Raw genomic sequence first — 70,855 nt, 5'->3', positions numbered from 1 at the left:
GGGATATCCATATCCGAAGTGCATGAGTTCAAATATTATCCGAATGGCGAGACGCCTAGTCCATGGCTTATCTGGGCTGAGTCACTTTGGTTTCGGTGGGGCACTTCGGCAGAATCCACACTGCTCCTGCTGTTGACACGCCCTCTGTGGCTTGCTGCTAGCCCAATTTCGACGCGAGGTCAAGCCTCTGCTTCGCCTGGATCAAATTCGCCCGGAGGCTCATCTCCTGCATCTGCACAAGAGAGATGAGAAAGCTACTCAACGCATGCCTACTTCTGGTGCGACCTACGTCCGGGGTCCTGTGGTGCAGTCCCTGTGTGAGTCGCGAACTGAAAAATGGAGTATCTGACAATCCATCCATCTAGAGGTCTAGTACCACTTCGGTTACAGTAATTATCTTTTGTTTTATGATAAAAAAAAGTAAATTTTATAAGACTTTTATATGAAAGATCTCTATAAAACTCTGATTTAACTGCATTTTCTCTGATTCAACAGTTGGACTAAAAGGAAAAGATGGAACATATGTCATTATACGGAAGAAAGGCTTTCGTAGATGGTCTTATAAAATTTGCTTCCATCTAACAATTCATCTAGAGGTCTAGTACCACCTCGGTTACGACAATCACCTGTTGTTTTATCACAAGGAAAGCAAACATGCTTCTATCTCAGAAAAAAAAAAAGGAAAACAAACATGCGTGCATATATCACTGCATATGCACGTCTCTTATCACACGTCTTATAACTCATAGAGCGTATGCTCGCGTGTGTAAAAGATGGGCAGCCATATATGAAGCGTGATAAGTGAAATCATATTCCCATAGCTGTTCCCCGTGTGGGCGCCCTGCTGAAAGAAGAAACAAATCGAGTCTAAGCAGGCTACCTGTTGCATTCTAGATTGCCTTTTAATTGAATGATATGAAGTCAATTCACCACCGACCACTATCTTAGACTCCTGCTTTCTCAACTATTACGTAGTAACTTCTTAGTATAAATATGTTTTTTCCTATTATTATGATCGTACATACAATTTGAGTGATCTTTTATGTTCCGGTAAATATTCGTCGGCGGTATTCGTTTTTTATCCATATTTATTTTGTATTTGTTTCTGATATTATTTGTGATCATATTCACATCCGAAATATCCATATTTGAATCCGATTCCGACACAAAATATAGTTTCAAATATAGTGAAGCCTTGTTCTTACTGATTCCGAGTCGTTTTGGTCCCTAGGCTTGCTGCTTCATGTCACAATCATAGAAACCATTTTTTTTTTCATTCGGCTTGTAATCGTTTTCCCAATCGAGGTCCAAACCGTCAACAAGAAAGGGACTGTAAAAATGAGTAACTACTCTAGTCAGCTATAAGACATGACTACTGCGCAGAAGGTTGTGGCGTAGATGATCGACACGAAGATCTTTGCACCCCACCCTCTAGAAAGAAAAAAAGGAAAGTTGACATAAATAAAAAATATTCCTCCATTTAAGAAATATAAAATGTGTTGACTTAACTAAATACCTCTTCGGCGGGATCATAATTGTTGTCACTTTCCCGATGTCGGCTCTCCCAATCGCACGGAATAGGGCTCGGGATATGATATGAACCCGAGCTTTCGCTACTGTCGGAGGAGGGCGGTTGGTGTGGGCCTAGGCTCCTATCCGACCTTTTGCTTGCATCCGCCCCATTTTGTACCGAGATGGCCTCTATTGCGAGGATCATCTGTGCTAGGAGCCCTCTATAGCGAGAACCCTATGTGCTTCTGGTTTTTTAGAGGGGCTTGGGCTCCTGTCCGACCTCCTACTTGCTTCTGCTTTCTTAGGGATTATTGTCCTCTTCTACCCCATGGTACTTAATCGACTATTGGATTATTTTTGCTAAGAAAAAACTAACAAGTATGTAATGGTTCATCAATAATCATGGCAATAATCATGAAAGGCAATTAAGTTGAGTGTGGATTATTTGGCAAAGAGGCATGGCATTCTAAATTGGCAATCTGGGTATTGGCTTCTTGAGATGGCAATAATCATGAAAGGCTTTGTCGTCACACTAACAAATTTTGCCATGAAGTTCAGAGTGAAACATAAATATTTTATTTTCATAACAAATGTACTCAGCAAATGGTTCTGCTAGGATACTCCACAACCGAAACAAAAGTGGCATTAGTGTGCACCAACAGTTCTTATGCTACCAAAAAAAGAAGACAACAATTCCAAATTAACTCCATCAAAATTCAACATTATATACCAAAATCATCTTAAGAGACATTTTTGCAGAGGAAAAAGCATTAATATTTTTCCTCTGGAGCTATGTTAGATCATAGATATATATATATATATATATATATATATATATATATATGTATGTATATATAAATAATAGATATGCTCATATGCTGAACAGAGCAAGAAGGCGCCAAAAAGTACGCAAGCTAGCAGCAGTGAGCATTGCTCACTATCAGTTCAAAGCCTCAAATAGTTTCAGCCAATAGTAAATGAAATACTACATAAAAACTGAATAAAGAGTGACAGAAGAAACTAAACTGCTAGAAATTTAAACACACAACTCTTGAACAAATGTGACATTTAATGTGTTCCAGCTCCATGCTTGCATGTGCAACCCAAATGAACTATTAGAACAATGTACAAAATTTGAAGAAAGCAACCATGATGCCATTATGAAGCGAACCAAAACGAATCTAGTACAATAAACACTAGATAACTACATACTGACTCCACGATAGTCGATAGCTACCACTTTAAATCTTAGTTCCACATTCCTACTAACAAATTCAAATTTACAAATTTGAAAGTTTGGAAATTGCATGCATTAACAAGAACACTCCCACATATCCGAATAGGAATTCATCAAATTGACAATGGTTGCAAAAAGAAGAAGCAAGTAATAGCAGACATGATCAATTTGTAAATTTGAATATCACAATAACAGAGTAAACAAAGTAGCCTACTAACTAAAACAACATATAGATTTTGACATAGTGAACAAATCTAGTATATTGTCCTCTACAAGAGAATTACTTCAGAATTGTCCACCACAAGAGAATCACTTCGGATATCTAGGCAGAACATATGTAGGGCAATAACTCACATGCATGCATATATTCATGGAGAAGTCCTAGAACTTCACTTGGTCAGTCTTACACATTACACGACAATGACCTAAGGTCCGGACTCATATTGCACACGTAAAATTGGTTTGGATGCTCTAACAATTTTTGCCACTAAATTTTTCCATAGAGCATCACAGCGGCATGATGGCTGGGCATCACAATAGCACGATGACCGGCATCACACAAAGAAGAAGGAAAGGGCATCACACGGCTCGGCCGGAGCACCGGCTATGACGGCTCGGGCAGGAGGGGGATGGCGCTACTCACCATGGCTTTGGCGGTCATCGTTGGGGAGGAGATGGCCGATGTCAAGGCTTCGGCGGACGGGGCGGGGGGGAAGCGGCTGGAGTCGGGGAGGAGGCAGTCGGAGTCGTGGAGGAGGCGACCGAAGCCGTGGAGGAGCACAAGCTGGGGATGCGCGGGCTAGGGAGGAGGTGGTCGGAGTCAGGAGGAGCATGGGCCAGGGAGGTCGAGAGAGGAGGCGGTCGGCGTTGGGGAGGAGCACGGCCGGAGTCGTGGATTGGGCGGCCAGATTTGGGGCTTCGGCGGCGCAGAGGAGAGGCAGCTTGACAGCACGGAGGAGAGGAAGTCAGTGGAGTCTAGGGTTCCATGGGGCTCACGCGTGCTATATATAAAAGTTTATTTCCACATGCGGTTGACGTAACAAACCGCCTGTGAAAATGTATTTTCACAAGCGGTTAACTTAACAAACCGCCTGTGAAAATAGATTTTAATAAGCGGTTGAGATAACAAACCTCCTTTATTTTCACATACAGTTTTCTTTATAAACCACTTGTGGAAATGCATTACTTTATTATTTTCTTGGAAATATTCTTCTATTACAAATTCTATATACATATATATAAAATAATATATCATATTGTTGTTGTCAGTGTATCAGGAACCGGGGGTCCCCGAATCCCGAGGCCAGGCCAGCCATCCGTCACATGGCGCCATCCCGCGGAGTCTCTCCCGCGAGGTGAGAAAGATCGAGTCCCGGGAGAGGGCGCTCGGGGCTACAGTCGGTGGCTTCCGAGTACCCCAGTTCCCCAATGATCCACGAAATCTAAGTACCGGGAAGAACGTGCTCGGAAAGATGTACGGTGACCCCCGAGCACCCTAGTCCCCCGACGACCAGGAGAGCTAAGTACCGGGAGAAACGTGCCCGGGACCGCTAGCGGTGGCCCCTGGGCACCCAAGTATCCCGAGGACCCACCGAAGGAAGTTCCGGGAGAGAGTGCTCGGGGTTGCGTGCAACAGCCCCCGAGCACTCGGTTCCCCGAGGATCCGTACAAGAGTACCCGGGAGAGAGTGTTCGGGGGCACTGTTCGCCTCCCCGAGCACTCGGTACCCCGACGACCCAGAAAGGCCCCCGAGGGGCCCCCCGATGAGGTGTCAGCCAGTCAAAGGCCCGAGGCCGCATTTAAAGAGCGTGCGTGGCCTGTCCCCTCCAACTGCTCCCGTCGCGCTCAGCGTCAGTTCCTGCCACGTTCTGGCAGAGAGGCGTGGGGTTATTAATCGCACAGGTCCCGTCCCATGCTATCCGGCCCGTCTTGGGATAGCATCGTAAGGGCCGAGACGTTCCGTCTGCCGCGCTGCTGTGGCAGGGGAACAAGACAGGGCGGGCACGCCGGGCCGCTCTGCGGCTGCCCGGTGGGCCCTCTCCACGGCGCCCGTTGCCAGGACATTTATTGTGACGGACGACCGGGCGTGCGACGCATTTTCCACCCCCGGTCACATCACCCAGAGGAAATGATAACGCCCTTTCTATTTATGGCATCTTGGAACTCGTGCCCCCTCTCCCGTTCGGGGCACGTTGCTGCCAGTGGGTATTTAAAGCAGCCGGTGGCACAGAGATCTGGGGGAAGGGAGATCAGAGATCTGAGAGAAAGGACCGAGAAGAGAACATCTGATAGACAAGAGCACAGCACAAGAGAAACAACGGCTGAGAAGTGAGCAGCATGAGACAGACCGAAGAAGTTAGAGCCCCATGCTCTAAGATAGACCAACATTCTTGTAACCAGCAACATCCTTGAGGGACTTCCTCAGGGCATTTATAGTATCCATACAGGAGTAGGGTGTTACGCCCCCGTGCGGCCCGAATCTGTCTAAATTCTGGTGCATTTACTTCTTCTTGCACTAGGTCATTCCACAACCACCGGCAGTTGCATTCATTTCCATTTATTTCTCCGACGAACATACTCAGGATCATCCCCCCCCCCCGGCCGAATTTCTAAAAAGGGGTCTCTCAGGATCCCTGCGACTGGAGTTAATCCTCCGACAGTTGTATTACATATTTTTGTTACATGGCAATGCATATACAATCATTTTAAATATGTTTTTGATAGGTCTGTTAGACATTATTATTTTTTGTCACTTTTAGGAATCAATAATGTCGGTATATCAGGAACCAGGGGTCCCTGAGTCCCGAGACCGGGCCGGCCATCCGCCACGTGTCACCATCCCGCGAGGTCCCCCCTGCAGGATGAGAAGAGCTTAAGTTCCGGGAGAAGGTGCTCGGGGCCGCAGCCTCTGGTTTCCGAGCACCCCAGTCCCCCGATGACCCGCAGAGTCCAAGTACCGGAAAGAAAGTACTCAGAAGGGTTCCCACTTACCCCCGAGTACCGTAGTCCCCCGATGATCCAGACAGCCAAGTGCTCGGGGCAGCACGTGGCAGCCCCCGAGGACTCAGTTCCCCGAAGGTCTCACCGAAGTGCTCGGGAGAGAGTGCTCGGGGCTGCACGTGGCAGCCCCCGAGGACTCGGTTCCCCGAAGGTCTCACCGAAGTGCTCGGGAGAGAGTGCTCGGGGCTGCACGTGGCAGCCCCCGAGGACTCGGTTCCCCGAAGGTCTCACCGAAGTGCTCGGGAGAGAGTGCTCGGGACTGCACGTGGCAGCCCCCGAGGACTCGGTTCCCTGAAGGTTCGCGCAAGATCGCCCGACGACCCGAAGGGTCCCATCGGCGGGGTGTCAGCCAGTCAAAGGTCCAATACCGCATTTAATAGGCACGCGCGGCCTGACATCCTGATATTCTCAGCTGCCCACGCCCTAGTGTCAAACCCTGCCATGCTTTGGCAGGGGGACGTGGGTCCATTAGATGCACGGATCCCGTCCCGTATCATCCAGGTGCCTCGGGATAACGTTGCCAGGATCGAAGCGCTCCTCCTGCCACCCTGCCCTGACAGAAGAACAAGACAGGGTGGGCGCACCGGGCGCCTCTATGGCTGCCTGGTGGGCCCTCTTAATGGCACCAGAGGACATCCACTGTGGCGGGTGGTCGGATGCGCGCCGCATTTTTCCACCGCCCCTGTCACTTCGCCAAGACGGAATGATGACGCCTTTCTCCGTGGCGCCTTGGCACTCGCGCCCCCTCTTTCCCATTCAGGATAAGTCGAGGTCGGCGCGCCTATAAAAGGAAAGGATGGAGAACAAAAAAAAGAGGAAGGGAGAGGACGAGAAAAAGAAGCAAGAGAAGAGATCAGACCAGACGATACATCACAAACAAGCTCGAGCAGAGCTAGAACACGGGAGCCTCAAGCTCTCTGTAGGCGACACACCCTTGTAACCAAATACATCCTTGAAGAATTCCCTTCAAGGAAAGATATTGCACTCACACAGGAGTAGGGTGTTACGCCCCCGTGCGGCCCGAACCTGTCTAAACCCCGGTGCATCTATCTCTTTTGCACTAGGTCGATCATCCTCCACCACCACCAGCCGTTGCATTTATTTCCGTTTTCATTTATTTCCCGGACGAGCTCATTCAGGATCATCCCCCGGCCGAATCTTTAAAAAGGGGTCTCTTGGGATCCCTGCGACAGGAGTTCATCCTCCGACAAATAAGCACATTGAAAATTAAATTACATAACATGAAATGTCACATTGAAAATTAATTTACATAACATGAATGTCACATTGGAAACTAAGTTACATAACATGACACTATTTGCCTTTAACTACTTTTCCTACACCATCAAGGCGCATGTAGGGCATTACAAATATATCGAGGGTTGCTTCTATAAGTTTGATCTTTTCTGGATCTCCGAAAGGTCACACATAATCGAACTGATTGTATTCTTCCTCACTCTCCATATTATCAACTCTGACAATTCTTTGTTTTTCGGCAGTAACTATGTGCTTCTTTTCATTTGCGGGATTGATTATATAGAAAACATGTGCGATGTGATCAGTGAGTACACACGGGTCATCTTTGTGACCTACAATGCTGAGGTCGACAGTTGTGAACCCGTAGTTATCCACTGTCGCGCCATTTGGGTGTTTGACCCATTTGCATCAAAAGACGGGGATCTGCAGATTCACTCTATAGTCGAGTTCCCAGATTTCATTTATGAACCCATAATAGGTGATCTTTTCCCCTATTGTGTCATAGGCTTCTATCCGAATGCCGCTTTTTTGGGCCGTGCTCTTCTTGTCCTTTTCTTTGGTATTAAACGTGTACCCATTAATATCATACGATTGCCATGACGTAGCTAAACTTGATGGAACACAACCCAATATTTTCACATTTTTTTATCTACGGATTCTACATCTGGAAGGTTCTGGTTCTTGACCCATGTGGTAAAATGACGCTTGTGCTCTTTCAAGATCCAATCATATGAGCGGCCTTAATTTTCTATGTGAAGCTCATTCAGGTGTTGCTCGGCGTACAACACCACTATCTAGAGCTGTTGAAAGACGGTGAAATGTGCTTCTTCCACTGCTTTGTAATCATGATGGATGAATATTTTCTTTCATTTGGTCCCTCTCCTAGACAACCTCCCCTCATATCAAGATACATGTACACCAATCGTTTTAGCATCTTGTATGTAATCGATGCAACACTCAATGACTTCCTCGATACTGTAGCACTCGATCATGGAACCCTCTGAGTGAGCATGACTCCGTACATAGCCCTTGAGGATACCCATGTACTGCTCAAACACATACATTTGATGCAAGAATATAGGGCCCAATGCAATTATCTGATTCACGATGTGAACCAAGAGGTGCACCATGACATAAAAAAACATGGAGGGAAGCACATCTCAAGTTGGCACATAGTCTCTACCAAGTAACTATGTAGAGCACCTAATTTTTCAGTATCAATCATCTTTTGAGCAATTACGTTGAAGAAGTGACACAACCGTATGATGACCACCTTTATGTATCCTGGTTTGATACCCCTGATCACAATAGGGATCATCTGCATCATCACCACATGACAATCGTGAGACTTCATGCCGATTAGCTTCAAATCTTTCATTGAGACTAGTTTCTTGATGTTGGATGAGTAACCAGTCGGGACTCTCACCCCGCGTAAGTACTTGCATAATGCTTTTTTCTCCTCAGGTGTCAAAGAGTAGCTAGCCGAGGGATGATAATGTTTCCCATTTAGCTTGTTTTCAGGGTGTAGCTATGGCTTGATTTTAAAATGCATCAAGTCCTTACGTGACTTGATTCCATCTTTTGTCTTGCCTAGTATATCTAGTAAGAGGCCAATGATGCTATCACACATATTCTTCTCAACGTGCATGACATTGATGGTGTAGCGAACGTCCAAGTCCTTCCAGTAGGGCAAATACTTAAAGAAAATCAGCATCTTCTTCCACAGCATACCGGTCAACGTCTCACTTTTCTTCCTCTTTTTACCCTTTGACGGGTTCCCAAAAACAACCTTGATGCTCTTGACTATTTCAAACACTAGTGCCCCACTGCGATGTTTAGGCTAATACCTTGCTCAATCGTGTTGTCAAAAAGTTTCTTCATCTTACGATATTTTTTAGTTTTGAGTAAGAACCGTTGGTGTCGCATGTACACTACCTTCAGTGAGTACGGAAGGTACACAAACGCGGTGTCATCAAAGATAACTACACATCCTTGCTTCCCTTTAACCTGTCCCGATAGGAAAAAAAAGGTGGGATAATCACTGATGGTAACAAAAATCATGGCTTTCAGCGTGAAGTATTGTCGTCGGAACTTATCCCACACTCGAACCCCATCGTTCCACAGTTTTACCATATCTTCTATCAATGGTTCCAGAAACACATCTATATCAGTGCTAGGTTGTTTCAGTCAAAAAAAAATTATTCTATTGGATTGGATTCGTTAGATAAGAATGGACAATATAAGGTACTTCCGCTTCATGCATAGCCATGGAGGAAGGTTGTAGACGGCCAGGACCACTGGCCAACTGCTATGTGAGGTGCTCATGTCATCGAAAGGGTTCATTCCATCGGTACTCAACACGAACCTTACATTTCTTGGTTCTTCAGCGCAAACTAGATACATGGCATCAAACTTTCTCCATTAGTTAGCATCAGCGGGGTGTCGAAGCTTAATTCCATCCTTCTTGTGCTTATCAAAATACCAATGCATCAGTTTAGAGTCCCTAGGGTTCGAGTACAAACGCTGCAAGCTGAAGATCACTGGTAGGTACCACATCACAATGGCAGGACTTTTTCTCTTCTTCTTCGCATTAGAAGAAGTGTCTTCTTCGTTACGACTAGTATTACTCTTCTTCTTCTTCGCGTTGGCGGAAGCATCTTCGTCCTCACAATCATCATTCCTCTTGTACCAACTCTCATTGCATAGTAGGCATCTATCCAAGGCTTCGTACTCTTTACGGTAGATGATACAATGATTCAGACACACGTGTATTTTTTTCACATCTAATGACAACGGACAGATAAGCTTCTTCGCCTGATAAGTGGTGGTGGGCAAGGAGTTTGGCTTTGGAAGCATGTTTGCCAAGAGACTCAACAGATTAAAAAAACTCTTGTCGGACCATCCATTGCTGGCCTTCAATCTTAGAAGTTCAAGCACCGAATGCAACACCATGAACTCTTTATCACAGCCCTTCGATTCCTTATACAAAAGTTCATTCGATGCCTTCTGTAATGCATCGAAATTATCTAAACCCCTCATGTTCCTTAAAACATGTGGTTCTATGTGACGTAATATCTCCTCCAGATCGAAATCAACATTATCATCCATCATAACATCAGTGTCACCTTTGACACCCTCATCATCACCATCTATTTGATCAATAGTGATGTCGTCGTTTGGTTCGCATATACGTTGTTCACCATGTTTGGAGCAACATGTGTAATTCTCAATAAAACCTCTCAAGATCAAGTGTAATTTGATTATGCTTGATTTGTCCTACAAATTCTGGTTCTTGCAGTCAGAACATGGATAATATATTTCCTTTGTCTTCTTAGTCAAAGCGTCCTTCTCGGCAATTTCAATAAAAACATAAAGTCCTTTGATATATATTTCTCCATGTCTTGGCGTATCGTACATCCATGCTCTGTCCATCTTTAACATCAACCACAAAATTAGATACATAAATTAATTAATAAGAAAATCATAATAAAAAAAATTTAAAAAAATGGGAAAAATTGGGCTTGTTACGATTACAATATGTCTACACAATTGAATCTACAATGAGAAAAATTAGCTCATAACAATATGAATTCATTACTCTCTCTCCCTCTATATCTAGATCTAGATCTAGATCTATCAAAAAATCACTATTCATGATAAACCTCCTATATGATATAAAACATCAAATTAAAGCTACATTTTTTGAAATATAATGTTAGAATCATGTAAATCTACACAATTTAATCAACATTAGCTAAAAATTTTAGCTAATTTAAGGATCTAAATGGCTAGAACCATGAGCATCTCTAGATCACATCCAAACACTAATTAAACCTTAAATCTAAATCTAGATCTTAAAAAGGTGTTAGCTAGGGATGAGATATCCTTACCTTAGATGACTTCTTCAAGGAATTCAAAAACAAAACCTTCTCCCCTCTGTTTTCAAATCTCGCTGCCGCCTCTGAGCTGCTCTGTTCGGACAGTGAGCTCTGTCTGAATAAAGCTCCCCCGCGGACAACTACTGTTTATGAAGATATTATCACAAATGGTTTACAGAACCGTTTGTGGAAACAAATTTTCATAGGCAATTTCTTATATGAACCGCTTGTGTAAATTCTCTATTTCTACATGTGGTTTACATAAGGAACCGCATGTGGAAATGTCGTATTTCTACATACGGTTTCTTCTGTTAACCGTCTATGATAAAGTCTATTATCACATGCGGTTAACATAAGAAATCGCTAATAGAAATGCGATATTTCTACAAGCGGTTTCTTATGTAAATCGCCTGTAGAAATAAAGCTTTTTCCACAGACGATTCACATAAGGAACCGTATGTGAAAATTAATTTCCACAAACAGTCCACAATCGCATAGGGCCGTAACCTACTATATAGGTGATTTTCATATGAACCGCCTATAAAAATAATGTGAACCGCCTGTAAAAATTAATTTTCATAGACGATCCACAACTGTACGGGGCCGCAGCCTACTACTCAAATGATGTTGATGGACGATCAGCACCTAGTGGCAAAATGGCATATGAAGAAAATGTGATAGGTGGTTTCTTCTATATTTTGATTGCAGACAACACAGTTCTAGTCATCACCCTCAATACGGAAATTTTTCCTTCTAGAAGAATCCTAAAATTGAGTCTGTCTTTGAAAAGGAGCCAAACAAAGACTTTAAGTTTCTTGACACATTTGGACTTCCAATCCAGTTGAAGGGTGCTGGTGAGGAGATCGCTTTGAAGGTTATGGCATAAAACTTTCTAGAGGAATAATTGCTAGAACCCCAACAACATGTCCAGGTGTCACTTTGATTGTTCGAGACATAAGATTGAGCGATCATCTCTTGTAGTGTTAGAAATTCTTCAGATGTCTTGCAGTGCTAGTGTCTGAAACTGGTCCTGGGGGTTGTCGTGGAGCGCAAATTGAACTAGTGTAATGTTTTTGTCCTTTGCGAATGAGAAAAACCTTGGTAGCCGCTCCTTTAAGTATTGCACATTCCACACATCAAGCTAAAGTAGAATCGTGGAGTCATCGCATGGGAAGCTTACCGCCATACCTCTGAAGTGATCACATAATTTCATGATATCCTTCCACCAGAATGAGCCTCTAGGCGGCGTGGTGTGCGGTATGAGACCCCCACTATAATGAGAACTCCAAATAAGGTTGATCTAGGGATATCCATCTTGTTGTAAAACTTCAGTAGATGCTTCATTAAAAGCACTTCATTTTGAATTTGTATGTTTACCACGCCCAAGTCCCTTTACTTTTTTGGGTGCAGACTTGATTCCAAGCCACCAAAGGATCCCCCTTAGCATTGATACCTGATCATCTCCAAAGATAATGTCTTCTACCCCTATCCATGTTATCAATTACCTTTTTTTGGAAGTTTTAGCGTGCATATTGCATAAGTGGGGAGCTAAGAAAGAGCTAAGTTGACCAAAGTGAGTCTACCAGCCATGCCCAATAGAGAGGATGTTGCTGAAAGTCTTCTTCCAAACTTTCATCAAGGTTGCGAAAATGCTCCACTTTAGGTATATGAGTGCCAAGAGGGAGGTTCAAATAGGTAAAGGGAAAAGACCCAATTTTGCAGCCAAAAACACTAGCTAGAAGCTCCATCTTTTCTATAACAACATTGATGGGGATCATGCAGGATTACTGATGGTTGACCTTGCACCCTGTGGAAGTTGAGAAGGAGTGCAGGAGCCCTTTTAGGTAGAATATTTCTCTCTGAGATGCTTTGAGAACCAAGATGGTGCCATTAGTGTATTGCATAATTGGGAAATCCGAGTCATGGGGAATGACCAAGGGGTGGCTAAGCAAGCCTCTTTCAACAACTTTATTGACTACATGTTGTAATAGATCAACAGCAATGACAAAGAGCAATGGGGATAATAGGTCCCCTTTGCAGCATTTAAAGGCCTTCCCAGGAACACCATTAAGCAAAACCAAGGAAGAACCAGAATCCAAGGATGGACCTAATCCAACCAATCCATCTTTCATTAAAGCCAAGATATTGTAACATCTGGATGATAGTCAGAAGCTTAATAGTGTCAAAAGAAACTTTTTTAAAATAAGCTTGAGGATCACCATTTCTTGTTTAGAGTGATGACAATGGTGTCGATATTCAAAAGCCCATGCCAGACAATCTTGAATGGCCCTACCTTTGATGAAACCATATTGGTTCTTGTGGATGAGATATGTGATTATTGTTTGGAGTCTATTTGCCAACACCTTGGTGATCATGTTAAGAGATGTGTTGAGGAGAGAGATGTGTCTAGAGTCATTAAGTGTCACTAGGCTGCTAATCTTTGGGATGAGGGTGATCAAGGAGTTGTTTATTAGCTGCAGATTTATAGCTCCATGAAAAAAGTCATTGAACAGGGAATACAAATCCCCTTTGATAAGGTCCCTGCATTTTTTGAGGAATAATCCATTAAACCCAGTTATCATCCCCTTGGGCTTGTTGTTCTTGGGGGTCCATCGGCTCCTCTACTTCATTAGGCACATCTTGTTGCTCCGGTTCCTCAAAGGGGTGTGTTACTATTGTTTAGAGGTAACTCATCTTCCTCTGGGATAAACAGATCGACAAACTCATGATTGAGAATATAAATAGGGACCGTTCATGATATTCCCACACCACCTATCTGACAATCCTACCTAATAACAAGGCTTCTTGGTATCGACTCAGCGAATTTTGAACATGCATTTGACCAGAACTTAAGTTTTGCTCCTGGCATTGGAGTGCTAGTGAACTAATTTTTGGAAGGAAGCACATACTTGATCAAGATGAAGAAGGTTTATGTAATCTAAAGAGTACCCAAGCAACATAAACCAGCCGATCCTATTATAGGGCAATTTTAGAGATTTAAAGACTTTCCATGCTCAACGAAATGAACCAGAATCCCATGTGATCATTACCATTAAGAAGCATTTCTTTTTGAAAAGCATCCCGCGACTGGAAGTGCCTTGACGCCCAGCTCTAAAGTGCCTTCACGACCAGCTCTAAAGTGGCATTCAGTTCTGCATTTGGCAGTGAAAGTCATGCCCTAATCACTACCGGTTGTATAACAAGGAGTGAAAGTGGTTTCAGGAGCCAAAAAAGGAAATGAGCCAGCTCGAAATCGAGCCGGCTCGGCTGCTGCCACCGTCGGCGCGCTCCGTCGTCGCTACCGCGCCAGCTTGACCTTGCATAAGAAAATGTGATGGCACAAAGGCCGCCACCACAGCACACATGGTCATGCTCTACTTGTCGCCACCGCCCGCACCCTGCATAGTGAAGGCCATCGCAAATGAGAGGCAGCTAATAACGTTGAGTGTTGCCATAGCTCCTCGCTACAGAAGGAGCGGTACTCGAGCATGTCGCCACCATCCTTCTTGATGTCGACCATGAGCATGGATAGTGCCACACTAAAGATCTCGGCGGTCACGGTGAGCCAGCCCTTGGCCCCGTTGCGCTTCGTGCCCTTGAGGTGCATGCCGCGGGAGGAGGAGTAGGCCGGTGGGAGAGGAGGTAGGGGAGGAGGCTGGTGAGCGAGGAGATCAGGAGGAAGAGTGGTGCGAGCGATGGGGTGGGAGAGGGGGTCAGAGAGACAAAGAAAGAGAGCAAGGGAGGCAGAGATAGCGGCCACACAGTGAGAGAGGGAGGGAGTTGGAGACAAACATGAGTATTGTGAGCTAAAACCGGACTGAAGTTAGATTTCATGTCTGGATGACTTTTCACTACCGGTTCGAATTAACAACCCACAATGATACTATCATACTAGGTTTTAATACGAGTCGGCAGTGAAAAGTTATTATCACTGCCGTTTTTTAACCGGCAGTGAAACCTACTTTTGTTATGAACCTATAGTGATACCATTATCACTTTACTGTTGGTTTTTGACGATACGGCATTGATGAGCCAGTATATATGGCATATTTTGTAGTAGTGCAAAGATCCCAATGTCAAAAGGATGGGGGCAGGTATATTGGACATCTGGATGCTGATGATGTCTCACCTGGTGACTTAAGGCATTGTATTGGTCTGGATTAAGAACTTCTCCTTCATCTGCCGCTATGACAAATTCTGCATGAGCTCTGACCAGGTTGCTAGAAAGCAACACTTGTGCTCGTGCAATGCGCCTCTCACCACTGTACTCGATCACCATCTCAATCAGGATGAACCACGGAAGTTGGCCATGGCTTCTGGATGAGAGCTTTGATCAGAGGGTTTTTTCGTTGTGGTGGAGAGTGGAGATGGGGATTCCAAGAGTTAGAGAGGATGGGGGAGTTTTCTTTCTAATTACTATTGTTACGGAAAGTACTAATTAAAAATATAATTTAAGTATTTATTGTATCTCGCGTTGCTTTTTCTCCCCACCTCGGGCAGATTCTACTCTTCTCGCGCTGCTGCTATTTCTCACCTCGCGCTGCTTCTCCTCTTCTCTCCACGTGCTATGTTGCTGCTTCTCCTCTTATCTCCTCCTTTGCGCTTCTACTCTCCTCTCGCGCTGCAGCTCATGCATGCGCATCAGCTGCCTTCATTTTATAGCGAAGATTGGAGAGACAAAAAGTGATAGCAACATGACACGATTTGACCGCTTTGACGGGATGCCGAAAGCAGGGACAACACCATATGCGTCGAAAGCATGCAGGATGTGGCACTGTTGCCCATATTCGGCACCTCAGGTGCCAAATACAAGAAATATTCGGCACTTGAGGTGAATATGACACTTTTGCTCATATTCGGTACCTTATGTGCCGAATGTCCTGAGCTCACGTTTTTTAAAATTTGAGGTACTGAATATAAGTGATAGATTTGTAAATATGTCGACATATTATCTCTTTTAGCAAATATGGTGACATATGTTATCTATTTTTCTATTTTTACCCGTGCTACCATCCACTAGTTTTTATTTTAAGAAAAAAAGCCGATTAATTATTTCTGCCCAATGCCATTAATTATTTCTGCCCAATGCCAATTTGGCCTCACCAAACAAGAGAGGGAGGGAGGGAGGAGCGAGAAACACAAGTACAAAAGCCAAAGGGAGCTGAAATTTCCATGCTCCAATGATTGTGCAGTCACCAAACTCCTACGCTCCAAGGATTCATTCTCCTCCAATCAAACGAGATAAAAGAAGGCATTTTTATTCTTGCATCTTGCAACTGATGATTATAGCGACTGGTTAGATATTTAATGCTAGGGTTAGTCGGACGTAATTTTCCATCAACAGTACATAATGACAGTGCTCTGCAGTCAGCCCTAACAATCATCATTACGCACTGGACCAAGATCATCTGATTTGACGGTGAAGTCATCATGAATGAATATATCAGATTAACGCTACAAGACTACTACAGCATTATTACTACAAGAAAATCAGTACAGTGACAATGACACTGTAGCTCTGGAGTCAGAGGAATGGGATCCTACGGCACTAATGGAAGTGAGCCTTCCAGCTTCAGAACTTCGCAATTGTACTAAAAAAAGCAGAACTTCACGATTCACGAGAGAGAGGGGGAGGGGAATCACTGCCAGTGGAAAGCGGAAGTAGCAGCAGAAGAGAAGCAAGAACTAGCAAGAGAGCGCGCGAGAGAGAGAGAAAGCCGAGGGACTTTTCGTTGGATTGGATCCTTCGCTTTTGCGGAGGAGAAAGGAGAAGGAGAAGAAGGCCCCCTTCTCTCTCCTCTCCGTTCTTGCAGAGAGCAGCAGGGGAGGAGGAGGAGATGTTCCCGCCTGGCCTGATCCACCACCGCCCGGACGGCCCCGCGCCCGGCGACGCGGCGCCGCGCTCCGTCCCTGGCGCCGGCGCGGGTGGGCCGAACCTGGTGCTGACGGCGGATCCCAAGCCCCGCCTGCGGTGGACGGCTGACCTCCACGAGCGCTTCGTTGACGCCGTCGCCCAGCTCGGCGGGCCGGAGAGTGAGCCGCTCCCCTCCTCCCTGTCTCTCCAATCGTGATGCTTTGGCGGTCCTTGAGCTTGGCGTGGTATTGGCATTGCAGAGCAATGCGTGACTGTTGGTTTGTGTCTCTGTGGGTGGGCTCTTTGCCTCCTTGGTCTAGTTCGGGAGCGAGGATTTCGGCGGGATTGGGATGCTTGCGCCGAATTGTCGGATCTTTTTCTTGATCAAGTTTGAGTCCTTCGGTGTTGATTCGAACTAAATGCGGCGCCGTTTGAAGAAGTGCGCCTGTGCATTTGCGCTTAGGATATCAGATTTAGTGCGTTCGAGCTAGGATGGTTTGGGGCTTGCATGAACGAGTTTTAGGCTTTTAGCTGCGCTATCCTGCTTTGGAGCTGGAATGGAGTGGGAGTCTTGACTCGGGAGGGATATGTGATGGATATATTAATGCTATATTTAGGAAAGTTGGGACCTTTTGTTGATCGAACTCGGAGGTATTATGGCGAAGAATGGTGGCCTGTCCTGGTGAAATTTTGATGGCAATGTTATGAGGGTGGCAGTGTGGATTTGGAACTAAATGCTGGCGCTTGCAGTTGATCTGTGGGGATAGCAGAGAGCTGGTACCTTTTCTCTTAGGTACTTCTTAGTAGGAGCGAGTTTGGTTTCCGCATATTTGTTACTATTTGAAGTTTTTTCTAATTGAAATTTGAGGCTACGAGGAGTTTGTTTGTGATTGTTTTGCTCTGACTTGAATTAAGTTTATGCATTTCAGTTATTGCTGTTAGGTTGTATTTGCTATCCCTGAACCTGGATTTGAGCACCGCATCGGAGATTGTGGTTTTGAATAATGCTTCTCGGCTCATCATAACGGTTTTGTATTTGTTCATATGCAAGCAGCATACCAGTAGTTGACTGCACAGACTGATCTGAAAAAATTCCGAATGGTTCGAGTGAATTACTGTATTACTTGGTAGAAGTTGGATCTGATTGAAAGGTTGCTGTTCCAAAAGTAGCCTGTCGTTATTATGTTGGCAACTGCTTCTCTTTAATACATACATAACATAATTGAGGAATGACATGTTATGTAGATTTTTTGGTGTAGTTTGGACCTCGGAGTGTTTCATTGTGTAGCCTTATTTAATTGAAATGTTCCCCTTTTGGAAGTAGAGCATAGTTTTTTATTTGGCATAAGTGCTTCTTCATGTTTCATGGTACTCCTTGTTTGTTTATGTTGGATATGTGTCGAATAATTATATGGAGTTAGTTACGTATAGGACTTATAGTTGTATTAGCGGTACATAGTAGAATTCTAGTAGGACTCTAGTGGAATTCTAGTAGGGTTCTAGTGGAATCCTAGTAGGACTTCTGTCTCCAGACCTCCTTATAAATATGAGAGGAGGGCCGCTGTTTGTAACTATGACGACATAGTGACAGGTTCGCAGGGAGGCAGCTAGTCTGTCGGAACCCCGGAAAGCGGCCGGTGTTGCTAGTTGGGGAGGAGCGCCCGTAGTCATGCACCGGGGATGTATGCTTCGGCTGAACCTCGTTAACAAACATCGTGCCTCTGGTGTCATCTGTGATCGTGTGCATCATCTCGGTAGAGCCATCCGTTGCTTCTGTTGATGGCTAATTTTCTAACAAGTGGTATCAGAGCCATAGTTGGATTGGATCTAGATGTGTTACGTGGAAGATCACGTAGAGGTACGAGGATTATACTTCTACAGGGTGTCGTGGAACGCACGGGTAGTGCGGGTGGATACGGTGCAAGGTGGAGCATGGTGGCGATTGGTGCGCACAGGCGGTGCGTGTAACAGCTGTGGCGAGTCGACGCATGCGTATGAATAGTTCAGCGTGGATGGCGGCGCGGAGGCGTCGCGGGCATGCAGTGTGCACATGTATGTACAGAAGCGTTGGTGGTGGCTAGTATTGCTAGCCGGTCGTCATCGTCGAGGATGGAGCATGGATGTAGCCGCGGACGGCGGTCTCCATGGTCTGGACGCGCGGTGCAGCCGGTTCGGGCTGGAGGGCGCAGCAGTAGGCCGGCCTGGGCAGATCGTGTGCTGCTCGGGGAGCCCGCGGTCACGTCGGGGTGCGACGGGATAGCCGTGCAAGTGAAGGACGGCTTCGGTTCAGTACGGACTTGGCGCCTGGTGGTTGGCTCAGTGACATGAGTTGAGTTGTGGCGCAAGTGGAGTCCGATCGAGACTCCAGACGTGCGGAGTCGTATTCCAGTCGGTGTGCTCGGGCTAGAGTTTGAAGCTGGTATGGTTGGATTCGGCATGCATGTGTGGGAGCCTGCGCGCTTGTGGCGGCATCACTTGGTGCGCCAGGCTTGAGGAGGAGGTGTTCGGGCACGGGTCTGGAGGGGAGTCAGAGCAGGACTCGTACCCGTGATGGACACAAAACCCTCAGGCGCATCCTTATGCATAGGACGAGCGCGTGGCGCTGAGCGCTACGGTAGGCCAAAGCGGAGACCTGACATGGTGCAGCTTGTGGCCTGGTCGGCTGGCTCAAGCAAGTGGCGTGATGAATGCAGCATCAGGTGGGTCCCGTGAGGGCCATGTAGGAGGCATGCATGAGCAAGGAAGGCAAGCTAGGAAGCCACGTTTGATAAGAACAAAAATCCTGCAGCTAAGGAATTGTGCACAACCGAATAGATAAAGTAAAGGAAAAATAGTTTAGCTCGGGACCTAGTTCTGCTCGGGAGCGACATTTTTTTTCAGGCATTTTTCTGGCGGCGGGCGTGTACAAAGTTGGCTCAAGGTCTACTCAGAGGGACGGCTCACGGAGCAGCTTTTGGCATATGTGCTTGGCAGACCTCATGCGACAAGGCACACAGACGATGCGCGTGGACCGGCGGGTTTCGCGCAAGGTGATTCCACGATGAAATACGTGTTTAGTGATGAACCTGGGCACAAATTCGCGGCAAAGACGAATAGCTTGGTGATTCGGTGAGATGAAATCAAAGTTTTGGTCAAGCGTCGGATGGATCGGCGTACATGTGGCAAGGTTTGTCGTGCGGACGTGCACGGAATGCGCAGGTGTTGGAGTGCGATAGGAGGTCGCAGACACGAGGTGTGCAAGTGCTGGAACATGACAGGAGGTCACAAACACTAATGAATATTGCAACAGGCGAAGGAGGAGAGGCAGTTGATCGATTGGCCATACCTTAGGCTGGTGTTGCGGTGCTCGGTGATGAGCATGGGCTGTTGATGGTGTTTGGTCGTGATTGACATGACGGATGATGAGAGTTCAACAGTGATGGCCGGACAATTTGCGGGCACATGGCAAACGGTCTAGTGAAGGCTGGCGGACAGTTCACTTGGAGGGTGAACATACCGTGATGCAAGGTGGACAGGCTGGCGGCGACAGGCTAGTCATACCGCGGTGGCAGAGATGAAGAGACTGACAACAACGACATAGGAGCGTGAGGGCTAGTGGTGGTTATTCTCTGTGGCGTGGCAACACGTCGCGTGAGCTTAGGATGCAGGATGGCATTGGAGAGGGATTGCGTGTTTCCAAATCAGCAAGGGCGCGGATCGATTCGAGTTGTACGCGTACAGGTTTTTGAAGTGTGGATCGATGGGCGTGAAGAAGCTTCAAGGGCTGAATTGGAAAGGAGTAGAAATTGTGGAGATCTTTACTTGCAACTGGGGTAATCTGGTTGGTCTGGGACTGCAGGAGGCTACGATGTAAGACGTCAGAGAATCGTAACCTAAACAGTCAGGTGAAAGAGCAATGCTAGTGTGACAATTTCTATGTGTGACTCGGAAAGCAACAATGAATTTCTTAGTATCAAGAAGCTGTCAATTGGGAGCGTGGATGTCGGATTTAGTTGGTTTTTTCATGTGATGTCCAACATGGAGCTGTTTTCCTTCATGAAGGAGTCAGGCATGTGTCAAAGCTAAAGAGGAATCTGATTTCACTCAAAGAGACTATGTTGATAGAAGAGAAAGGTGTTCAGTTGCAGGTGGAGTCATGGAGTCCGAAGTTGCAGGGATAGCAGTGTCTCTGGAAGGCGGTGAGTCTGAGTAAAACTTATTAGGCAGCTCTCGTTGAGCGGCAAAGGCTATAACTCAAGTCCGGTGTATATGGAGGTTCACGCATGACGGCTTCAAGATGGCAAATTATTCGTTAAGGTGGAGTTTGTTGGATATGTGTCGACTAATTGTACAGAGTTGGTTACGTATAGGACTTATAGTTGTATTAGCGGTACATGGTAGAATCCTAGTAGGGTTTTAGTGGAATCCTAGTAGGACTTCTGTCTCCAGACCTCCTTATAAATATGAGAGGAGGGCCGTTGTTTTGTAACTATGACGACATAGCGATAGGTTCGCAGGGGGACAGTGAGTCTGCTGGAACCCTGGGAAACAGCCGGTGTTGCTAGTTGGGGAGGAGCGCCCGTAGTCATGCTCCAGGGATATAGGCTTCGGTTAAACCTCGTTAACAAACATCGTGTCTCTGGTGTCATCTGTGATCGTGTGCATCATCTCGGTAGAGCCATCCGTTGCTTTCGCTGATGGCTAATATCCTAACAGTTTATTGATTTAGTGTGCCAAGTGAGGTCTATGGCATAGTTATCAAGTTGTAAAGTCGAGTCGAGTCGCCATAGGGTCGACTTGTCAACTTTGTCGACTAGTCGCGACTAGTCCACGACTAGTCTGGAGGTGGACTCTGGAGTCTGGACTTTGGACCGTGTATTTGCAGGCCTCACAGGTCAGAATATAACAACAATTGCAAGACTTTTAGATAGCAGATAAAGATAAACATTAGGAGAATAGGAGTTTAGGACAGCATCACAGGCTCACAGCACACAGCAGAATGCAGAATTGCAGATTAACGTAAGCATTGCTGTGACGGTTTAGCTGCTTAGGGTTATAATTTCTGAATTGGACTGGTGGACTGGTAGCAACAAATGTGGGCTGAAAAAATGGGACAAGGATAGCCCAATCGATCTCCAGTCGAACGCCTAGTCGCCGCCTAGTCGATCGGTCGCTCGACTAGCCCTCCAAGTCGAGTCGAGGCCCTCTAGTCGAGCACGGGTACCGACTTGTCGATTAATCGACGATTAGTCGCGACTAATCGTTCGACTTAATAACAATGGTCTATGGTTTCAGGTGTTTGTTGTTTGTGACTGTTTTGCCAAAAGAAGTTCAAACTAGAGTTTTTTTCAGAAACGCTTTTTATGTTTTGATTTATTTATCAGTGGATTCATTTCTGGCACCAAATTGGCCAGGAAATCCAGCTATAGATGCACCCATTCAAAACTGAAGTTTTGTTTGGTTGATAATAAATGAGATGTCAGGACAAGTATGTGCCAGCAAATGTTCCAATCCGGGGTTTTTCGAGTTCCATTCCATGATTTTTTTTGTGTGAAGAATCCTGAGGCAGAGGACTTGCTAGGATCTCAGATTCATTTGCATGTCAAATTGTCATTCCAAATCGTAGTCCAACTATCCAACCATGTTAGTACCCTAAATTACTGGGTTGCCATATTGCCATTAGTCAATTGCTATCACTGAACTAGTAGGATGCACTAATACAATTATAGTTTCCTTTGTTATGAATATAGTTATTAAATGAATTACTAATTTTGCAGAAGCAACACCAAAAACTATCTTGAGGACAATGGGTGTCAAGGGGCTTACACTTTTCCACTTGAAGAGCCATCTTCAGGTTCTTCGGCATACTAACATGTTTCTCACAAAGTCTGAAATGCAACTGTTCTAAAGTTTTGCTCATTTATTCTTGTGATCAGAAATACAGATTGGGGAAACAATCTGGTAAAGAGGGGTCAGAGCAATCTAAAGATGGTAAGTTGTATGAAGCAATCTACTGATCTTTTGTTCCTTTCAATCACTATTCTAGCTCTTGCTTGGATGTCTCCAAATATTTTACGTTGTCAAATGTCATTCTGAAGTCAACACAACTTATTTTCGTTAACCGTACACTTTTTTAATGCCCTGTACGCATTTTATTATGATTCTGCTTGGTTGATGGTCTTGCTGTGTTAGCTTCTTCATTATTTTCATGAACTGATATATCGTTTGTGCAAATATATACTGTATAGTTTTCTATGGGATGTACTTTATTTATTATATAGTTGGTCCATCATTTATCAGTTTGATCCAGATAGATTGTAGGATGCATGTGTCAAGTAATCACTTGGTGGCAACTTTTAGAATTGTTGGGGTTTTCTGGAAGTTCTGGGATCTAGAGATGGGAACCTATGATAACTTAGTAATGGATATTTGAACTTTTTGCTGCTTACAATGGATATCTATTCTGAGACAACAGCCTGGGGGCTACATGGTGAGTCTAGTGAGGAAGATTACTGGAGGGTTCAGAGTTGTCTCTTCTGCAGGTACAAACATGTTGGATTTTGACTAGTAATGGGGCTATGGTGGGGCTGTCAGGGGCAAAGTGCTACTGCTGAAATCGCTGCAGTTTGGGAATTATGGGGATTGGGGAGTGAAAATGAATCTGTATGGAAGGAGTATTTTACAGTCATTGGGTTAACATTTTCTCGCAAGTTCCACATGAACTAGAAAAGAAATATGATCAGGGATTATAGCAGAAAGTTTTGGATCTTACTATTATACTTTTGAATGTATCAAGATCTGCCATGTGGGCACATCTCTTCTAATTGGACCAAGGCCTTGGCCAAGAGAGGGAAAAAACAGAACTGCACTTGTTATCTTTTGTATAAAATTCAGTCTTCAGTTATGCGTCTGATATAATCACCACAGTACATACATGTATAATCATGTCCATGTTCATGGTGGGTTTCAATTGCATTCGCATACATGCGATAAAAGAGTGAAAACGAAAACTTAAAAACGTATTGTTCTCAGTAATACATATGGTATTTGTTTACATTATTACTCAACTGATGTGTATTCCCATTGCAAACATAGTGTTTTTTTGTGTCATTTCTCGACCTTCACATTTCTCCTGCAGTTATGATCTCTTTACTAATTAATGTCATACTATATGATTTTCCGCTGTCAATCACCAGTAACTGCTTACCATATGTTCTGGTGTAGCTGTCTGTATTCCTAAGTTGAAAAGTAAGACTGGAAAGAGTTCCATTGGTTCTTGTACTAACTTCTGAACTCTGTTTTGGGCTTACCTGTTCCCAAATTGCAGCATCCTATCTTCTAGATGCCCAAAGTGGAATGAGTGTGTCCCCTAGAGTTCCTGCCCAGGATGTGAAAGAGTAAGCTTCATCAGCTACTCCTTGTCCAGTATATTAGTTCTTTATTTTATTTTGGCAGACTATGAGTACCTTTTGAATATTTCCTTTGATCGTGCTATTTGAAATAAAGTTTGCTGTCACAATTACTGCTGCAGAAGTCAAGAAGTCAAAGAAGCACTGAGGGCACAGATGGAAGTGCAACGGAGACTGCATGAACAAGTGGAGGTAACTCTGACTGCTTGTTCTATTATGCTCTTGAGTTTAGCTTCCTGAATGTTTAAGGCAAGAAAGTGCCACCTTCAGTATTTTCTGCAATAGTTTTGCTTTTGACAGAGTCATTGATTTAAGACATGAAGCTTGGACTGGAATTTACTGATATATGCTTTATGTCAATGATGTGGAATCCTGAGCACTGCTTTCTACTTATCAGTTCATTCACTGTAAAAACATGTTCTGCATTTGGGTTTTAGTTGAGAGGACAATCTCCCTAATAGAATGATAGTCAACTCTTCTAGCGGAAGTATGCATCCACCATTGAAATGGTTGACGTAATGGTTGCTTACTAAAATTAAAACTGCGAGCTCAAAAAACAAATGATGAGTTTAGGGGCTGATCTTTAGCGAAACATTGTGAACAACAGGAACTTCAGGATCTCTCTCTTTGAAGCTTCTCTTAACCATATGTGGGATGCATCTGTCTGTAACAGTTGCAACAACTGTGCTTGTGGAACTTCCAAAAACATTTCCAGTGTCAACTTGAACAGCTCCACACAAGACCTGCTCATTTACGGTTTCTCATTAATATGTGAATGCATTGCAATATACAATACTTGACTGGTTTTTTCCCATGGTCAGGTCCAGAAGCGTGTGCAGATCAGAATGGAAGCGCTTCAGAAGTACATTGACACTATTCTAGAGAACGCATGCAAGTTGGTCACTGAGCAGTTCGCCTCAACTGGCTTCAGCGTCTCCGACCCTGATCTCCTGGAGCTATCCCCCGGTGGTGTCATGTGTGGCCCCACGGACACGTTGAGCTCCTCCGTCTTCAACCAGCTCTCCGTCAGCTCGATCGACTCACACAGTCCAGGAGGCAAACCTTCTCCCTCGGGCATCGAAGGCCCACCACTGCTACTCCACAAGTCGCCTGAGTTCAAACGGAGGTCCTCTTGAGCTGTGTCGTCGACTAAGTCTGAGCGTAGTACTTTGTTCCTTGTCTACGGTAGGAATGTCGAATGTTGTAGTGACAAAGGAAATGGTCAGCCAATCTTGTAGTAGCTGACTTGTTCTCTTGCTAGTGCCTACCAAGTAGCAGGGTTCGCTCCATCGTTTGATCAATCAAAACAAACCTATGTTTATATGAACTGATGTGCAAGATCAAATGCCTTTCTTGATATGGTACTTTTTGTCATGGGATTGTGGTTCTAGCATCCTTAGCACGTTTCAGAGAGAGATTGTCTACTATCCTTTGTGCTAATGCATGCATGCACAATGATTTATGTCTGCACATGTTACAACCCCTGACTTCCTGTTGCATGAATCGCTTCAACTATTAACTAGGTCCCTTGTGGAAATTGAAGACCTAGTCGTCTCATGGCCTGTAAACTCACTCTGTGTTCTATAATGACGGTGTTAAAGATTGCGCTTTGCAAAGAAAGGATAATTTTGAGTCCGAAGAAGGAATGGTTCATCGGATTTGTCGGCTGCAATTCACCAATGAACCTTAAACTGCTTGCAGAGAATGTTATAAAGTAAACCTAGAGGGTGAATATTTTTTATGATTTGGAAAAGCTAGAGTCAGCGCTAGTTTAATACATCTTTTTCTTTAAGAAGAGCAATAGCAAAATCATTTTATCAATATCCATACTATGGGTTCTCCAGATCAATCTTGATAAATAAGGGGGGAAATTTAGAAATATTTATCTATTGCACATTTCACAGAAACCATTTCTACAAAGGTAAAATGATGGATAGCTTATGCTAAATCACTGATATATAGTAATGTAAATCCAACAGCTATAGTGCATAATCCTAGAGATTATACTCGTAGTTAAGAGAACTTGTCTACCATTTTGAAATTCCTTTTGAAGATAATAGATATAACTAACAGACAGATTGTTCCTCGTCCAAACATTTTCCGAAACTGATTGGGCGCGATAATCCTCTAAATTTCTGCATCAAATTGCAGGAGGAAGGACCACATCACCATTAAACACTTCAACTGGTAGGTTCTCTTTTGTTCACAAATACATGTCTCTTTTGTGCCATGTCACGGTTCTAATGTTTCACCTTAATCCCATTTGTTTATGCTCTAATGGCCAAACAACCCCTTCCACCATGCACTAAGTTTTCGGGGGATAACACCATTGCTCATAGCTGTGACTTGTCCAAAGGACAGAAACGGAATATTCGCAGCATCGTCCTGAAGATACCTGCAACGGAAACTTCCAAACCCAAAATACAATAACCTTGGGTTACTGTCGACAAGAACCAGCTCGGATTGCATCAAAGTGTCAGAATCTTATCTTAATATGAAACCGAGGCCTCTTGAGCCTGCAACAGATGTGATAGTTACAACAACAAGGAAAGTGAGTAGCAGAAAATAAAACTACACTCAACATGCGTATTATTTTAAGAGCAGCTCGGACCGAGTTGCTACTCGAACAGGGAAAAAAAAACTGGCTTTCAACTAGCTCGTTACAGAGGGCCCTCCTCGTCTATGTGGCTTCCGTCGTCACATCTGATCGAGTAACTGTCGGTCTTAGTTATCGAGTAACTATCGCCACGAAATCCTCTCTTCATGTTACCACCCGGTAGGTTTATTTCCATATCACCTTCACTTCTTCCCGATTTGTGGCTATATGAGTCAATTTAAGGGAGGCTCGTTGGATCTGTCCAGCCTTGCCGGGTCTGTAGGGGAGTCGGAGGGGGAGTTCGCCGACCGCTGCGCTCGCGCCGCCCTTGGCCTTGCACTCGCCAGCTGTCGCCCCTGTGCTCGTGCTACAGTCCAACCCACGCTCGCCCGCTTGCTAGGCCGCGCTCTCCCTATCAGGATTGGCGAATGTGAACTGAACTAAACCAGACTAAATTGAACACATATATATATTCTGCATAGCAAACTAAACTGAACACACACATGCTAGATTGTTTTATGAATTATAGCTCTGTACTCTCTATTTTTTTCATTGCAAGATACTCGTTCGAATGGAAAGCTATATGAAATTACTGAGTGGGCAAAACATAGGTACCAATAACAATTTTTCAGGGGACAACCAATTTGAAAGTTCATTTAAGGAATAAGAACTTGGGTAACAACCACTTGCGCAAGGTACACCGCCTGTGAAATCAAACAAGAAGAGAACTAAAAATTTCAGTGAGAAGGAGGATAATATGTTAGTGTCAGCATGACTAGAAATCAGTATTGGACCATATGTAGGAGTATATGAGAAGTAGTCATTGTACAGCCTCCAATACCTAGTTTCTCTGTTGCGATGAATGACGTCAAGCACAGAATCATCATTTCTTAGAACATTCATAAGCTAATATTGAGTGTGTACTTGGTGTAATGTAGTAAGAATGAGTTCATCATCATCATCATCATCCGATGACGATGAATCTAATAGAGATAGACAACTCATTTCGGGTAGAAAAGGAACTACAAGGCGAATGATTTGGTCTAGTAACCACGTGAATATGCATACATGTATAGAAATGAAAAATATAGTTATTAGAAATATGACCATTGAAAATATGGCTGTTGAAAATATGACCATTAGAAATATACCTGTTGGAAATATAGCTATTAAAAATATCGTCATTCAAAATGACACCGTTTAAATATGAAATGGTGAAATATAAGGATCTAAATTTAGAAAGCCGATTGAAGTACGCTGACAAAAAGAAAGTAGAATCTAAATAAGAAGCTTCCTATGTAGGAGATTCTCTAAGAATTCTCAAATGAGCCGGCTACTGTCGTGACCTTATGGGACTAGGGCCCTACCTTTTCTGTCCTGCTTGACACATCTTTTGCTTTGGCTTCGTTCTAGAAAAAAAAAAAAAAGAAGATGAAGCGCAACCGAACGGCATGATTTGGCAACAGCTTAGAGTACGCAGGAGCTAAGATCGAACTGGAGAGCGGATTTTGTCTTCCAACAGCTTCTCCCATAAGTACTATTATACACAAGAAAAAGCGGTTTGCCAAACAATGATGTAAAACATGTTGCTTCCGAAAATGTTTCCAATATAGCAGAATCAGCTCAACAACTGAATGTTAAAAGAAATCTCAATATAGTTGATTTAGAGAAGCAAAAGACAACTCAATAACTAACTTAGAGGAATGAAACTCTTAGATGAGAAAAGCCAATTCTTATGCCATAAATTTGATGAAAACTCAACACATTAATCACTTTTCAAGTTTAATCAGCGTTGACTACAACAGATTAAGAAGACAATATAATTATTTTGACATATAATACAGAAAACTACAACTTCTGATGTTTATTTAAAAACTCATAATTATTTTGACACATATTGTAAAAAACTACAATTTTCTTATCGTGGACCCACCTGTCATCCTCTAAGTATGTAATAGAAAGATTAACCGTGGATCCTGACAGGTAGATCCATAGTGAGAAAGTTATAATTTTTTTTAACACGTGTCAAAATAGTTGTAAGTTTTTGAAATAAGTACTAGAAGTTGTAGTTTTTTTGCAACATGTGTCAAAATAGTTGTAAGTTTTTAAAATAAGTACGAGAAGTTATAGTTTTTTTAATATGTGTCAAAATAGTTGTAGATTTAAAATTTACTCAACTATTAAAACTCAAGCTACAAATTTTTACAAGGAAATAAGCACCCTCCGCATTCCCTTATAGAACTCAAAATGATTATAAATAGTAAATGTAACTATATACAACCAAAGAGCATCTTCAATTAATCGTACCAAATCAAATGACAATGTAAAATACGAATCAATCAAACATATGTAGAAGTGACAAAACTTAGGATCCAAACGGCCACTATTTTCTCTAATCTTATTTAAAAAAAAAACAGTTGGGGACAAGCACAAGAACAGCTGCTCCAAAGGTGCAGAAAAAGCCAGCATACATACCATGAAGCAGCAAGCTTGTATTGTTATGCATTTGGATGAATCAAGATGTGCCAAGTGGACTGTAACACCCCAGGACCACCATCACGGTTGGTCATGAGATTTTGGTGGTATTGGGCGAAACTAAAAATGGGCCCATTGAATTGTCGAGCTTAGTAAAAATCCAAATATATTTTTTTGGCGATGAAATTAGCAAGGGAAACTATTATGCTAACCTCCTTGGCAAAACTAACGTTCTCGCCTCGGACTTATAGGACTCAGCGGTGATATTGCGGAACGTGTCGGTGAGCCCACTGCGAGAGGCGTCCACCCAGACGCCACCACCAAAGAGCACATGCGGCTCGTGGGGGTCGAACGGCCTGCACCGACCGACGAGGATGCAGTCCGCCATGCGACTCCCGAAGGAGGTGAAGGCCGTGGTCGAGGTCGTGTCGAGAAAGTCGAGCAACTACTAGAGCATGGTGCTGTGCGCACCCATGCCCACCAGTGCCAGCGTCGCGTACACGGACGTCGCTGATAACACGACGTTGCCGGCGTGGGTGGAGGGCGGTGGCATCTGTTGTCGAATGCGTGAGGTGCTTGGCGAGGCGAAGCATGAGGGTTGTGTGCGTGTCCAGAGAGGCGGCGTTAGAGGCGGACAGGACTGCACGAGAGGAAGCGATCTTATTGATTTCTCTGAGCATAAGAGTATTGTTAATTTGGGTTGCTGCTAACCAAAGCAACAAAGATGCTTCTTTTAGGGCGGGCAAAGGTCCAAGCCCATGCATAATCATGTAACTGCGGCCGCCAGTCGATTGGCATTTGAATTATTGTGCTTTGTTAGGTCATAAGTAGTGTACACGTATATCTATATGGGAGGGGCTCCTGAATTTTGGGGTCTAGGGCGGCCGCCTTGCTTGCCCTCCTCCAGGGTCGGTCCTGACTACCATAAGCCTAGGGTGCTACATAACTACTCTACAAGCCTGCCACACCCTAAAAAGTTTTGGCAACACCTTCTCTATATTTTGAAGTTTAACGGACACATCACCACAGATAGATAGATAGATATAAACATCATACTAATAGTGTATCAACCATCCTAGCAAAGGAGGACACACCTCCAACATACATGATCATCACAACAGAACACTCATACAACATAAAAGACTAAAGGTTGCTAAGCTGACATTACAACATAGCTAAACAAAAGACAGAGGTGAATGTGCAAAAGACGTGTTGTTACCTATCTTACATGCTCGTCATCACTTCAAGTCGCACATGGAAAGATGGTAAGGGTAAGATTAAAATAACCTCAGCAAGTGAATTGTTTTAACAAACTATTTAGTTACTATTGATTATATATTTATTTTTAATAAAAATAAGAAAACATATAGGTTAACATCATCCGAGCTCTTAACTAAACATGACAATACAACAACAAGAAGATGTTATCAACCACTAGCTTGATTTCATCAAAATAGTTATAATCAAAACCGACACTAAAAACTTCCTTGCAATATGAAGAAAAACATTGATGCGATTAAATTAAGTACTACAATATGAATGCAAAAGTATGCACATGTCTCTTCCTCACCCTTACTCCTTCTTGGTAACATAAGTGTGTGTATTGTATCTCTTCTCGGGTAATATATGACAATGTACCGATACAGTTATGATCTTTGCACGACAATATCTTTCAATGCATGAGATGCTGAAAGGATCGAATGGGTCAAGAGATGGTGAATTGGACTCTAATTAAAAAAAAAATACTTCTACCGAAAACTAAAACAAGTAGTAACCTTATCCTAGATGAAATATAATGCAACTAGACGAACAAGCTAGAGCAAGGCAACAAGACAAGCAAGCAAAGACACTAAGCAAATTGAGCAATTAAAGCTTGCAAGAATGTAAATGTAGAAAAATAGAAAGATAGACAAGTGGATACCGATTTTTTCCCGAGGTATCGAGGAGTTGGCACTCCCCCTAGTCCTCGTTAGAGCATCCACAAAGTATATCACTTCCCTTGAGTCACCAAGACTCAAGTGCTCCCTCATGATTGTCACTTCTCCATCTCTGAATTGACAGACATCAAACCAAGTATATCACGCTTTTCGAGGCTCCCACGAGAACTCCAAGAGCTCACCGAGACAACTCTAATCACCTAAGACTGGCTAGATGTTGCCAACCACCAACAGTAAATATCAAAAGTTTCACTTGATCAAGATCAAGCCTAAATTATAGCTAGATACACTCTTACTACTCTCTAAGCACTAATGATATCCTTAATCTTCTAATTAAGGACTTTGCAAATCACTTAAATGCTTTCTCTTACTTCTTGATGACACATAAGTGTAAAGGCTCCTCTGAGTTGCAAGAGATCAAAATGAGACTGAGTGAGGGGATATTTATAGGTTAGAGGTCCAAATCTAGCAGTTGCCCAACTATCCTATTTTTCTGTGAATGCTGGAAGATCTGGGGTGCACTTGCTCACACATGCTGGAACATCTGGCGTGTACCTTTTCAACCACTCCTAACTCCTAGCTGCCAATAGCCGTTAAGTCTGTTAAACACTCCGGTGAAGCCTCCGGGCGCACGCTGCATCATCCAGTGTGTAGAACCACAAAATCCAGTTTTTGAAATTCTTCTCTGTAAGAAATACTCCGATGTATACTCTAGTATACACCCTAGACCATCCGGTATGCATATTCTTCAAGCACCTCGCTAAAATCCTCTCTACAATAAATGCTCTGGTGTAGCCTTCTTTACACGCCAGAACATCGGGTGTGGACTTCAACTTTTTTATGCTACGTCACCACACAAAAATACTTTAGTGTTAATGAGTCTTAGATCATCGGACCATCTGATGTACTTAAGATTTTTTTTGCCTTGATCAAGAAATACTCCAACGTGTTCATCTCTGGTTTTGCCGGACCATCCGGTGTACTAAAAAATTTCTGAGCTCATCCAATTCAATCACTCTTGAGCTATAACTTCTCAACATCTTAACCATGGATTTTTTTTGAGCTACCTAATGCTATAAATTCACAAGTGTGCATCCAACCTTATCTAGACTCAACTAGGTCAAACTACAACTCTTAGTCCCCTTTATAATATGGTCAAATGACTAAGAAAAGAGACCTAAACTACTCTAAATATTCTTTATCTCCTTGAGACACTTAGAACTAGAAGATCCTTAATCTTGATGCATATGTCCTTTGATCGTTCATTATATCACTTTAAGGACTACGAAACTCACTCATCATTGTGAACTAAATCTTTTATACCCTTCAAAACATACATATTAGTCACAATGATACGGTTGTCATTAATCATCGAAACACTTACCACTTACCTAGGGACCTAGATGCTACAGATGCATATGATATGCTTCATGCATAAATGAAAAACATAACTTCCAACATGCATAAATATACTTCATGAATTTTGCAACCGAAGAATATGAACAACCGGAAAACGGCATATCCTCTTCCTTCACCTCATGATTCGAGAATCATATAATCTTTAGAAAGGTAAATAGTAAGGTAACCTACTCACATTCAATTTATTAGGATAGTTGTATGTGCTGCAATTAAAATGATAAAAGTAATTGAATAACAAGTTAAAGAATAGCACAACACTACATTCACTTTCCGTCACTAGTAATGAAGGCGGACATGAACTACGTCTCAAAGCGGCACCACATGAACAAGCACATAGCACCAAAACACATAAACAACATATAAGCAAAAAAGCACACGCTCCTATGCCCAAAACCCTGCATACAAGGTATTACCGAAGTTTACGAAAAATTATCTACCACTTTGCATGCGGGTGGAAACTTCCTCTAACTAGGTTAAAAACGGAAGAACAAAAATATTGCGTGAACTAACACTTGTCAGACAACATCACTATTTTATCAATTACTCCTGAACCGCTTAACCAAAACGAATGAGTCCAGCGCCATTTGAAAGACATCAACGAGGCCTACAACTTTCTTTTTAATCTTAGGGACAAATTTGACACCAAATAATATCAGTTTTCAAATTAAGCTGCTACACGCCAATCAGGTCAACAAATCCTGAACTCCGGCGGCAAAACTTTCCATCTATCTTAATCTACCATCAACTAGAGACTAATTAGAGATCACCTTCATAGCAAGGGGGTTGAATTGATAAAGAAGCCGACAAAAAATGTGGAATTCCAATCCGCCCTTTTCCTTCTCCTTCCCTTCCTCATTTCTTTTCTCTCCTTCCTCCCCCCTCTCTCTATATCCATCTCTCTCTCCTGCCCTTGCCCTTTTGGCCAGCGGTGCTCCCGTTAGTGGTGCGGCACGGCGTGGCACAAAGGCGGTAGACAGCGGTGAGGCTGAGCGGTGATGGCGACCGGTGGGCGGCGACGAGTGCCTAGGGTTAGTGCAGCAGGTGGTGGCAATTGGGCGAGTCTGAATGGGGTCGGGGTGATGGCCGATCCAATCCCAACTTATCCCTTTTTATTTTCTTTTCCATCTAACGATATAGATTTATTAGGCTTGCTATGAAGTCACGAGTGTCCAAAGAGGACGTTTAGATAGTGAAATTGAATCGTCTCGACGAGATCTATGTCCATGGTCTCCGATTGTCCATAAGAACAACGATCCTAAAAAGTCAAATTTTGCACACGGGTATTAAGGTCATCGCCTTATTTTTCAAGAAGGGGGTATTACATGGACACAACTCCTGTAGTCCAACATGGCATGCAGGCCGATGCACCATTAGCCAAAAACTGAGAGCTGTGCTTGTCGTCTTGCATGGTCTGAACCTGACATGGTCATTGCCATGTTTATAGTTAATCATGCGTGTTTAGTATATGGAGGAAACAAATTTTATCGGACCTATCATACGAAAGATTCTCTTCCCTGTGATGATACGTGTCTACACTCCTCCTCTTCAATTCAGCCATTGAATCACGAGATGAATAACGTAAATATGATCTCATAAAGATTTTTCTAGACAGTGTCATGTAAAATTTATTTCGGTACATAGAGGGCTCTAATTGCAGCTAACATACGTCCAGGTTCACTTAGGGCTCTAATTGCTGCTAATATACGTCTTGCTTTGTGGGTGTGTGTAGCTGTAGTGTTTGTGTTTGTTTACATTATCAGTCGTTTGCTGTGTTAGTAATGCTCTTATTATAGCACGCAAGTGGTAGAGAATTGAGAATACGTTACTGCTATTTTCGTTGCCTTCTCCCGTAATTTTTCTTTTTGTGGTTATCGGAATTGAGTGTCCCAGGAAGCCATTTTCCATCTTTGAAACGGAAGAGGAGAAATCTGAGAGGTGGGTACCTTTTTTCTTGTAATTTATAATGCATTCGGGTGCCAGGGTTGTATCTCGAGAGAAGTATGTGAGACACTTAATCTAGATTCTCGCCGCATGATTTATTCACTGCTTCCATATAACATGCACCATTGTGGGGTGGTGTTTTACCGGACCGGCGCTATAGGAATTTACCATTTTACTGTAGCTCGTCATACATAATGGATGGGGCTTGTCACCATGCTAGGTTGATTACATCAACAGTTTCACTGGATGAATTGTATGGAGCCGTTTGGAAAGTGGAATTTTTTTTACAGACACCTTCTTATTGCGCGATTTATTTTAGAGATTTTTTAAGTATGAAATAAAAGTCGAACTTCCGTCAGCTCTTTTCACCCATAGAGTTTTATCACTTGACTATCAGCCTGTTCCACCCATAAAACACGGAAATCTTGTAGAAACAATCATAAGAATTGGATGATGTATTTTTTTTTTAAAACCTCGGATCTAAATTTTGTCAAATTGTCTTTTGACCGGGATGAAGAAGCATAGTCTGAAACCACATGTTAGCGTGGTGACGAAGACGTGGGTATACGAATTTATCTATTGTAATTTAAATTTTGATATTTATAATTTAAACACGCGTAAATACTTTTAACGATATTATGTAAGCATGCACCGTGTCAAAAAGGACCGTGCGCTTCTCTCTCTATAAACCGATGGATGGATACGCTGCTTCGATAAATTCCACTGGCCCCTTCTTCTTCCTCCTCCGTCACCGATTCCTCCCCTAATTCGCTCGGCCCCTTCACACTCTCGAACCTCTCCTCCTTCTCCACCTCTTGATTCGCCGCGCCTCAACATCTTGGGCCTCACCGCCGTCTTCGGGGGCTCGGCCTGCTTCCGCCGGAGCCGTCTATCTGCGAGCGGCGTCGCCATCGTCCTCCGCTTCCCCCGCCCTCTGCTGGTGGAGCTGGACCGGCGCGCAGCGGAGATCTATCCGGAGTTGGATTCGCTCCTTCCCTTGGTGGTGAGTGGCCCTAGCTCGCTTGGATTGCACGGGTTCCCATTGGGTTGTTCGAATAAGAGCTGGTTGGCTGGTTTCGTTCACAGTCAAATCCAAATCTCTACCTTTCTCTCCGTTCCGTTGGTTTGGATTTCTCTTCTGCGCGGGAGTGGTACCCTACTGGTACGGTCCATGCATCCATGGTTCGATTAAGCTCATGTTTATGTTCCGCGCGCGCAATAGCAATCGATCTCAGTTCACGCCTACGCCGTAGCACTCGGTGCCACCAACCCCAGGGTGCCGATGAAGTTTGTTTCCCAAAAATCTTAGGAAATCAATCAGGCACCTGCCAGTACTAGTGTGGGATGTTGATTCCATTATGAGAGTCTTGAGCTTCCAGAGAGTTCTTCTTAGCTTACCTGCCTGTAAGTCTGTAAATGGAGAAGAAAACCATCAATGATCACTATTGGGGTTTCATCCTTAGAAAAAATGTCATCTTCCTAATCTACTAGTGTTCTCATCCCCTAAATTTGGGTGCTTTGTTTTTATTTCTAACATTTGGCTCTTGATGCCATCTATTTTTTCCCCGTAGAGCCAGAGGATGACAGATGCACTTGCCAAAACCAGAAGCTAGTTTTGACCCAACTCGTACAAACTCAGTCGCACACCAGCAGCAGATGGAACTAGGTGGAAACAGCATGGCTTCTAATAATGGAGCAGATAACAGTACCAACTTGGCTGCGAGGCAACGCTTACGGTGGACAGATGAACTTCATGAAAGATTTGTTGAGGCTGTTACTCAGCTTGGTGGCCCTGACAGTATGTGTCCATTCTGCAGTTACGCCTTATTTCTTCCTTAATTTGATTTTACCAAAAATAAAGAGCAGAACCTTCTTTCTGTAGGGACCTGGTAACTTACAATTTGTTTAGAATCCTACTTTTGCAGACATCTGCAAATTTTATTCTGTCTAGTAAACTCACTTTAATGCGTTTGGAAAGTATGAGTGCACCCTTGAAAAAATGACAGTAACATGTAATTAGTTATTACAAACTCAAAATATTTGCGCCGTATAATCCTGGAAAAAATATATACATGATTTAGAACCTTAGTATAAAAGAAGGTGCATTAATTTTTTTATAAAAGAAGGTGCATTAATTTTTTTTCTTGAGCAAAATGGATGGGATGTAAAAGTACCAATCCACTATACCATAACAAGAGGGATGTAGCAGAACCCTCTTTAAAATGTGCGATGAGACTGAGAAATGAGAACTCACATTTGATCACTTGGTGGTAGATTATAGCCATCAATCCTAGGGATGCAATCAGCGAGTAGTCTGGTCGATTCCATTTTCCAATTTTCTTGCATGGGTCCCTTGATTTCAAATATTCCTTTTGGGTCTTAATCTTGTCAAAGTTATCATAAATTAGTTGATCTATCTGAAAAGAAGTGAGGGTATCAATGAGTCATGTCACGGCATTAGTAACGTTTTAGGGCAGAAGTGCCAAAGAGAGTTGAATGGTTTTGATGCGTGTTGTGATGTACTGATGTATTGATTTATGGTCCTTTCAGGTTTTATTTACTGTTGTACTTACTATGCGCACTTGTAAATTTCTGTTTCTGTTAACACTTGAATACCTCAAATGCAACAGGAGCAACTCCTAAAGGAGTTCTGAGAATTATGGGTGTTCCTGGATTGACAATATACCATGTGAAAAGCCATTTGCAGGTATATCTTGTTTTGGTGTGACACTTGCCCTTTAACCTTTTTTTTTGTCAGTCTCATTTAACTTCTTTAATTACTCCATTCCTATTTCAGAAATACCGGCTGGCAAAGTATATCCCCGACTCATCGACTGATGGTAGGTGAACATGCACTTCTTCATATGTTTAATACTTGTATATTTTCAGTTCTTCCTAATTTGCATCTCATGTAGGTAACAAGGCTGATAACAAAGACCCAGGGGATTTGCTTGCAGGACTTGAGGGATCCTCGTATGAACACAACTCTAATTCCTTTGAACTTCTTTCGAAGAAAGACATGGCTCAAAGTCTAGTTGTTTTTTGCCCCCTTATGAGTCAACTTTTAGTAGACTGTTACTGGCATGGCATGGCACATACATATGAAGATGTTTGCCAGAGTTTACTATTTACTAGGAAAATGAATGTAGCGTAATCTACTTTCTTTATTGCCTGCATTGTTTGTACGCTTTCAGGCAAATATTGCTTGGTAAGTAGTTAATTAAAAATATCTGTCAATAACAGGTCACAACTAAGTTGAATCAAAGCCACTCTTATTTTTGTCGACTGATTTATGCAAAATGAAAGTTGTATTTTATAATTTATTACAATCAGTTATTACTTTCTTCGTCTCGCCATTTTTGGCCTTCAATATCCTCAGGTATATAGATGCTAGAAAACAAAAACAGAGGTTCAAATAACTGTGAACTGATCAATTGACAGTTTTTTTCTCTTCTTTTAGAGGAAAATATAAGTCATCTGTTATTGGCCCCTTCTATTTCTCAATTGTTAGAATTCCTGCTTTTTGTTGGTTTACTTACACCATCCTACCCGTACAAGATTTTATTAACAATTGGATTTGACTTTTTCTGAATTTGCATTTCTTTTGATGGATGTTGGCCTCATTTTGTCTGGTTTGCTTCTTGCGGACCTTTTATCGTTGAACCTTTGTCTTGACAGTGGATTGCAGATCTCTGAAGCCCTCAAGCTACAGATGGAGGTCCAAAAGCGGCTGCATGAGCAGTTAGAAGTAATTTTCTCGATGTTCCGTTTAAGAGCTAACTTTTATCCTTTTGCTTTAGCACCCCATCAGAGTTTATTCTGGGACCTCATCGTTCACTTATGGTTGATGGCAGCAAATGGGCCTCTCTTGTTAGTGAATGCTTTTAGGAGAACTTTTGTGTAGCATCCTTTTCCACAATATCTAGAACAGAGATAATCCTGCCTTAAAATAAAGTTGCAACCAACATTGCTTTTTTCTCATATATATTCTTTGTTTGTTGTACTTGCTCTGTATTGCTGTGCATGCTGTGTCAATGTATCCACAAAAGATGTAAAATCATCTCATTTTGGCTGGAAACCAAAATTATCGTTCTTAATATTGTTGGCCTACATGCTTCTAGTATCTGCTGCAACTTTGCATTAGATACCTTGTTAGCATTTAATTTATAATCTTATGCGTGTACTTGATTTGCAAAGTAAATTGGTTGATTATATTGGTGTCTTGCATGCTTGCATATATGAAGATTCATCAGTGAGCTGATGATGCTATTTGATAGATCAAATGCGAAGATGGTCTGATTAAACATTTTCTTTAGGTACAAAGGCAGCTGCAGTTGCGAATTGAGGCTCAGGGCAAGTACCTCCAGAAGATCATCGAAGAGCAGCAGCGTCTTACGGGTGTAAAACCTGAAACACATCTTGCAGGTGCTTCTGTTACAGTATCAGGCGATCAATTCACCGACTCTGAGAGGACTGAACCCTCAACTCCAGCACCTACATCTGAGTCACCAACTCAAGGTGTCCCTTCCAAGAGGGACCATGGAGGCCGAGCTGAAGCAACCAAGAGCCCCTGCCATGATGATTCTCTCTCCCGCCGTGAACCGCTAACCCCTGATTCCAATTGTCAGCCTTGTTCTCCTACCGCTAGTCCAAAGCATGAGAGGGCAACGAAGAGGCAGCGAGGCAATGGTACTGACTTATTAGAGGCGGAGGATTCCCTTCCGCGCCTCATCTTCGAGTCGTGCTCAGGCTCCGAGTTCCAACAATATTTTATGTCCTAACCAGATCATTAGTCCCCGGTTATTGCATTATTGCCAGTTTGTTCAAGAGGCTGACGTGTATGCTTGTTGGTAGTTCAGTTGTTGGTAGAATGTTGTTGTGTCAAGGGATAGTATTGTTGGTAGACAAAGTTGTAGGTGTTGGGGTGGTTGTTTACGTGATATACATGGCAGCTATTTAAGTTCCAAGGTTTGTGACGTGTATGCTTGTTGGTAGTTGAGTTGAGATGTCTTAGGCTGGGCTATGGTACCCACCATAATGTAAAACTTGTATTCTCCAGATAATCCTGAGTCGACGGAAGTGTTAACACGAAGTTAGTCCGTTTCGGTTGTACAATCTGAAGCGACGCTTAGTTGAAGATGTCCAGCAGTGCTAAGTTGTGCTGGTCCACTTGTATGGTTCTGTCTTATTCTCCCAACGGTTAGCAGTGTCCTGTAATTTTGCAGCCATGTCGTGCTTTAGTGCTGCTGGAATGCCACACTGGAGCAGTAGTGCCCATGGTAGGAGATGCTAGATTACGACTTTTTTTTTGAAATAATATTATTTATTAAAAATTGTAAAATAATAGTTAAAATCATAAAATTGCAAGTATAGTTACCTGTTAGCACTCGAAGGCAGTGGGCGGCTTGGGGTTGTCGGCACTTCATCCTATGTGGCAGTGTAAGTCTTGTATCCCGCAGATGATATTAAAAATTATATCTTAGATTAAGATGATCTTTATATAAAAATTGTAGAGATATACAATTTTATAGTTGAATAATTTTTCATTTAAATCCATTTAGATGCTCAAAAGATAGTTAGAAGTTACGTATTAGTTTTTGAGGTCTCAAATTGTAACAACTTTTTAGGCATCTAAACAAACAATGGAAAAATATTCAACTATAAAGATGTAGATCTCGTTGAGAGTCACAATTTTCATATAAAATTATCTCCATCCAAAATATAAAAAAATTATGAATTTTTTTTTCAATATCGTCTGCGGGTGCCGATATGTCTTCTGACCCACTGCTACATAGTATATCAGCATGTGGAGTGCTGACTGCGGACATATACCTATTTTTGTGAATATCAGATTTTGACTATTATTTTTGTAATTTTTCAATAAATTAATATTATTTTTTAAAAAAATTCCGAAATTTCACACTAGTAATTATGTGAAATCATTATAAATCGAATCCCAGTTCTTCCCAAGGTTTTAGGTCACGTTTCAAATGCATAACTTTTACACGAACTTCATAAAAAAAATGTTTCATTTTTGCAAGAATAAGGAAAATTTGGAGCATTCAAACGGTCTTCAAACTACAAGGTATAGCTGTTTCCTCAGATTTTTTTTGTTTGTTCTCGATACATTCCCTCTGTTGACTGCTGTATCCGAGCATCTCGTTAGCTAATGCACACAGAAGAGTTTATGCGTAACGATACTTGTTTTTTTTTTTTTCAAAAGGTCATGGCGGGCTAGAGCTCAAACCGAGAAGAGAATTGACTCAGTTATAAAGAAAATCGTGTCCAAAAATCTTAACAAATGCATAATTTCAGAGATAAAAACTGGCACCAAACTCCAAGACGACAAAATAACCCCCCGTTCAACAGATGACGCTCACAACAAAGGACACAATCAGACAACAGATAAGATCAACCCAACTTAACTCGTGCACTAACCAACCAAACAACTGTCACCCTCACAACTTAATCAGCGGAGCCCTGCTCCCACGTCACATCTCTCTGCTCCCTCAGAACTCAGATAGAGGAGCCCTGCTCCCATTCGGAAGAGCACGCATTAGATCAAAACGCTATCGTGAAGCACCAACACTAGAAAGAAGAGCCATCATGAATCGAGGATGTAGGGGTAAACCTACAGACCAAAACCAGCAGACGACTCTAAGACGACAATACGACTTCGAACAACTCAACGGTGCCCACAATACATAGCGCAACCAACAAACAACCGCATCCAACCAAATTCAACTCGCGCACCAAACCAACATCCTGAGCATCAAGCTGGCGAAGCCCTGCTTCCATGCTAGCAGTAGCTTGGATAGAGGAGCCATGCTCCCACATCAAACCAAACCCCTAGGTAGCCAGCGGGTGTATCGCTTCGGAGGAGTGCGCATCAAGCAACAACTGTTGTTGGGAACGTCACATGAAATGGAACCGTCGTCGTGCCAAGCGGATGTGTAAGGGCCAACCTACAAAAGAAGTCAGAGGCATCAACGGCGCGGAACACTCTGAACAGAAGAACCAGTGTCACCAACGAGTGCAGGAGGCTTTCAGAAACGACGCTTTCAGGAAGGTAGCGACGTCAACACCGTCGTTGCTCGACTAGAAACCAGGGTAAGGTTTTCACCCAGAGATGCCCCCAGGGCGGGAGAGATGCTACAATGTCACTTCCAGAGAGGAAATGGCGTCCACAAGCGTCATCAACATTGGCACCAATGGATTGTCGGGCTGAGCTTTCGCTCATGACTCCCCACCCCATGCACCTGCACAGAAAAGGTACAAGCCGAGCAAGCCTCGCCAAAGCCATGCCAAGGTCGGAGCGAGCATCGTGGCCCTGTCCCCATGCAAAACTCACCCCCTGCCTCGAAGAAGCCCGCAACCGTCTCAGCTGGCTCAGCTTAAAGGGGAGAAGCTGGGGCCCTCCTAGACTGTGGGGTGTCAGTAGGGGGAGGGGAAGTTGAGTGGGCATCGGACCAACCACGATGCCAACTAGGTAGGAGTCCTTAGAGCCCACCACCGAATACCAAGCACTCAGCCAACCTGGTGAAGAAGAGATCGAGCCCGCCAAGGTCGATCGGGAGGGAGGCGGCATCAGGAGCCATCAATGAAGCACGACGCAACTAGGAGAGAGCAAACTCAGATGCCGACACCGTGCACTTGTAGAACAGCTGCATGGGGAGCTAGCAGGACAGCTGCCCACTGAGTCACAGTTAGCTCGCGACCACTCATAGCCTAAGGGGAAGACTGGCCGAAGCAGCACAATAGACCACCACGTAGCTCGTAGGCTGGCCATTGCCCAAGGTGGAGAGCAGGGAGGCCACCCACAGAGGGCAACGACCCAGCGGCCCCGCACATGGCACCAGCAGGCTGATCATTGCCCACTGGGTCCGCACCAGAGCTGGCCACAGGAAGGCCGTGCCAGAGCAGATCGACGCACCGCGAACACGCCGAGCCAACCATGCCAGCGATGAAGGCAAAGGGAGCCGATCCGATGAACCAAAGCACAGATCCTATCGGCAAGGGGACGGATCGACCGTAGCACACCAGGGAGGTATCACTGTCAGCATATTAGGACTGGGAATGAGGAGGAAGGAATAGGGAAAAAGGGGGGAGAAAAGAGAAAAGGAGGAGAGGGAGCAGCAGCGCCACCCTTGGTCGCCGCCACCGTCACCTGTAGGCAACGGCTGTGTATGCCTCAGGAGGGGGGTGGCCGGTGAGATTGAATGCCCTCGTGTCGCCTTCGGAGGGAGCCGACATGAGAGTCCCTTTCAATCGTCCCCACATGTATTTTTTGTTTTCCACATGTTCCCTCTATTTCTTTGAATGCTTTCTCACAATATCCACCAAAGATGTAGCAAAATCATCTTATCGTGCACCTTGCCCGCATTTTTATTTGTAGTCTCATTCATGTTACAGTATTTGTAAAGTAGATTATTTAGGGTCTATTTGTTTCAGTTTCGGATCGTGGCTTTCAGCTTTTACAATCCGAAGCTGAAACACACAGACAGTTTTTGGTTATAGCTTTTTAAAATTTGCTGGTTGGATTGTAGGAATCTGAGAAGCTGATTTTACTCAGTTTTTGATAGATTGTGAAAGTCTATTTTACTAAACTGTCCATCAAAATTTTTAGAATCTATAATTAAAAACTTTTCACAATTCAGCTTTTTACAATCCAACTTTTCACAATTCAATTTCTATAAACTGCTTTTCAAAATCTCCAACTGAAACAAACCAGCTGGTCGAGTGTACCAGACTCTAGCTTGCTCGTTTCCTCGAGGGAGCCGAAGATGGCGGCAAAAAGGCATCCAGACGACACGGTGGATTTGCGTTCACCACCCAAGTTCGCAAAGTCGGGCGACCACACAGTGGATTCATCAGCCGAGCTCACCAAGGCGGTTTACCTCGTGGCGGCGCTCTGGGCCGAGCAGCAGTAGCAGCTGATCTACTCCATTTTCAAGGTCAACGCGGTTGCCGTTGCTGGCGTGCAAGTGCAGCAACAAGAAGCTTCGCTTTTCACGTGGTGGAGAAAACGTGGGAGAAGTTCTGCGACAAGGACATGTCTTTCAGATGGATAACAAAGAGGGCGTAGGTAAGGGCAGCTTTCACAGTCAGAGCTAGTTGCTAGTTATAATTATTAGCACATATTTTTTAAAATTTATATAGATCTTACTGTTTATAATTTTTCATACGTCAGAGATAAAAGAGGTGTTAAGAGAAATTATGAATAATGAGACTTGCATAAATTTAAAAAAGTGTATTCTAATGGTTAAAGCTAGTTGTTAGCTCCGACCATTGAAACTGTCTTAAGGATTTGGATATTTCACTACAGGTGGAGCAACAGAATCAGACTGACAAATTCAAGGGTTGACCTAGATTTCCGGCTTCTCACATGCCTGTGGTTGTTGCCCTGTCCATGTAAGTCTCTCTTTCTTACATAATTGCACCAAACTTAGGGTCTATTTGGTAGAGCTTATTAACCTCCTAATTCTGTGGTGGAAGTAATTCTGTGGTGAAAATGATTCTGTTTATAAAATTGTTTGGTATGTTAGTGGTGGAAGTGATTCCTGAGAGAAGATTGTGTTGAAATTGAGGAGAATCAGCCGGGAATCGGTGGAAGCTAGATTTTTTAGCTCCCACTTCGCAATACAAAATGTGAGAGTGATTCTCTCTGATTCTATCGCAGAATCAATTCTGTGGCAGGACGTTTGGTAACACTCCCACCAATTTTAGACCGGAATCAGCTCCCAAAACTCTACTAAACGGTCCCTTCCTAGCGTTCTGTTTTCCTACACAGGTATCCCAATTCCCAAATTATATGTGTGTGTACAATTCTTGGCTAAGGTACCGACGTACTCCTTTTATATAATTTGGCTCTTGTTTTATAACAATTCGAATTTCTCTAGCATGCACTATCTTATGCTAGTGATCTGGCACTCTTGTACATGCAAGTCAGCAAGTGTGCACCACTTCTCCACTTAGCAACGGACTAGAATGCAATAAGTTTAAAAGGCAGTTCTGACAAAGTGTTCTGCACAAGCTTATTATACTATTATACATTATGATTCGGTATTTAGCAGGGTATATATGCAATACCCTTGATTTTGTGCCCGGACCAATCCAACCTACCGGAGCTATCCAACAGACCCACGGGTAGATAAAAAAAAGGGAAACATACATTATAAAATAAGAAAACACACATTTATTGTACAACATAAAAACACACGTAAAAGCAGGAAAACTTGTGTTAGAGTGACTGAAGAATATATGTTTACGTGATCGGGAAAATACATGTTGTCACAACTAGAAAAAATATATTGTGTGATCGGAAAATGGCTTGGTATGACCGAAAATTCACTATTCAATGACTGAAAAACAACAATTATAAAACCAAACAATATGTTGATTTATTTGATATTAGCACCATATATGGAGTATAGAGGAATAACGGCTTGTGAGATTTTCTCTCTAAACAAGGAAACTAATTACGTAATTAGAAAATAATCTTTAGCTAATTAAGGAAAGTGATAACAACATGCGAGATTCCATCTCTAAATAAGGATATTAATCACGTAGAAAGGGAAACAATCATTGGTTAACCAAGGAAAGAAAAAATAGGTAAATAATTAAGTAACCATATATGTGATGCCTTCATCGGGACGTTTATTATTTTATTGTTGTGGTCATATATGTGATGTGTGAATGCACCTTTTTATTATTTTAATCTCGTGAAATCACTTATTTTATTGCTATTTACATTATTTTTCTAGTGTTGATGATTATCTTTTCTGGTTGAGTAAAAGATGACTTCTATGTTCAATAAAAATATTTCATCGTTTCCTCGATGCTTTTCTTGTTCTAACAATTATCATTTCTAGTTGAGTAAAGAATAGGAAGATAAAAAAAATACAAAGAGAACATGAACTAAATGATTTGTCCACTCGATATTGAACCAAACAATTGCCACAATATATGATTCAACAATTTTTTCTGTACTAGAAAAAATTTCAGAAAAAAAATCCCTTAACACAATCACATTAACTCAAGATGAAAATTGTACGCAAAAGAAACCCAATGCTTAGATTGAAACCCATGTCATTGCCACCACATAGTATGTCGATTGGGTTGACGGTGGAGACTGAAGGTGCGTGAGCAATGGACGGAGGTGCCAAGGGAGATTCGGTGTGTACAACTGCGCTGGCACCGATAAACGACGTCTTATTCATCAGTGAATGTCAGGGAGTGAGCACAGTGAGATGGAGGAATTTACTCCCCTCTCAAATCATCCCACCATCAATGACTACAAATCTGGATCTGGAGGTCTTCGATGGTTTATGGGGGATTAGAAGGGAGAGAAGGAAACAACCTCTATTTAAAGGCTGACAATATGGCTTTTTCTTGTTGCACGCTAAAAATTATGCCTTTTTCATGTTGCGGAAGTAAAATTACCCTTTTTCTGGTTGTGGAAGTAAACTTTTGGTTTTTCGGTTGTGGAGAGGATGGCGCATTGAATACTTATTTAGCGCGCTGAGAGTTATATATACACACACACCTTGAGTGTAAAATAGTATTCTACACCCAACCAACCTAACACCCAACCGATGCAGCCAACCCAACCAACCACACCCAACCCCCCGACTCGACTCAACCCGCTCTGTGCTCTCTTCTCTCTCCTGACCCAATTAATCAGACACCCCATCCAACCGACTGCGTCATCCCACCTGAGCCCAACCACATTTCGCTCTCCCTAACCTGTGTCTAGCCCCTCTCTGGCAACTTCCGCTAGGCCACGACTCCCCTCTTTGGCGAGCCAAGCCTAGTAGCATGTGTGCTTCTTTCTGGCGACCCTACCATCCCCCATGACCAACCCATTCCCTACTGAACAGATGCCGACTAGCCTCTTTGTTCTCTACCTGTGCTCGCTGGTACCCGATTTTGCCGTAATGGGAATCGATCATGACGATGTCTGCTCATTAGGAATCGTTCGAGAAAAACCTTCCACTGCTTGGGATTGGAGGAATGCGACCTCACAAAACTTTTGCGGTTGTAGAATCAGAGTTGGGCTATAGGAGATTTGGCGCGCTGGAATTGAGCGGACGGTAGTCTCCGTGAGCTACATGGAGTATGCAATTTATAATATGGTGTAGTATGTGTTGTTGGCACTCTACGAATGACCAATTTCATTAAGACTCACTGGGTATCATGAATGATGTGAGCAAGAAAGGGGAGACGGGAAGAAAGGGAAAAACATGAACGTTTACCGACAAAAACCCATGTGTACTGAAACATTTTATTGAACCTTCCCATGTTACTGCCACAGGTATCTAGTAGTCCTCAGGTATTCAGTAGTTTCAGTAGTCAGGTATTCAGTAGTTCTACCTTAGTCAGTATTTCTTAGGTATTCAATAGCTTTAGTAGTTCTAGGTTAGTCAGTAGTCAGTTATTCAGAAGTTCTAGGTTCGTCGGTAGTCAGATATTCAGTAGTCAATAATTTGATGTTGAGCTAATTCTTCTACTAAGAGCTATTGAACTAATGTACTAATTTATAGCCATTTAAAAAAACTAACCATTACGAATAAAATATAGGTAAATAAGATATGGAGAGTGTGATTTGGCTAGTCTGCTAGAGTGTTTCAGTAGTTCTAGGTTAGTCAGTAGTCAGGTATATAGTAGTTTCAGTAGTTCTAAGTTAGTTAGTAGTCATCAGGTATCCAGTAGTTTTAGTAGTTCTAGGTTGGCTAGTAATCTTTAGTAGTTTTAGGTTAGTCAGTAGTTCTAAGGTATTCAGTAGTTTCAGTAGTCAGATATTCAGTAGTTCTAGATTAGTCAATATTCCTAAGATATTCAGTAGTTAAAGTAGTTCTAGGTTAGTCAGTAATTAGGTATTTAGTAGTTTCAGTAGTTCTAGATTTGTCGGTAGCTAGATATTCAGTAGTCAACAATTTGATGTTGAGCTAATTCTATCACTAAGAGCTATTAAACTACTAAGAACTACTGAACTACTAAACTTTTGTTAACTACATAATTAATGAAACTTCAAAACTACTGAATGTCTATTAAGCTGCAAGTCAAATTATTCAGTAGTGTAAGTATTTAGTAGTCGTTAGTAATTTTTGTTTTTTTGCGTTGTGAGTTCCTTCTTTGTTTGCCATACTGAGATGACATCATGTCTCATGTATACATACATGCAAGTGGTTTTTAGCTACAAAATACATGCATATGGTTTTTAGATACAAAATACATGCATATGATTCTGCACTCACATACTTCTTTTATGCCCTAAAAATTCAAGCAAAGGACAAAAACAATCAAATTTGGGGAATTTTCATTTAAAATTTGTAAGAGATTTTTAGTTAAAACTAGTTAAATGGGTTCTTTGTTATTTATTCTATTAGTATAAAAATTAGCATAATTTTAGGAGTTCTATAAAATCACTTTTTGAATTTATGAAAGAGGAGAGAAGGAATGGAATTTTGAAGCATTTGGCTAACTTGCTGTCTCTCTCCCTCCCACTGGCGAGCACATGCAGGGTTTGTGCAGGCTAGGAGAGCGGTGCGCGCGGCATGGGGCACGTGCGGCATAGGGCAAGGACCTGCGAGACGCGTGAGCCCGTGGGGCGGGGGCCTACGGGACACATGGTGGACACGGAGGGGTGGGTGTAGAATAGTTATTCTACACTTAGCTCAACCTAGGTCTAGAATAATACCACTATAGCGTTTAGGGTTTAGGGTAGTGCTATTCTACATCTAAGGTGTAGAATAATTATTCTACACTTAGCTCTACCTAGCCCAACCTATCCTCATGTGCGCCTGCCCAGCCCCTATGCCCCCGCACACATGTGCTAGCCTAAGCTGTTCGCACAGACACGCTTGCCACCCAACTGTGCACGCCCCCATGCGCATGTGCCCGCCCAACAGCACTTCCTACCCAGCGCGTGCCTCTGCGCCATGTTGCTGCACCCAGCCCCACGCACCCGCATCCATGACTCAAGGCCCACACATCATGCATGTGTTGGATTTCATTTCGCCACCATCCGTGCATGCATGCAGATACACAATACTAGGCAACCTACTTTGTGTATGGATGCATGCATGCATGCATCACAAATCATCCATGAATGGATGATTTGTGATATGAAATAATAGCAGCAATACATTGTGTGAAGATAAGGCAATTGGAATCAACCAACTTTGTTGTGGCTGCAAAGAGAGGGGACGCCAGGCAACAACGGAAAGTTGTTCAGTAGCATCAATAGCCATCAGTAGCTATCAGTAGTTGTTCAGTAATTCAGTGGTAGTCCTACAGTTGCTCAATAGTGTTCAGTTGTTCCAAGTTATAGTAAATTTTGTTCAGTAGTTTTTGTTCAGTAGTGTCAGTAGTTATCAGTAGTTGTTCAGTAGTTTCAAGTCATAGTAAAATTATTCAGTAGTTCGTTCAGTAGTTTTAGTAGTTTGGTTCAGTAGTTCTAAGTCATAGTAATTTTTGTTCAGTAGTTTGTATCAATAGTGTTAGCGTTTGTCATTATTTGCTAGTAGTATCAGTAGTTTTGTTCAGTAGTGTCAGTAGTTTCGGTTCAGTAGTTCCAAGTCATAGTAAATTTGCTCAGTAGGTTTGTTCAAAATAGTTTCAGTAGTTATGTTAGTAGTTCAGTAGTTATATCAATAGTTCAGTAATTTGTGTCAGTAGTGTTAGTAGTTCTTAATCATAGTAAAATTGTTCAGTAGTTTTTTATCAGTAGTGTTAGTTATGGCATGAAGGATAGGTGAAACAGAAAACATATGCTGCTGGTATGCTATTTCTGAATGGTTGTGTGTCTTCGTTTTCCACACCAACATGGCTATAAACAAAGAGAGAGAAGAGCTAGGGAGTAATGTCGAGAAGCTATCCAACGCATTCATGATATTTCCAAGCAGTGGTCATTTGCTATGGGATTAAACAAAGAGAAGCCATCATAATTTTTGGACTTGACTGCATGGATCGGTGGGTGACATTTCCAAGCCAGTGGCCATTTACCATGGGATTAAATAAAAGAGGTCATCATGATTTTTTGACGTGACTACCACGGATCGGTGGGTGGTGGGGTACGCATGGGTGGTGCTCATGAAGAGCTGGCGTCGAGCGAGCATGCGCAGGGGCCAAGGCGTGTAGGGCGTGGCCCATGTAATGCGTGCGCTCAAGGTAGGGACGGGGGGCCGGCGGCCTGATCTGGCAGGCATGGTGGGCTGGGCCGGTTGGGTGTAGAATTTCTACACTCTAGATGTAGAATAGCACTACCGTGTATGTACGTGTAATATATATATATATATATATATATATATATATATATATATATATATATATATATATATATATATATATATATATATATATATATATATATACTCTCTCCATTTATTTTCATTGGGCGTTTTAGCTCTTTGCACACAGATTAAGAAACCATTAAACATGGGAAAACAAGTTATAAAAAGACTATAGTGACCTTACGAACAATGTCTATTTGCACGCCGTGAGGGGGGGGGGGACACCGTGTGCATGCTTGCTTCACATTTATTGCAAGAAGCTTTTCCTCTTCCAATCATTCTCTCCCATGGGCTCTTGCCAATGTGGTTGTGCCGAATTTTTATCTGTGGGAGAAGAGCCTCTTTGCTTCCTTGCATGCGCATCCACAAGCTTGGGACCACCACCTAACTACAGGCTTGCCAAACAAGAAAATTTTAGCAACATCTTCTCTGCAATTTAAAAGGTTTAACTAACACCTCAACACATATGGATAGATAAGAATCATCACACTAACAGTATATCAAACATCTAGCAATGGAGGACAAGACTCCATCATACATCACCACCACAATGATATACGCATACAACAAGAATGACTAAAGGTTGCCAAGCTGACATTCCAACTCAACTAAATAAAAGAAGCAAGTGAGTGCAAGAGACATGCTACTACCCATCATGATGTTTGTCGGCTCAAGGAAAACCTAGGGAGAGATAAAATAGTGAGATGGAAATCTCAGCAGGCAAACTGCTATAACAAGCTATTTTAACTATATGATTAAGAATCATCTTAAAAACATCTTGGTTCTATTACCATTATGATCATCATATTTACCTCAAGTTAAAGACATTAACACCTACTCAACTATCACGCTAAGCGTTTTCATTATTCAAAAAGAGGCATGCGTAATTTTTTATATAGACTACATGCTGGAATTACCCAAAACAACTCATACAATGAAAAATATGGGTAGCAGCATCATCATAATTATAAGGCTTACCACACCATTATATTGAACATTATCTTAACACATCTTGGATCATAAAACATCCTGAACTACAATAGAATCATCATCAAACCATAAGAACAGCTCCACAAGGTTAAACAACATATCTCCAATGAAAAATACATTACTCAAACAGCTTACATTCCTCATCTACAATTAGTTAACTTTTGGAACATAGATAAATAACCTCCTTACGTATGAAGGAAAATATTCATGTAATTAAAGTAAATATTTCCATATTAATGCACATGTCATGCTCTTCCTCACCCTTACCTTTCCTCAGACTACATAAGGGTGTGCACCATACCCCGTCTCGGGTAACATACAGTGTTGTACCGATATGGTCGCGAATGTTGTGTGACATAACTTCTAATGCATGAGATGCATATAACATGCTTCATTCATAAATAAAAAAGATATAACTTCAAACATACTTAAATTACACATTTCATGGTTTTTGCATATGAATGTGATAAGTCAACAGGTGCCATAAGTATGGAGTACCTCCGGGACACGATTAGCATAGTCATATGAAAGAGTAAAATATTCCCTTATCTCAAATTATCACCTCAAGGCAATAAAAGAAAAGCATAACAAAGAGTCATCAAGTGACCATCACCATAAACCATGCATACGCCATCACAATGCATTAAACATAGACCCATGATAATTCGGAACATTAATCTTTAACGTGCGTGTTTCATTTTAATGTGGAAATTGTAAAAGAATATAAATGATTCACCACATTGCACAACCGCATCGGCTTTTTGCATCACGAAGAAATAGCTATGCAAGTGCTATGGCATGCTCATTTTAACAGTACCCAAAACTACATATTCTGAACATCATGTCTTTCATAAGAACAAAAGACCGACAACCATCCTACTCTATGTAAGACATCATGAAGGCATATATCTCAAATGTAAATGCTATGCACATGGTATGTTGTATTCGACAACCATAACTATCACATTACTTGAACTTCAATTTCATATGTAAGACAAACAAGTAAACACTGTCTTCTATGCAAAACACTGTCTTCTGTGCAAAGGCGCACTAATGAGAAGAAGTATTTCACTCACATTTAACTTTAAGAACATCATTTAACTTAGTAATCATGCTAGAGTAGAAAGAAACTCATCATTTCTATTTATTAAGATCCTCATGTATGCTACATTTTAAAGTGGAGGTAGTAAAAATAACAAGTCATTGCTATAGCAAACACCACTGTGTTTACTTGCCTTCACCGATGGTGAAATGACATTAAGCACGATCCGAAGCATTGCCATCTAAGCAAGCACACTTTCAGCACCACCAACAACACACACTCACTACATTTGAAAACACCACATACAAGGTATTACCAAAGTTATGGAAAATTATCTACCACTTATCTTGCATGACGTTGGGCGGGAACTTCCTTTAACTAGGTCAAAGACCGATGAACAGAAAATTGAATAGACTAAATCTCGTTGAATAGCAACATTGCTTTATCAATTACTCCTAAATCTGTTAACCAAAATGAATGAGTCTAACATCAAAGGAAAGAGATCGACAGGACCTACATCTTTCTTTTTAAACTTAGGGATGAATTTGACACCAATTAATCTCGTTTTCCAAATTAAGTTTCTACACGCCAAACAAATCAACAAATCTTGAACCCCAGTGGAAAATCCTTCCATCCAACTTCGTAGTAAGATCATCTTCATAGTGAGCGAGTTGAATCAATGAAGAATATGATGAATCTCACGAAAAGCCCTTCCCCCTTCTTCTTCTTCCACCTTATTTTCTTCTTTCTTCTCTCTCCATTTCTTCTTCTTCTTTTCTTTCTTCTTCCTTCCTTCCTTCCTTTTCTTCTTTCTTCTTTATTTTCTCTTCTTCTTTCTCTTTCCCCTACCCTTTCCTTCGTCTGCCCTTGCCCTCATCGGCTACCGAACAAGTGCGCACGACGGTGACACTAAGTGATGGCGATGGCTGGCGGCAACACCGACGACGGGCGAGCAAAACTAGGCAAGCAACAGTGATGGTGGGCCTGCTCTTCTTAGCAAATAGATGATTTCCTCTCAGGATTTTCAAGGCTATCTTTAAATGTTCTATATGTTCTTTGTTTCTGCTGAAGATCATAATGTCATCAAAGAATACTAGTATGCATTTTCCTATATAAGAGGTTATGTCTTATGTGATTAATTATTATTTTGGATATTTTTTAGAATGAAAATGGTTTAGAAAGAGATAGGAAGACCCTAAATACCTTGGAGAAAAGAACAAAAAAAAGAAGGAAGAAAAGAGGGGCAAATTTAGAAAAACTCAGCAAAGGATCCCTCTCGCAGTCTGACCGGAATTCCCTGCGGTCTGACCACCAGGGGCAACCACATGGGCTTGCCACGCGGGCTTCATGCTGTCTGATCGACACATCGCAGAGGCTCCACTTAAGGAAATCAACCAACTCTCTCACACCCACTCTCTCACACACTCTCACTCTCACTCCTTCATTCACACCAAGAGAGAGGGAGAGACCACCTCGACGTCCACGATGACCGGAGATCGACGAAGGAAACTTCCTTGAGCTCCTTAAAGGCTTCCTGAGCTCATCCCCTTCATCCTCTTCGTCGAAGGAGTTCCTATGCATATTCATCCACCTCATACCCCTACACCACCTCAGAGCCTGATCTCCAAATCGAAGCTTCCCCGAAGTGAACCCCTCCAATAGAAAGCTTCTCTACACTAAGGTGAGTCACCCCCTATCCTTTTTCCATCATTCCTGAGCTCAAGTCAATCCCCATTCCATTTATACAGTTCAACCCCAGCCTAGAGCTTCTCCCATGGGGTGTTTTGAGTTTAGCCCGATGAATGTTGTCTAAATCACCTTAGAAGCACTTCACTAGTCCTGTAGAGCGTTTTGGTACCCTTCACGGTCGAAGGCATCACCGGAACCTTTGAAAGGTGATGCCGGCAGAGTCTCACGATCTGACCGCCATTAGGGTCCGTTTGATCGCCAGACAGTGGTCTGACTGCCGACATACTGTCGGTCTGATCGTTAGACACCAAAACCTTCTATAGACCAACGGTCAGACCGCCATTTCCACGTTGGTTTGACTGCTAGCCATTCAAGGTTATGTGTACTTAAGTTATCTTGTCTGGTGTTTCAAACTTTGAAACCCTAATCTTTTGGCGGTCTTTTGCATATTTTTGAAACACGACGTTCTATTAATATTCAAGCATGCATCATATGCGTACTTTTCCATCATTTGATTATTTATGCAATGCATTCTTGATTCGTTTAGAGGGCGTTATGTCGATGGTCCAAGCGAGTGAAGGCGACACCGAGCTACTTGATTTCTGTGAGTGTTGTGCGGGCAGTATCAGACAACTGCCATAGCAGCAACGCAAACATCTAAGCATATTGCACCTTTGTTTGAATTGAATGGAGTCTAAATTCATAATTTGTCGCTTATGTACCATTGCATGGTTAGCGAGTCGATGTCTGGTTTATATGGGTAGAACCTATATTGAATTGCATTACCTCTACCTTGAGTTATTGATTATCCATATCCTTGTAGCTTTGATAACATTATTGGTGTCTAACTTAAGAGTTATTCGAAATGCTTAGCAATGCATATGTCACTGGTAAAAGTCGAGAGATTGTGTAATCATTGTTTGCGAGCTTATGGCTTACTTGTTGTTTACAAACACAATGACAATGATGTGGGTTGTATGAGATGTGAGAATGAGGTGAGATACGGGCAGTGCTAGGGGTATCTTCTGCACTGGAGGAGTTCCTTGATGTAGTTTGAGAGAGGAACTCGGATGCCATAGACCGCTTGTATCATTTAAGCATCGTTCGTTGGTGCAGTTGACATTAGCACTTTTCATACTTACTACATGTCGCATATGGGAATGATAAGCTGAATACCTTTGTAGTTGTGGCCTTTTGGCGTACGAGTCGATGGTGTTGTGGGCATAATAGGCTTATAGGGATATCCAATTTGTTCAGGGAGTAGTTCTGGATGACCCTCGCACCTATCAGTGCATGATCAAATGATTAGGGATTATTGGAAAAGGTTGGCATGAGTACCCTCTTACGTGGGTCTATGTGGACACGTGAGCCGAATAGTCCTCGAGTCATGTAGGTAAAGAAGTACCCCCTGCAGGGTGTAAAAACAATTCAAATTATCACACTCTCGGTCATGAGCATACTTCTGTTCATTTGCATCGGTTGTAGAGTTTTCGAATTTAGGGATGTGTGATATGGAATGGTATGTTGGAAATGGTTGTTTATGATTATGGATTATATGAGATAGTTCCAGTTACATTTATGTTCAAGTTGTTGGTTACCGGTTTGGAAGGTACTTTTGGTTAAGTATAGATGGCTCACACATAGGTGTCTAGATTGCTTACGTTTATGAATTTACTTAATCTTATGACCTACTCCTTGCTAATAATTTAAATGCATAATCTTTGAAGTCGGGTTATTATACATACCTATTATGGATTAAGTCTTACGAATACCTTCGTACTCATGCTACTCTTTCAGGTTCCATAGGTGAGAAGGAGCTCGTGTTTGGTTACTTCACATTCGCCAATGTAGGTGGTGAGAATAAGTAGTGCAAATTACTCGATTGACGTGCTTTTGGGTGGAGCCTAAGAGTATATGGTTTCACCTAGCTTTTGTTGTTCATAGTTGTTACATTTTCGCTGTGTAGCTTATCTAATCTTTTGTTGTAAATCGTTATAAATAATGATCCTCTACAGACTTGCAATATAATCTTAATTACTTACTCTTTATTAAGCTATGTTGTGATGTTTTATGTTGAAAAGGCATGTGTTCCAATGTTGGGTACAAAACACGTGCCAGGACTACCGAGATAGTATTCTGATTAACCTGTGTAGTCGTGATTAAGCAACTGATCGGCTTAATGATTAATTAGAATACTATTTAGACGGTTTTTCACCTATGTCTTAACAATGTCATCTTCATGCATCCTTATTTGGTGATAACCTGAACTTAGGTCTATTTTGCTGAATATACTGGCCCCATTAAGCAAATCCAGAAAGTCTTCAATTGCATGCATAAGCAATTTGTTCTTGATGGTTGTGGAATTTAATTTCCTATAGTCCATACATAACCTTTATGACCCAACTTTCTTCCTAGCTAGAACTGCTAGAGATGAAAAATGGCTGAGACTAGGTCTAATTCTTGAGCCTCTATTAACTGCTTTATTATAGTTTCCATTGTTTCTCTCTTGTAGTGTGGAACTCTACAGGGTCTCAAATTTGGAGGTTCTGCTGCTCCTTTGAAGTGGATGGTATGGCAATTTCTCTTGGGAGGTAATCCATTTGGATCCTTGAAGACATCACTGAATTCAATCAATATCTTTTCAATATCAGGTGGAAAAACTACTTTAGCTGTTGGCTTTTCTTCTTGGAGAAGATTACATTGAATAAGGCAGCCAATGGCCCCCTTGCTAGGCATATGTTCCAGTTTAGAAGCATGTATCAAAAAAATTGAACCTAAATTAATATGATCCAAAATTTTCATTGTTTCTCCACTCTTAGTAATTATCAAGTACCCTGGTTGCAAGTCCATTCCAATTGGACTATGCTCGTAGATCCACTCAGTTCCCAATATAATATCATAACCTCCTAGTTTGAGCAGATTGAAAGTATTTCTGAAATGAATACCTTGCACCATGTAGGAGAGATTTTTTTTTACTTGAGTGCTAGTTTCTAACTCTCCTCCAACCACAGTCACTTTTCTGATTTTTCACATAAGTTAATTTGCACCTAGTTCAGATAGTATATTCATAATCCATAAAAGAGTTAGTGCTTCCACTGTCAACAAAAGTACAGCTTTCTACCACTTATGTATGTTACCAAGGAGAATGTAGTTGGGCCTATGGTTCCCGTGACAGCATGGGCAGATATCAACACGAGTCGTTCTTGATTTTCCAAAGTCTTTTGCTCAGTAATCTCTGGACTACTTGGAGCAGTGTTAAAATCAGCCTCATTGTTGTCATCATTGTCCCCTAGGCAAGCATTTTCATGTTCACCCTCCATCAGAATAGCATGTAATCTGCTTTTAACTTTGCATTTATGTTGGGGACTCTATGATTCTTGACAATACCAACATTTCTTGTCCTTGTTCATCTTTTCATTGGTCTGGAAGCTTCCTTTCGGCATTGTTTGTCTGTTATGCCAACCTGAATTGAAATTTAGTCTAGCTGGCAAAGGCTTCTTATAATTGTTTGCTTGCTCAATATGACTACATACCAATAAGCCTCCAACAATTTACTAGGTTGATGGTAGGTCATTTCGTGTTGGATATGATTTTTGAGGTCTCCAATGAAACAATTTGTTAGGTCGTGATCATATCACAGTGAATAGTATCGTAATTATAAGTGTAATAATTGTTCATTTCTTGTCGTTACATTAGATGAGTAGGAGTATTTATAGGCCCACATTAACTACTCTCATTGTCATTATATTTTTACCCCTTATCTACACAAATATTGCTTCTGACACTAAGAGATATCCTTAGAATATCCCAAAGGCACTATAGTCATTGTCTACCTATATTGCCCTAAGCAATCAAGTTCCGACATGTGCTCTAAAGGACCCGTACTGGACCCTTCGTTGGGGTACTAACGATCTCCCTCCGATCATTTCCTCATCGGGTTTCAGCTAACTTGAGGGCCCCTTCTTAGGTGAGCCTTAGTTCTGTCATCGAAGGCCCTCGTGTTGCCCCTCTTTGGCCTCAGTGCTTCGCTCCACCCTTTGCACTTTGGGCCTCGTCGCACCCCTTCGACCTTCGGGCCTTACCTCCAGGCTTCGTCTCGTGAGCCTCGCTACGCCTTCTCGAGCATAACTCCTGCAGAGCATAAGGGGAAGTATCCCTGCCTTTATGTTAGCTTCGCTGTTTTGATTTTTAGGATTTGACCATTGTGACCGAAGTCAAAGAACAAAGGCACACACGGTACCATCCCCCTCCCCCCCCCCCCCCCCACACACACACACACAACTCAAAGAAAAGTGTTTCTTGCATGTATGAGTGTTCTCTTTTAAGCTAAGCCACACACTCTTCAAATTTATCCACATGTTGTACTACTGACCCCTCTTGCTTGAGATTCTAAACCATTCTACAACAGAAATGATCCTGAACCATTCTACATAATTGTTCCCAAGTTATCAACTGTCAAGGTACTCCTAGACCAGTGAACCAATTTTCAGCTCGACCAGTGAGATGAGCAGTAGCCAAATTCACCCGTGGATCATAAGGGGTGCCAGTTAAATCAAATAACCGTTCAAAATATTTTAGCCACCCCCCCCCCCCCCAACCCACAAAGGAATCTCTAATCTAGGACCCTTGATTATGGTTTCTGCATATTGATGGTTTTGGCCATACACAATGTTGTTTCTGTTGTTTTCAACCACTTGCACTCCAACACCTGGAGATTGTCCTCTACCCAGCCTACTACTGAATCCAGTACGAGAACCACACAGGCCATAAGGATTGTATTGTGGAAGATGGTAATATCTACCCCCTCCCATTGGTCTCACCGAAGAAATAACTGGAGCAGTGTAAATAGGTAGGTTGATGTGACAGGGTTCTTGTGGAATAGTCTCAACTACAGCCCCAGATCCCACTGACTGAACTAATGCATTTGTATGTGAAAATATCAGAGTGGTGGGGTGAAGATTGCTATTACCTGTGTGTAGAGTCTATTCTCCAGAATGTGGATCCCTAAAATTTCCTTCAGCACGTTTGCTTGGTCTTGCTTCAATCTCATTCCTTGCCATCAATAGATTCTTGATCTCGGATAAATCTGACTTCAAAACCTTCAGATCTGCTAATTCCTTCCTGATCTCATCAACCCCTTGCCTCCAAGCTTCATATATCCACCTGATCCCATCGTTTAGTGATTATTTTCTGAGATCTTGTCACGAATTTAAACCAATCAACAAATCTGAGAGGTCAGCAGGGGATTAGATCTCTCATTCTAAGGAACTGTTTGTTTAGGATTCTACTTCTAGCTTCTCTGAAAAGCTGTGTTTTTGATTTTTTTGGAAAGCTGTTTTAGCTGTTGGATTTTACAACAATTTTTTAACTTCTCAGCACACTACTTCTCAAAAAAACTACTATCAGCTAGCTTCTTAGCTTCTAGTTCATTTACTTAGAAGCAGACTTCTGTTTTTTCTAGAAGTCACTTTTCAGCAAACTCGTTTATTTGGGCTTCTGACAGAAGCAACATGAAACAAACAGGCCATAAACCTCTCAGACCCTTCCGCCGCCTAAAACTGGAGATCGGCACTCAGGATTTTACACACGAACTCGTCATGCAACCATAGTCTGAATCTAGCTTCCTATCGTCTTCACCATGAACCAAATCAGAGTTCAGCTACTAGGATTTTACACATGAACACTGACGTGCAACCCTCGCTTGAGTCCAATTTCTTCACCAATTGAATCTGAAGAGCATGTAGCTCTGATGCCCTTGTTAGATCCCAAGCTATTAGGATCAAACCGCAAGATCAATCCAGAACGAATTTCAGAGGAGAAATTCGAGATGGTGTAAAAATTTGGGGTAAACTGCATGAACCCTAAAGATACCTAAAGGAATGCGCTAACAGAATGATAGGCAAATTTGACTTGCTTTCCTCCATTAACCACGGAGGCTTATATACCTGACATCACGGAGTACAATTAGAGTAAGCATGAAAATTACAGCAGTAATTCAACCAGTTTAACAAGAGTAACACTCCTTTTTTAAGGATAAGCCAAGAACAGAGAATGTTGTTCCAATTTCTTTGAGGAAATTTTCTTGTAAATTAAAACTATACAGAAAAATAATAATATGATAACTTTCATGCACATTTTTTTAGGGGAATAGTTTTTGATACTACAAAATCTTGTGTTTGCCTTGTCACCTAATGCAATCTGAGAATAAGCATTAGCTTGGATGGTTAGTGGAGGTGGTTGTACATTATATTTATCAAGGATTAAATCCTAGGTTTGTTTCTTGTGCATCTCACTAAGAATCCTCTTTCAGTATTAGACGGTATGCCCGTCGATAATGAAACATCTATGATACTTCTATTAATCTTCAACTCCTTAGTCTTAAGTAGATGATATATGAGTACGTACAACGTGAGTATGTGTGTCTACCCGTTGTACTTATGTTTAAAAAAATTGTTGCAATCCGTATTGGCTCTCGGTAGCAAGCCAGTTTTGGCGCGAACTAAACAAAAGACGAAAAGGGAAAAAAAAAGGCGGGAAAGCAAGCAGCAATTTGGCGCCAACGAGCGGGAAGATAACCCCCATTCCCGTTCGCACTGCATCGCGTCGGGTCGCCTCCGTCGGTCAGCCAAGAGAAGAGTCGCCAAGAAGCGGCGATGCAGATCCGTGTGCGGTGCGGGTGCGGCGAGTCGTCGTGCCCGGAGTGGGCCGTCGTGGAGCTTCAGGGCGTGGTGCAGCCGCAGCCCTCCTTCTCCGGCGACATCCGCGGACTCCACATCGGCCGCCTCTGCTCCTCCCCTTCCGGCTCGACCAACTCAAAGGCAAGAACACAACGCCTCGTCGCGAATTCCTTGTCCTTTCTTGGCGTCTGGTTTCTTAGCTGATTTGGACTTGTTGATGCCATGCGACGCGATCCTACCAGGCTGGGTACACGTTCACGGTGGGGTACCATGAGCTCGCCGGGACGAAGGTGACGCTGAAGAAGCCGCTGCTGGTGCTCAGGAAGAAGAAGGTGAGTAGTGGTGGTGATCAAGAGCCACCGGTGGCCGCGGCGGAGTTGGAGCTGGAGGTGATCGGCGTCATCAGGCACAAGATCCTCTTCAAGGACCGCCCCAAGGCCCTCATCTCAAGTAATCATTTCAGTCAAATCAACCAATCCGTCAATCCACTATTTTCATTCCAATTCTAGGAAAGCGATTCTGCATTTCGGGTGGAGAGTTGCTTGATTCTGTATTTCGTTTCTTCTTCAGAGCTGCCGACCAAGGAGAAGAAGACCCTGCAGGCAGCAGCAAATTGACGCCAATTTTCTGAAGAAGACTCCACAACTTCATGCAAGCAACCTCTCAGTTCTTGAGAATCTGAAGCTCCCTTGGTTTGGCTTTGTGCATCCAAGGTTTTCGGAAAATTGTGATTGTACTTGTGATGATTGTTTTCCGGAGTGTCGTGCTGTATTGATGCGTTGCGTCATGGTCAGTTGCTGCATTACAAACATTTGAAGGAGCATTTGCACTGTTGTAGCGTTCTTGGTGGTCAGGGTCTCTATCATTGTGATTGTTCCGTGTCACTGAAATCATAGCCGGGGAGGCATTTCAGTATTTTCGTGAAGCTCATTAGCAACAAACTCTGTAAATCAAGAAAGGCTCGTAACTCTTCGAATCATGATATTTGCAACTTAACTGTTACCAGGATCCTATATTCTATTAATCAAAAACAAACCGGCCAGATATTCCAAAAAAATTGAGCATACAATCATGGAAAATATTTCACAGCCCTGATGGAGGGCTATTTCGACAAGCCTCAATTAAAAATTCTTTAAAAAAACGAATCAGAGAATGAAATGATCAGGTCTCGTGCAATCAGCGCCAAATAAATAAATTTCATGACAGCGGCTGATGTTGCTTTCTAGCATCAGTCACGGGTCATCGTCATCAATTCATAAATAAAAATTGTGAGGTATCTAATGAAGATCTGTAAACAAAAAAAATGGTGTTATTGATTCAGCCTCACCAACCTGAATTATAGAGATCATATAGTTAAGCTCCACATCTGAGCTCTTTCCAGCAACTCAAGCTTTGGCCAGAAATAACTATTTTTGCAAGGCACAGAAAAGCTTGGAGAAAACACCTAATCTTCTAACATATATTCTTAAAAGAATCCGAACAGATTCTCATGTATTATTTGTCATGTTTACGGCTTCCTATTCACAGCAATTATCTTTCCACCGTTTCTAGGGTACAATCATTACTGGCGAGCACTTATGACTTCTGTGGAGCCATCCAACCTTCTATAGATTCCACATTAGGGGTAGGATATTTAGGATATAACCTAAAAAACCTAGGCTAGCTAATTTTGCGTATTTCCTAGTTCCAAAATTCTTATACCGCTCTACAATTTTTCAGCACATCTTACGGCATCAGTCATGATTTCATCCCCATTTTGTGTCCCTGGGGCCTGACCAAGTGATGTCTGTTGAGATAATCTGGAAGTGTTATCTCTCCACAGTTTCCTGTGTCCAGTGATCATCATGATATCTTTTTCAGAAACCTTTCCAGCCTCCTTGAGCTTGTAAACTACAAATCCTGAAAGTGATGATCAAACATTAATCAACACAACTACTATAATTTTTGCAAGGAGGCAACAGGTGTTCTATGAGGAACCAAAAAAAAAAAAGGTGATTACAACCTACACGTGGAGTGTAATTTCGTTACTGTATCTGTTGCATGGTTAAAGACTGCAGGAAAGTAAAATGTTATGCATGTCAGGGCAGGTGTTAGACCACTGTCTAGCTACACAATAAGCTTGCAGTAGAAGACTAGTTGAGCGGAGAATGAAACTGAAAGAGGAGCCTTTGCAGATAATTTATAAGAGATTTGGCAAATTGCCTTTTGCATTTTGACCTAAAAGTACAGGTCTTTCATTGTTGAAATTAAATACAAGCAAAGATCTACAATTTTACTGGACAGGTTGGTAAAATCAGTGCACTGGAATATTAATATATCATTCATATTACCCAATAGGTATCACAGCCTACATAATATTATGTTGCCCTAGGGGTCCGAAATGCCATGTTGGAATGAAAATTGATGTATATTACTAGTTTACATTGACCTAGGTCCTGTTTAGTATAGCTTCTGCTTATAGATTCTGCAGAAGCCGTGACAAACGGCAGATTCTGCAGCAGATTATCAATAAGCGGATTCTGAGAATGAACTACACAATACGAGCAGAATATGTTTTTCACAAGATTCTTCAGGAAGCGGATTGTACAGAAATACAAGTTGTGCCAAATAGGGTCCTAATACAAATGTAGATTCCACCATTTTTTGTATAACACTATTAAGGTTTCAAGATGCGTGTATTCAATAGATATCCAGAACTCGATCAAATACATCAAATAAACTACCAACTAATATAGTACAACAAAGGGTTCGAATCAATGAGCGAATAAATGGATGCAGAAGTAACTCTTAATGGATTCACATAAATCAAATTGTATAAGTGCTTATTTGAATAGGTGGGGATTAGAGCCAATTAATTATAATCAGTGAGGAAAATGAATTAATATCCCTCTCAATCCGAAGGTATTTGGTCGGTAGAGGTAATATTATAATTAAAAATACAAGTCAATGAGATCGGCTCCTGTTTCTGTATCGATAGTTGTTAAGACCCATACTTACAAAGCCAAAATAGTAAAACGGATGGACTATAAGAAAATAGATGACACATAAAAAGGATCCAATCCATGTCCGACCACATTAGTTAAGCTGGTGATTCTATCTAGTATCTTACAATCACCGTTGGGCTACCTGATCGACATGTTTCAACCCACTTGACTCCATCATGTGAAATAATCTTTGTATATGAAAAATGGAAATACAAGTGTTGGTACAAGGGGGGGAAAGCAAAAGACAATTGGATATGAAGCGAGATTAGCAACTAAGAAAGTGTACATTTAGTTTCTTCTTTAGGATGCAACGAGCTTCTGTTATCTTCTCTATGACCACAAATAAAATGGGATGTATACACAAACAGGCATCATGCAACACCAGCGAGCCAACTATTACCATATCTGATCTCATACATCTGCTTCTGCAGAAACAATCAAGCTCCTGTGTTAATCAGTATAGCATAGCCATTGCCATTTCCATTCGCATCACATCGCTGCTTACAAAACAAATCCAGAAAAAAAAATTCACAGCCAGGACTCGAATACTGGGGTCTCTTGGGTGAGCGTTGAGTATCCTAACCACCTAGACTAAAACGGATGATCTCTGGACATGAATCGCACAGACCTTTATATCAAAGGAACCAAGATTCTCACCCATCTTCATCTAGACAGCGCTGCACATAAATCAGATTACAAACTTCAATGTTAATTCTTGCATACAGAGATTTCAATTGTCCAAATATATCAGTGTTGGGGGGATCGAAGATCCCCATGACAGTAAAGGAGGCGAGAACCCACCCTTGAGCTGAGCCCCAAACTTGGAAGAAGAGATGAACAGCATGAGAGTGGATGTGAACTGAATCTGCCCCTCTTCCCGCCCTTGGCGGGAAAAGGAGTCTTTTATACCATTCTCGGGATGGCGGATTACATCAATATCCCTGAGGCTAATTTTACAAGGATGCCACCGGGGGCTAGCAAAAGGTTGGCTACTTACCGGCACACAGTACAAAGTCAGCTCCTAGGAACTCGGGCCAGCGTGACCGTCCATCTCTGACATGCTGAGATTGTGGCTTTGCCTGGGTCTTCATGCTGGCGTTGGGCGCGGTGGAGGTGCATCGGACGACCTCCCAATGTGACCTTCGCTGGACCCTCCGGATGACGGTCCTTAGTCTCGAAGCCTCCCTGCTAGCAGGGCCTCTTTGCCGCGCTAGAGGCCCTTGAACCTCCTCCACTACTACGGCTACCCGGCCCAAGCTTCCTGCCGGCCTCAGGGATGACCTCCAGGCGGGCAACACTTCCACCTCCGAGCCAATGTTACCTCCACATGGGTCTGGGAAACGGTGGCCCCTTTTCCCCAACAATCAGTACAAAACAAATATGTATATCAGCAGTCGTTCAACCAAAAGGTAAGCTGAGCAAATCTAATCTTTCCAAAACGTGCACACACACAGGTGCTATACTTACATCAACGGATCTTCTTGGAAATATTTGAAGTATGAGCGACGCTTGTCATTTTCTGTAGGGTGCCTCTTCATACGATTGAATATGGCAAGACGTGATCTTTCAAGTTTATATAGTGCTTAAACTTGACATGCTCAGGGTCATCACATTCCAGACCATCAATCAGTATATCATACTTGCATTCCATATGTGACTGCAAGCAATCAAGAATGGCCAGGATGTTGTTTACCTGGCTCTTTGATCTGTTTTCTGCTGTGAAACTATAAACTTTACTGCCAACTTCTATCCAACTGCACCCGATGTTCGTCTTCAGGCCTCTCTCTTTCATCACCTTCCTCACTCTGGCCACATCGCCCCAGCAGCCAATGCTGGCGTACAGATTCGCTAGCTGCACGTGAGTCGCAGCACAACCTGGTTCCAGCTTAAGACGCTGCACTGCAGCATGGATGCCAATCGAAATGCTTCCATGCACCCTACAGGAAGCTAGCAGAGAGCCCCATATGATGCCATTTGGAGGCATGGACATCATCTGGATCAAATCCCATGCTTCATCAATCAGTCCTGCACGGCCTAGGAGATCAACCATACATGAGTAGTGATCAAGCTCTGGTTTTACTCCACGTTCAATCATTTCCCTGAAGCAGCGGCGGCCTTCCCCTACGAGGCATGCATGCCGGCACGATGAAAGCACACCAAGGAAGGAGATAGCATCCGGTACTATGTGCTTCTCCATTTCTTTCAGCAAGTCTAGGCACTGCTCAGCAAGGCCATGCTGTGAATATCCAAAGATCATGGAATTCCAAGAGACCATATCTTTGCAGGCAATGTTCTCAAATATAGCTTGCGCTTCACCAAGATTCCCACACTTTGCATACATCGATATCAGTGCATTGGACACATGCACATAGGAATCAAAACCCATTCTCATCTGTAGGCCATGAACACTTTTACCAAGTGCGAGAAATGCGTGGTTAGTGCACACACTGAAGATAGTTGCAAATGTAATGTCATTTGGCTTGCACACTGACTGCCTCATCAATGCAAATAAATGGAGACATGGCTCAACCTGTTTATCCTGGGCATAGCCAGAAATTAATGCTGTCCATGAAACAGTATTTTTTTGTGTCATGCTCTGGAAAACCCTATGGGCATTTTCCAACCGACGGGATCTTGAATAAAAGCTAATCAGCGAGCTACCAACAAGGACAGACGAATCAAATCCTACTTTCACTAGTAGAGCATGAAGCTGTGCACCTCCGATAAATGTATGCCTATCAGCGCAGGAACTCAGCGCAGATGCCAAAATAGCTGTATCTGAACTGACTACTCCCCTCCTATGCAACTCCGCTATCTCCATAAACATGTGCTCGTTTGTGAATCTAGTCATGGAAGGGCAAACTGAGATATAATTTGAAACAAGGTCTATGATTTTAGGCCGTGATGGATTAGAGCCTGAGTCCACTTTTCCCTTACGCTTAGCATGCTGCTTCGATTGAACTCCCAAGATGTCACACATGCAGTCATTGATAAGGCGTTGATGGGATGGATCTTCCTCTTTGTCATTATGATACCTCGTAGGTACGAGGTCCAAAACTCTCAATGCATTGTGAATGTTGCCACGCCCTGGTTCTCTCGATCTCTCGAGTGCCACAGAGGATGTGCCAAGATCTGCCACGATAAGATGAATCACTGCCGATACCGGTAGAACAGCACGGTTGCTGAAACGGCAGCAGCAGAAGAGACGGTTGCGCATGCCAACAGTGGCCAATGTAGAGGAATTCCCGTGGGTGTGCACATTCCACGGCCCCCGCACACAAGCTCGATCTCTAGTACAACTGTAACAAAAGTTCAGTAGAACTAAGTTCAAGATCAGTCTCATCGCAACACAAATTGCTCAAATCGAAGTATCAGTCGGTCTTACATGAATGGAAGATCGCAAATTTCCTAGGGAAAATTAATCGCAGCTCACACAACGTTCTCTCGTGCTTTCCAAGTGCTTGATTATTACCGAACAAAAACAAACGAACGACAAACTTACACTCCGTGGTACAAATCTATCGAGGACAACGAATGAATGATTCGGTTTTCTTAGGTCCGGTTTCTCTAATTAGAAAAGCCAAGAACCAAAATCCGCAAATCAGAAGACAAATTAAGGAGAGGACAGAGGTGGGAGGGCATTACCTGGCCACCGACGGCCAGTCACTTGCCGCCGCCCTGCCGGCTCTCGGGCTCCTCGGTCCTCGCTAGGGTCATCGCCTCCGCCGCCGCACGTACGCTCAGCAATCAGGCACTCGGGCTCGGGGAGGTCAGAGGATGTTTGGGCTGGGCTCCTTGCTTATGTGGGCCTATTGGGTGCAGTAGAAATGGAGTCCAGTCAGCAGCAACTTGATGCCATTTTTTATTTTTAAATAAAAAATTATAAATACATGTATCTATTTTAAAAAATTACAGATCTAAACTCTTATCGTCAGAAAAGGGCAATAATGACCTATCGCATGTTTGAAGGACGACTGATCAACATGGATATGTCTTAATACCTGTCGCCCCATCCAATGTGTTACATGACATATCATCCATATATTTGTAATTTTTTTTAAATCGGACACATATATTTGCAATTTTTTATTTAAAATATATATAAATAAAATAATCTCAACTTGATGCAATCATGCAAGCAGACTCGTTTTTCTTGAGAATCTGGAGCTAATGTATTTACGCCGTGAATTTATATCGTGATTGTTCTCATCGGGGTTGTTTTTCGCAGACGAAATGAAGTTTGATGGGTTCATGCGATCGAAAGGTAGTCTGTAGTTGCAATCATGCCTCCAGACGATCTAGCGGCGCTTGCTCAGATAGTTTACGAAATAACCTGATCGTTCTCGTCACGCTATACCTTTTTGGAATCATGAGTCTTGGACCTTCACTATTAAAAAATATCCGGAAAGGATAGTTTTTGCAAATTCCACAAACTGGTTTCTGAAATAATTCCTTCAGACCACTTATCCTGAAATCATATCATGTAGAATAGCAATCGGAAATCGACTTCGATCGAGAAGTTACATCATAATCGTAAATTATGACAATCCAAAGCGAAGCAGCAAAAGATTCCAATAATTCGATGATATAACCATGGCAAATATTTCAAGAGGACTGAATAGAAAGAAATATCTTCACAACAAAATCGAATCGGAAAATGAAATGGTCAACTTTTGCGGCTTGCGCAATCAGCACCAAAAGAATAAATCTCATGAAAGCGGCCGATGTTGCCTTGCTAGCATGAATCACGGAACGTCGTCTTCAGATCATAAAGAAAAATGCATGGTATGTAACGTATACCTGTATACAAAAAGGGGGTGTTGATTCTGCCTCACCAACCTGAATTATATAGACCATATGGTTAGGGTCCACATATGAGCTCATTCTTGCAAGGCACAGAAAAGATTAGAAGAAAAAAAACCCTACTTCTACACCATATATTCTTAAAAGAATCTGAATAGACCTTCCTATATAATTGTTTATATTTACACCTACCTATTAACAGCAAGGAAAATTATAAAAATACCACCGCAAAAAGAGCCCGAGTTGAAGATACCATCGAAAAGTTCACAAGTTGAAAAGTGCCATTACAAAACGGTGTGAATGCTGAAAAATGCTACTCCCATTTATTTTTCCATCCAACTCCTTCTCTAGCTGGTTCTTTTGTGAAAATACAACAATCTTGCCCCTGACAGCTCCTCCCAGATCCTCTGCTCCTTAGTCAAAGCCCCACACGAGTGTCCTTTGCTCTCCGTCGCTCTAACCTAGCAAAACGAGGTCATGAGAGCTCTAAAAACCCACGTCTGGCCTTCTCGTTGCACGAGAGTCCATGCCGCATTGGTCTTTTTCCTCAAGTCTAACGGCTAAGCCTCATTGTTGCCGGAGTACTCCACTGCAAGGGGTAGCACTTCGCCACCTCCTTGGTGGTGGTGGAGTCCGGGGAGGCACGTAGAGTCATAGCCAGAGGCGCCCCGACACGTCCTCAAGTAGTCCATGTCACACACCATCGGCCCGTGCTCTGAGCCTCTGACGAGATCCCGTCGACGTCTCGGGCATACCGTGACTTCCAGAAGGAGTGGAAGCTGCAGCTCGCCTCATTCACTATATGTTCTTGATCGATGTTGCAACTCCTGGCTTAAAAGCTCCTTTTTTTTTCTCTCCTTTTTTGCAAATTTATGCAACTACAATATATTCTCAGTTTAGGATACATGTAGCGGAAACACTCGTAAATCATAACAACAATTTTCTCTGGCGTATTGCTATGTTCATGAGCATGATTTTGAGGTGAGGTAGGTTGAATTGTCATTTGTGTGGTTCAGATTTCATCTATGTCGTTCTAGGTATTCGATTGAAGAGGTCAAGAGCATCCCTCGGCCGTGGTGTCGTAGTGAGTGAAGTGCCCCTACGAGAAGAACCACGCGCCGACAAGCTTCATCCTTAGCACTTTCAATGCACCGGAGACCCTTGAGTTGGCGTCACTCCATCACGACCTCACCATCTCAGTGTTCGATGCCAATCCGCTGCACAATCTATGACGGCGAGTCTACATCATAGCCGCCCATTCTCCCGGACAGCTTTGACGCCGCAACATGCGACTGGAACGTGGTCATGAGCTGGGCCCTGCAGGACGAGGTACTTGCTCACCCGGCCATGGGTGGGTTCTGGATGCACACTGATGAGCTGCACATTAGAGCTCGTTGTCCGACAAGGAAAGGCAGGAAAGGAGATAAAAGAAGGGCAATAATGACTTTTCATATCTCTAACGGAGCCTTTTGAACGGCAATAGCATTTAGCAGCTCACGTCACATTTTGCAATGGCACTTTCCACCTCGTGAACTTTCTGATAGTATACTCCAACTCGGGCTCTTTTGCGATGGTATTTTCATAATTCTCCCCAGCAGCAATGATCGTTCCAGCCTTTCTAGAGTTGAATCATAACCGGAGGGCAATTACAACATCTACGGAGCTAATCTAGCCTTCAAAAGGTTCCAGCTTACGCATTCTGGTATAGGAGAAAGCCTCCCTATTCTAGCTTTGCTCATCTGCGTATTTTCTGGCCCCAAAATTCTTACACTGCTCTATGAATTTTGCGTCTCTCACGACATCCGTTATAATTTCTTCCCCTTTTTCTTGTCCCTGGGATCGGCAACCGAGTGATGACTCTCGAGAAGAGCTGAAAGCGTAATCTTTCCACAATTTCCTGTGTCCAGCCTTTGGAATTGGTCGCAGATCATCATGATATCTTTTTCAGAAATCTTCCCCATCTCCTTGAGCTTATAAACTACGAATTCTGATTTCCTAAATAACACAAGTCAGAATCAAACATTAGTCACTGCAACTTTTCCAATTTAGAAGAAAGCAAAGCTCTATTCTAGATGGAATTAAGCAAACCCTCTGTTAGAAAGCATGAGAAACTATGAAAAACCCATGATATCATACGATGACAGTGTTCAACCATAAACCATTGTAAATTAATGTGTGGCGGCGATGACTTGGTAAAGCTAAAAGTGATTACGACCTACATTTGGAGTGCCAACACAAACAAGTACAGTAGCTGCTGCATGGTTAAAGAGCGGAACAAAGTAAAATGTTCTGCATGCTAAGGCTAGGACAAGTGTTAGGTCTCTGGTGTTCAGTGTTCCCATATCTGACAACATAATAAGCTGGCAGCAGTAGACTTACGGGGAACATAATAAGATAACAACATAAGAAGCTGATAATTTCATAAGAAATTATGCACTTGGACTAAATGGATGTAAACTGTTGAAAACAAATGCACACGGAAATCTACAATTTCAGAATAGTACCATTCAGGCTGGCAAAATTAAACTGAAATATCATTCATATTGCCCAATGTACTGATACCAAGGCCCAAATAAGACTATTTTACTGTTGGGAATGCAAAGTCGTGATGAATGATAGTTGTAAATTTGGCTGTTCTACATATGAAGTTTTGTCCTTTAGTATAGCCACACTATATGGTTTCTGAAACTGCTAAATGCACATGATGTGTGTATATCAATTGTCATTGATCAACATTACACAATCCAACATATCAAGCACACAGCTCAGTTCAACAGAAGATTCAAATCAACGAGCCAACAAATACAAGCAAAGATCATCAATTCTGTTTCTAAGTTGATATTTGTTATACCCATATCATCAACATTTCTTTGATATAGAAAA

At 42.6% G+C, this 70,855-nt stretch overlaps 5 protein-coding genes across 12 annotated transcripts in view; 3 read left to right on the top strand and 2 right to left on the bottom strand.

The window, feature by feature from the left end:
- The first annotated feature begins 16,448 nt into the window (after window positions 1–16,448).
- On the top strand, window positions 16,449–25,516 carry LOC133901981 (protein PHR1-LIKE 2-like). The gene is made up of 6 exons (XM_062343545.1): window positions 16,449–16,917; window positions 22,495–22,571; window positions 22,654–22,708; window positions 24,045–24,114; window positions 24,249–24,318; window positions 24,948–25,516. The coding sequence occupies exons 1-6, from the start codon at window positions 16,722–16,724 to the stop codon at window positions 25,260–25,262; spliced, it is 783 nt and encodes a 260-aa protein (XP_062199529.1). The 5' UTR covers window positions 16,449–16,721; the 3' UTR covers window positions 25,263–25,516.
- Window positions 25,517–35,163: 9,647 nt separating this feature from the next.
- LOC133901980 (myb family transcription factor PHL7-like) lies at window positions 35,164–39,615 on the top strand. 3 transcript variants are annotated; one of them, XM_062343544.1, is made up of 7 exons: window positions 35,164–35,497; window positions 36,066–36,292; window positions 37,125–37,201; window positions 37,292–37,334; window positions 37,410–37,467; window positions 38,173–38,242; window positions 38,811–39,615. In XM_062343544.1, the coding sequence occupies exons 2-7, from the start codon at window positions 36,082–36,084 to the stop codon at window positions 39,273–39,275; spliced, it is 924 nt and encodes a 307-aa protein (XP_062199528.1). In that variant the 5' UTR covers window positions 35,164–35,497; window positions 36,066–36,081; the 3' UTR covers window positions 39,276–39,615. The 3 variants fall into 3 exon arrangements, with proteins under 3 accessions (XP_062199528.1, XP_062199526.1, XP_062199527.1); XM_062343542.1 differs by having other exon boundaries at window positions 36,066–36,310; XM_062343543.1 differs by lacking the exon at window positions 35,164–35,497 and adding an exon at window positions 35,513–35,656 and having other exon boundaries at window positions 36,066–36,310.
- Window positions 39,616–60,060: 20,445 nt separating this feature from the next.
- Window positions 60,061–61,018, top strand: LOC133901895 (uncharacterized). Its single transcript, XM_062343432.1, has 3 exons — window positions 60,061–60,326; window positions 60,428–60,635; window positions 60,756–61,018. The coding sequence occupies exons 1-3, from the start codon at window positions 60,162–60,164 to the stop codon at window positions 60,800–60,802; spliced, it is 420 nt and encodes a 139-aa protein (XP_062199416.1). The 5' UTR covers window positions 60,061–60,161; the 3' UTR covers window positions 60,803–61,018.
- A 598-nt stretch (window positions 61,019–61,616) lies between these two features.
- Window positions 61,617–66,954, bottom strand: LOC133901894 (pentatricopeptide repeat-containing protein At2g37320-like). Of its 3 annotated transcripts, none has more exons than XM_062343431.1 (3): window positions 66,815–66,954; window positions 64,637–66,490; window positions 63,920–64,519 (listed from the first exon to the last, which is right to left on the bottom strand). In XM_062343431.1, exon 2 carries the CDS (start codon window positions 66,384–66,386, stop codon window positions 64,704–64,706), a length of 1,683 nt encoding a protein of 560 aa, XP_062199415.1. In that variant the 5' UTR covers window positions 66,387–66,490; window positions 66,815–66,954; the 3' UTR covers window positions 63,920–64,519; window positions 64,637–64,703. The 3 variants fall into 3 exon arrangements, 2 of the variants coding, with proteins under 2 accessions (XP_062199415.1, XP_062199413.1); XM_062343429.1 differs by having other exon boundaries at window positions 64,637–66,468; XR_009906787.1 differs by lacking the exons at window positions 63,920–64,519; window positions 64,637–66,490 and adding an exon at window positions 61,617–62,084.
- Window positions 66,955–69,396: 2,442 nt separating this feature from the next.
- The window catches only part of LOC133901876 (two pore potassium channel c-like), a 4,477-nt gene continuing 3,018 nt past the window's right edge, over window positions 69,397–70,855 (bottom strand). For 2 of the 4 annotated variants that reach the window (XR_009906785.1, XR_009906786.1), the window contains one exon: window positions 69,834–69,967. Coding sequence is in view for 1 of the 4 variants with exons in the window: in XM_062343412.1 (XP_062199396.1) it covers window positions 69,778–69,967 (190 nt within the window). In the remaining 3 variants the exon portion in view is untranslated. Of the gene's footprint in view, window positions 69,968–70,855 lie in introns of all 4 variants that reach the window. The other 2 variants (XM_062343412.1, XR_009906784.1) reach the window with 2 other exon arrangements.

The sequence above is a fragment of the Phragmites australis genome, chromosome 20, assembly GCF_958298935.1.
Source record: "Phragmites australis chromosome 20, lpPhrAust1.1, whole genome shotgun sequence".
Lineage (NCBI taxonomy): Eukaryota > Viridiplantae > Streptophyta > Magnoliopsida > Poales > Poaceae > Phragmites > Phragmites australis.
The sequence above is the reverse complement of the archived record's forward strand: the minus strand, read 5'-3'. Positions and strand labels throughout refer to the sequence as shown.

Excerpts from the sequence above, each read along its gene's own strand:
- LOC133901980 (XM_062343542.1), top strand. The coding sequence starts at position 36,082 with ATGCACTTGCCAAAACCAGAAGCTAGTTTTGACCCAACTCGTACAAAC. Across the intron at positions 36,311-37,124 it reads CAGTATGTGTCCATTCTGCA|GAGCAACTCCTAAAGGAGTT; the intron begins GTTACGCCTTAT and ends CAAATGCAACAG. Across the intron at positions 37,468-38,172 it reads GCAGGACTTGAGGGATCCTC|TGGATTGCAGATCTCTGAAG; the intron begins GTATGAACACAA and ends TTGTCTTGACAG.
- LOC133901894 (XM_062343431.1), bottom strand. The coding sequence starts at position 66,386 with ATGCGCAACCGTCTCTTCTGCTGCTGCCGTTTCAGCAACCGTGCTGTT.
- LOC133901981 (XM_062343545.1), top strand. The coding sequence starts at position 16,722 with ATGTTCCCGCCTGGCCTGATCCACCACCGCCCGGACGGCCCCGCGCCC. Across the intron at positions 22,572-22,653 it reads ACTTGAAGAGCCATCTTCAG|AAATACAGATTGGGGAAACA; the intron begins GTTCTTCGGCAT and ends TCTTGTGATCAG. Across the intron at positions 24,319-24,947 it reads GACTGCATGAACAAGTGGAG|GTCCAGAAGCGTGTGCAGAT; the intron begins GTAACTCTGACT and ends TCCCATGGTCAG.
- LOC133901895 (XM_062343432.1), top strand. The coding sequence starts at position 60,162 with ATGCAGATCCGTGTGCGGTGCGGGTGCGGCGAGTCGTCGTGCCCGGAG. Across the intron at positions 60,327-60,427 it reads CCGGCTCGACCAACTCAAAG|GCTGGGTACACGTTCACGGT; the intron begins GCAAGAACACAA and ends CGATCCTACCAG. Across the intron at positions 60,636-60,755 it reads CCCCAAGGCCCTCATCTCAA|AGCTGCCGACCAAGGAGAAG; the intron begins GTAATCATTTCA and ends TTTCTTCTTCAG.